Source organism: Salmo salar, chromosome 15 (genome assembly GCF_965601325.2).
Source record: "Salmo salar chromosome 15, fSalSal1, whole genome shotgun sequence".
Taxonomy (NCBI): Eukaryota; Metazoa; Chordata; class Actinopteri; order Salmoniformes; family Salmonidae; genus Salmo; species Salmo salar.
The window spans coordinates 43244939-43317027 of NC_138305.1; the positions used below are offsets into that span (position 1 = coordinate 43244939).

The 72089-nt window shown below is 43.1% G+C and overlaps 2 protein-coding genes across 3 annotated transcripts; both read left to right on the top strand.

Annotated features, from left to right (window-relative positions):
* The first annotated feature begins 8148 nt into the window (after window positions 1–8148).
* LOC106571392 (protein unc-93 homolog A) lies at window positions 8149–36287 on the top strand. Of its 2 annotated transcripts, XM_014144434.3 has the most exons (9): window positions 8149–8326; window positions 8450–8631; window positions 9010–9239; window positions 9478–9600; window positions 18960–19171; window positions 19293–19428; window positions 19525–19656; window positions 19754–20101; window positions 32466–36287. In XM_014144434.3, exons 1-8 carry the CDS (start codon window positions 8237–8239, stop codon window positions 20062–20064), a joined length of 1416 nt encoding a protein of 471 aa, XP_013999909.1. In that variant the 5' UTR covers window positions 8149–8236; the 3' UTR covers window positions 20065–20101; window positions 32466–36287. The 2 variants fall into 2 exon arrangements, with proteins under 2 accessions (XP_013999909.1, XP_082817913.1); XM_082961787.1 differs by lacking the exon at window positions 32466–36287 and having other exon boundaries at window positions 19754–20749.
* Window positions 36288–68367: 32080 nt separating this feature from the next.
* LOC106571393 (12-(S)-hydroxy-5,8,10,14-eicosatetraenoic acid receptor) lies at window positions 68368–70784 on the top strand. Its single transcript, XM_014144435.3, has one exon. The coding sequence runs from the start codon at window positions 68568–68570 to the stop codon at window positions 69579–69581; it is 1014 nt and encodes a 337-aa protein (XP_013999910.1). The 5' UTR covers window positions 68368–68567; the 3' UTR covers window positions 69582–70784.
* Window positions 70785–72089: the final 1305 nt, after the last annotated feature.

Consider the following 72089-nt stretch of genomic DNA (forward strand, 5'->3'; position numbering starts at 1 on the left):
CAAGCACACAGACAGAGACATCCTTCGGCCAAAGCTTAGTCGATGGTGTCTGGTCTGTTTATTTAGGGTGGTGGTGGTGGGGGGGGGGGTGAACCAGGGTCTCCAGATTGACAAGATGGCACTGTATCTGTCTTGGCACCAGTTGGCCGAGGGGGTAAAGGGAGGGTGTCCCAGCTGGCCTACTCACAGTCTTTGTGCCCCATGGTTTTATAGGCTTTTTTTCTGATGCAATAAGACAACCAATTTGCATATGTTTGAGTGTTGCAGATCTAGTGAAGTAGATTCAGAAGTATGTCTCCATGGAAACCTGTATCAAGGGTATCAGGGTTAAACTCAACCAATCATACTAGACTATTCTACAGACTATTTGTTTTTTGTGCACCCACCCTCCCTTTCTTTCATTCTCTCTTCCCCCCCATTTCTGTAGTTGTGGGGCACAAACACATGTCAGAGGCCCAATGTCGCTTTTGCTAAATAAATACATTTTGTGGTGGTGTCAGCATCTGTCTGCCATTGTGCATTGTGCTGGGGGCAGCAACAGAAAATGCCCCACAGATCCTGCATTTACATCAGCAAACAGTTAACAATGGGCAGTCTGAAAGTGACTCACGCCTGTCAGTCACCAGCGGCTATCAGCAGGAAAAACAGGTCTCGCCTGCTTCACTACACGGCACACACACACACACACCTGGCACACACACACACTCGCTCACACACACTCACTCGCTCGCACACACTCACTCGCTCACACACACTCACTCACTCGCTCGCTCGCTCGCTCGCTCGCTCACACACGCACACCACACACACACACACACACACACACACACACACACACACACACACACACACACACACACACACACAGTCAGGAAAAACAAATGAGCTCACGTAAGGTCATGTGGTGGCTGGGGGAGCATGCAGTAAACGTCTCTTAGCATGTCAAGCAGTTGCATGTCACACTGCACTGCAGGGATGACCACCCTCTCTGATACATTCTGGTAGCTTAAATAGGTGGTCTCAGTCTACTCCATTCATATGGCTGAGATGCAGGAAAGACCACTATAGTGCTACAGTCATATAGGATGTGACCTACATCCTAGTGATACAGGCCCAGCGTATGTAAACGCAGTGGTGTAAGCTACTTAAGTAAAAGTACTTTAAAGTACTACTAAGTAGTTTTTTGGGGTATATGTACTTTACTTGACTATTCATATTTTGGACAACTTTTACTTCACTACATTCCTAAAGAAAATGATGTACTTTTTACTCCATACATTTTCCCTGACACCCAAAAGTACTCATTGTATTTTGAATGAATAGCAGGACATGATAATGGTGCAATTCACGTACTTATCAAGAGAACGTCCCTGGTCATCTTTACTGCCTCTGATCTGGCGGACTCACTAAACACAAATGCTTCATTTGTAAATGATGTCTGTATTGGAGTGTGCACCTGGCTATCAGTAAATTAGAAAAATAAGAAAATCATGCCTTCTGGTTTGCTTAATATAAGGAATTTGAAATGATTTATACTTTTACTTTTGATACTTAAGTATATTTAAAACCAACTACTTTTAGACTTTTGCTGAAGTAGTATTTTACTGGGTGACTTTCACGTTTACTTGAGTCATTTTCTATTATATCTATTATATATCTATTATATTCTATTATATATCTTTACTTTTACTCAAGTATGACATTTGGGTACTTATTCCACCACTGTGTAAACGTGTCAAGACAATACTAGAATGACTCATAAGTAACCAGGTCATAACCAAGACAAGGACAGTGATGAGAAGGAATTTAAAAAAATTGAAATTGTAACTCATATGACACTACAAAACCTCTATAAGTGAAGTCAAATTCAGAGAGAAAACCCAATAGGCAACATTTCTATTTTAGCCAAAGCCTTTGTAACACTCAAAAAGAGAGTCAAAAAGTAGTGAGTGCATTGATAGACTGAGTCATACCAGGTCTGAAGTGTTTGACTGAAAATATAAATCCCTCAGACATGAGGTCACTGTTAAAGGGGGTGTTCAGTTCAGTCATAGATTAATAAATACTCAAATTGTATAACAATGGGCCAACACTTAGACGTGTACTAGTGTACTCTTTTAAAGTACACTAGTCACTAAGTTTGTTGAGTTCGGCGAAAGTGTTTCAGCTTCCCAAGGGAGATTAGACCTCCAGTTCAGTGCATGCATGTCTGAGATTCCACAGGAGATTTGGGGAGAGTGCAGGAGGTAGGAGAGGGGAATGAAAGGTGAAAACAGGGTTTGTTTCCCATGAAAGGTCAGCCTGACTGACTCTGCTGGTGAGAATAACACACAGACAGGTAGGTGGCTGAAGATAAGCTAGCTTCACTGAAACACCGTTCCTTTCCTATGTGTGTGTAAATCAGTAAATCAATACCCCGAGGAGTATCTTATATACATAAGGCCTGGACTGATTTAAAGCCATAGGTAATCACACATAACATAGATAGAGATTTCTGTACGGATACTGGCTGTGGGTTCCTGTTGGGAACAGGTGTCTGTCTTTAAGCAACACATACTGTACAGTACAGAACCGCTGGCTCAAGTTTTAACGTCCAACAGAGTCCCCTGATGGCGGTCATGAGTAGCACACGTCCTGCCAATGAGATGATGCATTAACATTGCAGAAAGTTATGTGTCTGGTCTGGAGTTCCACTGGAATGAGCTAGAAGCTCTTTAGCAGGTCCGGTTTAGGCTACTTTAATGAAGCACCCAGTGGGGAGACAGACAGGCCCCAGGGTCCTCTCAGCCAGCCGATAAACACGCGGCGGACCGAATAAACACAGCCTGCCAGACCGCCTGTCTCTCTGAGGGGGCCGAAACAACAGGAAGTGCAGGGAAAGGCTAGGATGCAATGACCTCTGAGTGACTCTATGTTAGGAGGCCATTTGCTTGGGCTGTGTGGAGGCTTTGCTAGGGCTGTTTGGGCTTGAAGGCCCGGCTGTACTGGGAGAGCCGTGGTCCCCTGGCGTGTGCCACAGAATACATTTTCCTCTGTCATACTGAGGACAGAGAAGAAAAAGATAGGAGAGGAAGAGGCCGGCTGCACTGCACAGCAGAGCACATCTGGCCAGAGAGCAACAGAGCAGACCCACAGGGCAGACACTGGTTGAATCAACGTTGTTTCCACATAATTTCAATGAAATGACATGGAACCAACATGGAATAGACGTTGAATCAACGTCTGTGCCCAGTGGCGAGTGAGACAGAGTCTAAGCTGAGCTCTATGATCCATACTGCTGCCTCCTGGGAGAGATCAGGGCCAGGGTAAGACACACCTCTACAGCAGACCTGGCACCTCTCTTCTCTACTGTCAAGTCTGATCAGCTAGGCTCAAACAGGTCAGACTAGTTAATGACAGGAATCTGTGGTAAATATATAGTTAAAGTTTAGCTTGTAGCTGTAGACTAAGTTCTAGGTCTGAATATACTTTTTATATTAATGTGATTTCAGACCTGTAGGGGAGAGTGGGGTAAGTTGAGCCAAAGGGGTAGGTTGAGACACCCTTGTGTCTAGGAAACCATACACAAAATAAATGATTTGACCAAATATTTAGGAAGAGGTCATCTTTTCTTGGAGTCCATGAAGGAAGAAACCACATGGAAAATGTTTGGACAAGCTATGTTTTCAAAACTGTAATGCTTACATTAATTATTATTATTTCCAGGGATGAACAACATCCTGAAATATACAGTGCCTTCGGAAAATAGTCAGACCCCTAGACTTTTTCCACATTTTGTTACGTTACAGCCTTATTCTAAACTTGATTAAATAGTTTTTCCCCTCATAAATCTACACCCAATACCACATTTTTGCTAATTTACTACAAATAAATAAAACAGAAATATCACATTTACATAAGTATTCAGACCTTTTACTCAGTGATTTGTTGAAGCACCTTTGGCAGCAATTACAGCATCGAGTCTTCTTGGGTATGACGCTACAAGCTTGGCACACCTGTATTTTAGGAGTTTCCCCCTTTCTGCTCTGAGGATCCTCTCAAGCTCTGTCAGGTTGGATGGGGAGCATTGCTGCACAGCTATTTTCAGGTCTCTCCAGAGATGTTCGATCAGGTTCACGTCCGGACTCTGGCTGGGCAACTCAAGGACATTCAGAGACTTGTCCTGAAGCCACTCCTGCATTGTCTTGGCTGTGTGCTTAGGGTCATTGTCCTGTTGGAAGGTGAACCTTCGCCCCAGTCTGAGGTCCTGAGTGCTTGGAGCAGGATCTCGCTGTACTTTGCTCCGTTCATCTTTCCCTCGATCCTGACTAGTCTCCCAGTCCCTGCCGCTGAAAAACAGACACGCATGAAGAAGAGAAGAGTACTCCTCCCATAACACAGACATAGCAAAATAACAAGTCACTGTAAAGTCCTGTAAAATGACTCATGCCCTCTGAGAGTTCGTTTTAGCCCAGTCCCACCCAGGTTGGGGAAAAGTGGGGAAAAACCTAGAGGTTATTTAAAAGTAAATTATTAAACAGTCCTCTCCATACACTATAACAGGCTGAGTTGAATCTGTGCTTTTTGAAATGTAAAATCCACTACTATAATAACAGTACCATTACTGTATACAACCTGGTAAAGAGGACCAACAGAGGGAGCTATACATCAGGCATCTCTTAAAGTCAGTTAGCATTATACACTGAGTATACCTAACATTAGGAACACCTTCCTAATATTGAGACCCCCCCCCCCCCCCCCCTTTGCCCTCAGAACAGCCTCAATTCGTTCGGGCATGGACTCTACAAGGTGTCGAAAGCGTTCCACAGGGCAGCTGGCCCATGTTGACCCCAATGCTTCCCACAGTTGTGTCTTGTTGGCGAGATGTCCTTTGGGTGGTGGACCATTCTTGATACACACGGGAAACTGTTGAGCATGAAAAGCCCAGCAGCGTTGCAATTCTTGACACAAACCGGTGCGCTTGGCACCTACTACCATATCCCATTCAAAGGCACTTAAATATTTTGTCTTGCCCATTTACCCTCTGAATGACACACATACAATCCATGTCTCAATTGTCTCAAGGCTTAAAAATCAATCTAAGTGACATCAATAAGGGATCATAGCTTTCACCTGGTCAGTCTGTCATGAAAAAGTAGGTGTTCTTAATGTTTTGTATACTCAGTGTATAACCAACAGCATTGGCCTTCACCTACTGTGAGTAGTAGTCTTAGTAGTAGTAGTCGATGTACCTGGTCCTATAAAATTGGCCACGTTTACAAGTTAATTTATCGTGAAACATATCAATACTGATAAAGGGTGGCACGCCCACACCACATAGGCTGATGAACTTGATGAACTATCAATCAAGCATTACATATCTTGTTGACCTTAAGTGGGACACAGTCAGTTGTACTGTATTGGGCAATATGTGACATTTAGTAGGATAAACAATTAATTGAATTATCTACCTAATGCCACAGTTCTTTTTGAGCACTGAAAAGTTAGTTTTACAAAACAATAAGGAAGAAAACAAATTATGTTTTACGTTTTTGGCTTTTCCATAACTATCAGTAACCTTTGCACCCTGGTATCTCGTTTGAGTGGAATGCATTCCTTATGCACAGCTGAACTAAACTGTGATTATTATGTGCCTGAAAGGGAAACAGAGCAAAGTAAATGTAAAAATACTGACAACTTCACAATTCATATTTAATGGCTTAAATCTTGGGGTTGGGGTCAAACCCAAAAATGTGCACTCAAGTAGAATGTTCAATTCAACTGATCCCAACCCTGTTACCAGTAACACTGGTAACAGTGGGGTGGCAGGTAGCCTAGTGGTTAGAGCGTTGGGCCAGTAACCGCAAGGTTGGTAGATTGAAACCCCTGAGCTGACAAGGTAAAAATCTGTCCTTCTGCCCCTGAACAAGGCAGTTAACCCACTGTTCCTAGGGCATCACTGTAAATAAGAATTTGTTCTTAACTGACTTGCCTAGTTAAATAAAGGTTAAATAAAAAAACACACAGTAGCTAAAGTCACTAAGCCACTACAATGACTCTGTTGTGTTAGCTTGACTGTGAGAGTATCTGATCCAACTACTGATAGGGTGGTCCAGGAAATTGTAGGAGTTAAGCAAACAGCCCAGGGATGCTTTCCCTATAATATTGATAACAATGTTTATTTATACGACAGGGTTAATACACATTTTGACAGATGGAATTTCATGACTTCTCCATGAGTTTTAACCAAATTTTCATGACCAACAATTGGCAGCGTCTATTTACATATCAAAAAGTAAGCGAATGTGGGATCGACACTGGGAGGCTGCTCTGTGATCCCAAGTACTATCTCCTGTCGTTGTGCAAGGCACTCAACCCCCCACAAAGTAGAAGAACTGTTAGGCAACTGGAGAGCTACTGGGTGTTCAGGCTCTTGATAAAGTCCTGCTCAAACACATCAGAGCCAGTTTATCAAGGTCCAGTTGAGCAGCTCATTTCTACAATGTGGTTTGTTAGAGGGGAATAAATGGCTGCACGTCCCTTAGGAATAAAAGTCTGCACACCCATTAGCTTTCCTGGAGGATGGGTGACCACCCTTGATGTAGAACATTGCAACATTACCATCAAATACTTTTAATGCCTTTTGAAATAATTTGCCCATTCAATATATCAAAGCTCTATTGGCTATGGCAGGCTGCAAATCTTTCTATTCAGCAGAAACAAGAACACACATTTTCTTCGGGAAATGTACCTTTTCTAGTTTAGTCATATTTATATTAGCTACCTTAGAAGTGTTTACTTTGCATCCTGACTAGCAGCAATTGAGTTGCATTGTCCCATACATTGGATGAACCAAATCAACTGGAAGTATCTACAAAACAAGTTTTGAAGCCACATAATCCAAAAGAAAGGCTACATCTAATATTTTTTCGTAAAATTACTTTTCGCAATTCAGAAATTATTATTTTGATTCACATAACTCTATTCACCGCGATTGGACCGAATCCCAACTAATACAATGGCCGAGTGAATTGTTAATTTCGTTTAAAAAAAAAGTGTTTAAATGAATAATCGGAATCGTTCAAAAAATGTAATCAACTTTGAATGGCCTTATTCTTGAGTGTCGGTGGAAGTTTTTTGGGGACATGACGAAAACATGAATCATGGTAATAATACCTAAACAGTTAACTACAGGGTACACTATATGTTTTGAATTGGCTACCTAGCTATAAATCTGTTCTCTATCATGTTATAGACTAGGCCTACCTACCTGCCTGCCACTGCAAATGTCCGACTTTCTCTCTCTTTGAGCAATGGCCCACTCCTCTTGCACTGATGCAAGTGATGCGCGCAAACACAACAGACGCGCTAAAGAGCAGTCAGAGCCTGGTTTATATGTTGATTTTGATTTGATTGATAAAATATTTAAACACGGTGGCTAAATAATTTCAATTATCAGAAATTATTAATTTCCATGACCTTTCCAAAAATGTTCGGATTGGATCATTTCCCAAAACTTTTCCACAGACGTGTAGGCTAGTTAAGTAAAAATACTTTAAAGTACTACATAAATTGTTTTTGGGGTGTCTGTACATTTTGAATATTTAGCAGGTCATGAAAATTGTCCAATTCACGCACTTATCAAGAGAAAATCTCTGGTCATTCCTACTGCATCTAATCTGGTGGACTCACGAAACACAAATGCTTTGCTTGTAAATTATGTCTGAGTGTTGGAGTGTGCCCCTGGCTATCTGTAAATGAGAAAAACGAGAAAATCGTGCCTTCTGGTTTTATTAATATAAGGAATTTGACATGATTTATAGGTCTAGTTTTGATACTTAAATATAATTAAAGCCAAGTATTTTTAGACTTGTATTCAAGTAGTATTTTACTGGGTGACTTTCACTTTTACCTGAGTTATTTTCTATTATGTTATCTTTACTTTTACTCAACTATGACAATTGGGTACTTTTTCCACCACTGCTTTTCCAGGCCTGGAAAACATCATTTTAAAATGAAATTTATTTTCCAGGATTTTTATGACAGTATGAACCCTGTAAGAGCTCTTCAGCAGAGGACACACATATCTAACAGTTTATAGAACGGGATGAACTTTGTCCCCCATTTAAACAGCTTCACTATATAAAGGCTCAGTTGTTTTACCTAAGACTTTGCTTTGTCAACCATCCAGTGGAGTTGTAATCTGGAATATACTTTTCTCATAGAGCCAAACCTTTAAGGTATTCACATTGCAGACATGATAGACCGAAATATGAAAAATGTTCTGGTGGTATCCATTGGATTTTTATCTCTGTTCACAGCGTATGGAGGACTTCAGAGTTTACAGGTAACTCAAGATACTGTCGTGTCGATCATTAAATAGATGATTGCTTGAATATTAAGGTACAATTCAACACTGCAAATTCTGGTTCTTGATAATTGATGGCACCACCCCTCTCCTGTGTTACAGAGCAGTCTGAATGCCGAGGATGGGATGGGGGTGACATCTCTCAGTGTTATCTATGCCTCCATCATCCTGTCATCCATGTTCCTAACACCCATTCTCATCAAAAACCTGGGCTGCAAATGGACTATTGTTGTCGGCATGGGCTGCTATGTGACCTATTCAATTGGGAACCTCTATCCAGGATGGTAAAGCAAACTGTCCAAAACCTGTTCAGACCTTCATTGTTTACAGCTTTCAACAAGCTGTGTTTCTTCTTCATGATTTAAGAGCAAAATTACAATACAACTAATCATGTACCTCCCTACCTCAATGAGTAAAACATTTGGCATAGTACACATATATTAACTTGTTGTTACCATGTAGATTTGGGATTATTTCAGTACTCTGTGAGTAAATTAAACTAATTATGTCAAAGTAGTGTCCATCGACAAAGTTGTTTACACACATGGTATGAATCCTATCCCTCTCTGCTATGCTTCCTGGACTGGCCTGTCAGTAGCTGTGTTAGTTTACAAACTGTAGGCAGTGTCTGATGCTAACCATATTAATCTGTCCTCTTCTAGGTACACTCTGATCCCCACCTCGGTGATCCTGGGAATGGGAGGTTCTCCACTATGGTCAGCCAAGTGTACCCTTCTCACCATCTGCGGCAACCTGCAGGCCCCTAAAGAAAACAAGGCAGCAGCGGATGTTATCAATAAGTACTTTGGCATATTTTTCTTGATATTTCAGTCTTCGGCTGTATGGGGAAACCTCATGTCGTCGTTGATATTTGGTTCAGATACAGATATACGTAAGTAGCAAGTGCACACATACACACACACAAACAAACATACACACACAAGTATGCACACGCACACACAGAACAAATGCAACTTGTTTGTGAAAGTAGTAACATTTGTAAGTTAAAGGGTGACTGTAGGATAAAGTGAATGAGATGCATCATGTGCAGTGTACATTATGAGAGGTGTTCTTGCCCAACCATCCTCTATGGTACCATCTGTCATAATGATATCTTTATTTTCTCCTAGCTGACATCTCTGAGGAAGATCTACAATATTGTGGTGCAGGTGTGTGCGTTGATATCAATGTAAACTCTACGACCACAAGACCAGCACAAGAATTGGTCTGGACACTAGTCGGCTGCTATATTGGTAAGAACCTAGTATTGTTTGTCAGTGCTACAGGTTGACACGGCCATAATACTGCATTTAACCCCCCTCCCCAGCTCATCTCATGCTTTTGTTCACATTTTGCCATGAGGCTGACAAATTTCTGCAGTTTTTAAGCACATTTCCTGATATTTAACAGTTTTATAATGCTATTCTACACATTTTGTCATGAGGCTGTTAGGTTCTGAACAAACAGAGTAAAAACTCAAACGGACAACTAGGAAAAGCTCAAACCAAGTTTATCCACCCACTGGGTCATACAGCTGCAAAGACAAGGTATGATTACACAAGCACACATATTTATAACCTCCTACTAGGTGGGGTCAACTCCTTACACATCTAGACAGCCGATACATCTCTGTTGCTAGGCAGGAACTTAATTGATTCCTCTCACTGGTGTAGTCATGGCCCTGCCTGATGCTAGAACCTTCGTGGGTGTGGAAATGTATGTGTTTGAGATAGAACTGTAGTAGGAGGGTCGTTGTGATGGGCTTCTCTGGCCCCCCTCCCAGAGGTTTCTTTTCACTTCATCTGTTGACTTGACCTGGAGTCGAATTCCTCTCTCCTCCCTAGTTCCGCAGCTGACCTGCCTCATCAGAGACTAACTGTTTCCTTTCGCCTCTCTCCTTAGTAATGCTGATATTCAACAATAACATGTTTGAACAGAATATGAACGTTCTGCTCTTCCCCTTGTCTCAACTTTCCATACACCACCTTCCTATTCACCCTTCATTGACCCCAACATATACATTCCTTTTACATGTAAAGTAATCAATAAGTTCTAGTGTGGTAACATTAATAAGTATATTTCAAGATAGAATCCAACAAGGCTAAGAGGATATGTTGCAGTTTTAAAGCTAATTCCCTGCAATTCTAAACATTTTGCCATGGGGCAGAGAATAAAATGTGCTGTTTTAAAGCAAATTTCCTGAAATTCTACACATTTTGCTATCATATACCATTTGGTGGCCCACCGATCTCCATATATATATATATATATATATATATATATATATATATATATATATACATATATATACAGTACCAGTCAAAAGTTTGGACACACCTACTCATTCAAGGGTTTCTCTTTATTTTTACTATTTTCTACATTGTAGAATAATAGTGAAGACATCAAAACTATGAAATAACACATATGGAATCATGTACTAACCAAAAAAGTGTTAAACAAATCAAAATATATTTTAGATTTTAGATTCTTCAAAGTAGCCCCCCTTTGCCTTGATGACAGCTTTGCACACGCTTGGCATTCTTTCAACCAACTTCACCTGGAATGCTTTTCCAACAGTCTTAAAGGAGTTCCCACATATGCTGAGCACTTGCTGGCTGCTTTTCCTTCACTCTGCGGTCCAACTCATCCCAAACCATCTCAATTGGGTTGAGGTCGGGTGATTGTGGAGGCCAGGTCATCTGATGCAGCACTCCATCACTCTCCTTCTTGGTCAAATAGCTCTTACACAGCCTAGAGGTGTGTTGGGTCATTGTCTTGTTGAAAAACAAATGATAAGCGCAAACCAGATGGGATGGCGAATCGCTGCAGATTTCTGTGGTAGCCATACTGTGCATTAAGTGTGCCTTGAATTCGAAAATAAATCGCTGACAGTGTCACCAGCAAAGCACCCCCATCCCCTCCTCCATGCTTCACGGTGGGAACCACACACGTGGAGATCATCCGTTCACCTACTCCGCGTCTCACAAAGACACAGCGGTTGGAACCAAAAATCTCACATTTGGACTCATCAGACCAAAGGACAGATTTCCACTGGTCTAATGTCCCTTGCTCATGTTTCTTGGCCCAAAGCAAGTCTCTTCTTCTTATTGGTGTCCTTTAGTAGTGGTTTCTTTGCAGAAATTCATCCATGAAGGCCTGATTCATGCAGTCTCCTCTGAACAGTTGATTTTGAAATGTGTCTGTTGTGTAAACTCTGTGAGGCATTTATTTGGGCTGCAATTTTTGAGACTAGGTAACTCCAATGAATGTATCCTCTGCAGCAGAGGTAACTCTGGGTCTTCCTTTCCTTTGGCAGTGTCACGTGTGCTCCCTCTTCGGTCTCTAGGTCACCAGGCTGCTCGTTATGGCGCACACCTGTCACCATCGTTACGCACATCAGCGCATTATGATGTTTCCTGTCTGTGCGTTGTTCGTGTTACTTGTTTTGTATTATGTTTCATTTATTTATTAAAACACTCACTCCCTGAACTTGCTTCCTGACTGTCACGTCCTGACCAGCAGAGGGAGTAATTGTATTCGTTTTGGTCAGGACGTGGCAGAGGATTTGTGTTTTGTATGTATTTCTACGTTCTGTCTAGTTTAGTTTTTCTATGTTTAGGATTGGGTGTTGGACTCTCAATTGGAGGCAGGTGTTTCTAGTTGCCTCTGATTGAGAGTCCTATATATAGGTGTGTGTTTGGTTTGGTATTTTGTGGGTAGTTGTCTTTAGCACTGCTGTTATGTGTATAGCCTGCTAAACTGTTTCCTGTCGTCGTTTCTTGGTTTATTGTTTTTCCGTGTTCACAGTCTTTATTTAAAATAAATATAATGATGAGCACGCAACCCGCTGCGCCTTGGTCCTCTCTACCCGAAGACAGCCGTTACAGAACTACCCACCACAAAAGGACCAAGCAGCGGAGTAAGGAGCAATGGGAATTCGATATGGACTGGCGGGAGAAATGGACCTGGGAGGAGATTCTGGATGGGGCAGGACCTTGGCATCAGGCTGGGGAATACCGTCGCCCAAGGGAAGAGATAGAGGAGGCCAAGGCAGAGAGGCATCGATATGAGGCCATGTATGCGCTGAGGGAGAAGCATGAGAGGCACCCCCAATAAATTATTTTGGGGGGGCACACGGGTAGTTTGGCTAGGCCAAGGAAGAGCCATAAGCCAGCTACCCATGCTTACAGGGAGCAACGTATGGAGTAGAGGGCGCCGAGTTATGAAGAAGTGCGCACGATTTCGCCCATACGTACGCACAGTCCAGTGCGATTTATTTATTTTATTATTATTTTTTTTTCTCCAGCCCCTCGCAGATGCCGTGCTAGAGTGGGCATCCAGCCTGGTAGGAGGATGCCTGCGCAGCACATCTGGTCACCGGTACGCCTCCTAGGACCAGGCTACCCTACGCCCGCTCTACGCACGGTAACCATCAAGCCCCTGCACAGCCCAGTTCGCCCTGTACTAGCACCCCGCTCATACAGGGCTACTAGTTCCATCCAGCCAGGACGGGTTGTGCAGGAGGTGCGAGCAAGACCACCTGTGCGCCTCCAGGGCCCAGTCTTTCCAGTTCCCGTCTCTCCTGCTGACCCGGAAGTGCGTACCTCCAGTCTGGCACGACCAGTACCAGCACCACGCATCAAGCTTCCAATAAGTTAGCCTAGTCCTACTCAGCCTGTTCCCGCTCCTCGCACTAGCCCTGAGGTGCGTGTCCCCAGGCTGGTACCTCCACTACCAGCCCCACGCATCAGGCTTCCAGTGCGTCAGACCAGGCCAGAGTGTCCGGCAACAGTGCCTCGTCCAGAGTGTCCGGCAACAGTGCCTCGTCCAGAGTGTCCGGCAACAGTGCCTCGTCCAGAGTGTCCGGCAACAGTGCCTCGTCCAGAGTGTCCGGCAACAGTGCCTCGTCCAGAACCAGGGGAGACGGCCTACTGTCCGGAACCAGGGGAGACGGCCCACTGTCCGGAACCAGGGGAGACGGCCCACTGTCCGGAACCGGGTGAGTCTGCCCGCGACCCGGAACCGGGTAAGTCTGCATGTGATCCGGAACCGAGCTAATTTAAATATAACTTTGAACTGTGTGAGTCTGCTTAAAGCTCGAAACCGAAGGAGTCTACCTACGACCCGGAACTGAGTGAGTTTGCCTACGGTCCAGAACCAAGAGACTCTGTCTACAGTCTGGAGGACAGTAGGCTGGAGCAAAAGCCACCTCCAGTATAGGTGGGTTGGGGAGGGGGGGTGTAGCACAGGTGCCGTCGTTGACGGCAGCCACCCTCCCTTCCCTCCCTTTAGTTTAGGGGGATATTTTTGTTGTTTGGGGTTTTTTGTGTTTTCTTTTAGGTGTATTCGGGGTCTGCACCTTTAGGGGGGGGGGGGGGTACTGTCACATCCTGACCAGCAGAGGGAGTAATTGTATTAGTTTTGGTCAGGACGTGGCAGAGGGTTTGTGTTTTGTATGTATTTCTACGTTCTGTCTAGTTTAGTTTTTGGAGGCAGGTGTTTCTAGTTGCCTCTGATTGAGAGTCCTATATATAGGTGTGTGTTTGGTTTGGTATTTTGTGGGTAGTTGTCTTTAGCACTGCTGTTATGTGTATAGCCTGCTAAACTGTTTCCTGTCGTCGTTTCTTGGTTTATTGTTTTTCCGTGTTCACAGTCTTTATTTAAAATAAATATAATGATGAGCACGCAACCCGCTGCGCCTTGGTCCTCTCTACCCAACGACAGCCGTTACACTGACTCTCTGCGCACATCGTTACAGGCGGTCCTCATGAGAGCCAGTTTCATCATAGCGCTTGATGGTTTTTGCGACTCCACTTGAAGAAATGTTCAAAGTTCTTGAAATGTTCCGCACTGACTGACCTTCATGTCTTAAAGTAATGATGGACTGTGTTTTCTCTTTGCTTATTTGAGCTGTCCTTGCCATAATATAGACTTGGTCTTTTACTAAATAGGGCTATCTTCTGTTAATTGAAATGCATTCCAGGTGACTACCCCATGAAGCTGTTTGAGATAATACCAAGAGGGTGGCTACATCAAGGCAAAGGGTGGCTACATTGAAGAATCTCAAATATAAAATATATTTTGATTTGTTTAACACTTGTATCATTTGATTTACACAACATGCCTACCACTTTGAAGATGCAAAATATTTTTTATTGTGAAACAAACAAGAAATAAGACCAAAAAACTGATCTTAAGCGTACATAACTATTCATCCCCCAAACTCAATACTTTGTAGAGCCACCTTTTGCAGCAATTACAGTTGAACGTCTCTTGGGGTATGTCTCTATAAGCTTGGCACATCTAGCCACTGGGATTTTTTTCCCATTCTTCAAGGCAAAACTGCTGCAGCTCCTTCAAGTTGGATGGGTTCTGCTGGTGCACAGCAATCTTTAAGTCATACCACAGATTCTCAATTGGATTGAGGTCTGGGCTTTGACTAGGCCATTCCAAGACATTTAAATGTTTCCCCTTAAACCACTCAAGTGTTCTTTAGCAGTATGCTTAGGATCATTGTCTTGCTGGAAGGTGAACCTCCATCCCAGTCTCAAATCTCTGGAAGACAAACAGGTTTCCCTCAAGAATTTCCCTTTAGCGCCATCCATCATTCCTTCAATTCTGACCAGTTTCCCAGTCCCTACCGATGAAAAACATCCCCACAGCATGATGCTGCCACCACCATGCTTCACTGTGGGGATGATGTTCTCAGGGTGATGAGAGGTGTTGGGTTTGCGCCAGACATAGCGTTTTCCTTGATTGCCAAAAAGCTCAATTTTAGTCTCATCTGATCAGAGTACCTTCTTCCAAATGTTTCCCACATGCCTTTTGGTGAACACCACACTTTTTTTTCTTATTTTTTTTTTCTTAACAGTGAGTCAACACTGAGACTAGGGTCTCTTCCACCTTTATAACACTGTTAACAGGGAGTCAACACTGACACCAGGGTCTCTTCCACCTTTATAACACTGTTAACAGGGAGTCAACAATGAGACCAAGGTCTCTTCCACCTTTATAACACTGTTAAAGCAATGGCTTTTTTTCTAGACACTCTTCCGTAAAGCCCAGCTCTGTGGAGTGTATGGCTTAAAGTGGTCCTATGGACAGATACTCCAATCTCCACTGTGGAGCTTTGCAGCTCCTTCAGGGTCAGCTCCTTCAGGGTCTCTGTTGCCACTCTGATTAATTCCCTCCTTGCCTGGTCCGTGGGTTTTGGTGGGCGGCCCTCTCTTGGCAGGTTTGTTGTGGTGCCATATTCTTTAAAAAATGTAATATTGGATTTAATGGTGCTCTGTGGGATGTTTAGAGTTTCTGATATTTTTTTATAACCCAACCCTGAACTGTACTTCTCCACAACTTTGTCCCTGACCTGTTTGGAGCGCTCCTTGGTCTTCATGGTGCCGCTTGCTTGGTGGTGCCCCTTGCTTAGTGCTTTTGCAGACTCTGGGGCCTTTCAAAACAGGTGTATATATACTCAGATCATGTGACAGATCATGTGACACTTAGATTGCACAATTATGTGACTTCCGAAGGTAATTGGTTGCACGATATCTTATTTATGGGCTTCATAGCAAAAGAGGTAAATACATATGCACGCACCACTTTTCAATTTTTTTGTTATTTTTTTTTTGAAACAAGTTATTTTTTTCATTTCACTTCACCAATTTGGAGTATTTTGTGTATGTCCATTACATGAAATCCAAATAAAAATCTAGTTAAATTACAGGTTGTAATGCAACAAAATAGGAAAAACACCAAGGGGGATGAATACTTTTGCAAGGCACTGTATATACAGTGGCAAGAAAAAGTATGTGAACCCTTTGGAATTACCTGGATTTCTGCATAAATTGGTCATCAAATTTGATCTGACCTTCATCTAAGTCACAACAATAGACAAATATAGTGGGCTTAAACTAATAACACACAAATTATTGTATTTTTCTTGTCTATATTGAATACATAATTTAAACATTCACAGTGTAGGATGGAAAAAGTATGTGAACCCCTAGGCTAATGACTTTTCCAAAAGCTAATTGGAGTCAGGAGTCAGCTAACCTGGAGTCCAATCAATGAGACGAGATTGGAGATGTTGGTTAGAGCTGCCTTGCTCTATAAAAAAAACTCAATAAATTTGAGTTTGCTATTCACAAGAAGCATTGCCTGATGTGAACCATGCCTCGAACAAAAGATATCTCAGAAGACTTAAGATTAAGAATTGTTTACTCTCATAAAGCTGGAAAGGGTTACAAAAGTATCTCTAAAAGCCTTCATCAGTCCACGGTAAGACAAATTGTCTATAAATGGAGAAAGTTCAGCACTGTTGCTACTCTCCCTAGGAGTGGCCGCCCGGCAAAGTTGACTGCAAAAGCACAGTGCAGAATGCTCAATGAGGTTTAGAAGAATCATAGAGTGTCAGCTAAAGACATACAGAAATCTCTGGAACATGCTAACATCTCAGTTGACGAGTCTACGATACATAAAATGCTAAACAAGAATGGTTTTCATGGGAGGACACCACGGAAGAAGCCACTGCTGTCCAAAAGAAACATTGCTGCAAGTCTGAAGTTCACCAAAAGAGCACCTGGATGATCCACAGCGCTCCTGGCCAAATATTCTGTGGAGAGATGAAACTAAAGTTGATATGTTTGGAAGGAACACACAACACTGTGTAAAAAAAAAGGCACAGCACACTAACATCAAAACCTCATCCCAAGTGTAAAGTATTGTGGAGGGAGCATCATGGTTTGGGGCTGCTTTGTTGCCTCAGGGCCTGGACAGCTTGCTATCATTGACTGAAATTAATTCTCAAGTTTATCAAGACATTTTGCAGGAGAATGTTAGGCTATCTGTCCGTTAATTGAAGCTCAACAGAAGTTGGGTGATGCAACAGGACAACGACCCAAAACACAGAAGTAAATCAACAACAGAATGGCTTCAACAGAAGAAAATACGCCTTCTGGAGTGGCCCAGTCAGTCCTGACCTCAACCCGACTGAGATGCTGTGGCATGACCTCAAGAGAGCGGTTCAGACCAGAAATCCCAAGAATAGTGCTGAACTGAAACAGTTTTGGAAAGAGGAATGGTCCAAAATTCCTCCTTACCGTTGTGCAGGTCTGATCAGCAACTGCAGAAAATGTTTGGTTGAGGTTATTGCTGCCAAAGGAGGGTCAACCAGTTACTAAATTCAATTGTTCACATACTTTTCCCACCCTGCACTGTGAATGTTTACATGGTGTGTTCAATAAAGACATGAAAACATATAACTGTTTGTGTGTTATTAGTTTAAGCAGACTGTGTTTGTCACATTTATGACCAATGTATGCAGAAATCCAGGTATTTCCAAAGGGTTCACATACTTTTTCTTTCCACTGTATACACTATATATACACAAAAGTATGTGGCCACCCTTCAAATTTGTGGATTCGGCTAGTTCAGCCAAACCCGTTGCTGACATGTGTATAAAATTGAGCACACAGCCATGCAATCTCCATAGCCAAACATTGGAAGTAGAATGGCCTTCCTGAAGAGCTCAGTGACTTTCAATATGGCACCCTGATAGGATGCCACCTTTCCAACAAGTCAGTTCATCAAATTTCTGCCCTGCCAACTGTAAGTGCTGTTATTGTGAAGTGGAAACATCTAAGAGCAACAACAGGACCGCCAAGTGCTGAAGCACGTAGCGTGTAAAAATCGTCTGTCCTCGGTTGCAACACTCACTACCAAGTTCCAAACTTCCTCTGAAAGGAACATCAGCACAATAACTGTTCATCAGGAGCATCATGAAATGGGTTTCCATGGCCGAGCAGCCGCACACAAGCCTAAGATCACCATGCGCAATGTCAAGCGTCGGGTGGAGTGGTGTAAGGCTTGCCGCCATTGGACTCTGGAGCAGTGGAGACGTATTCTCTGGAGTGATGAATCAGGCTTTGCTATCTGGCAGTCCGATGGACAAATCTGGGTTTGGCGGATGCCAGGAGAATGTTACCTGCCCAAATGCATAGAGCCAACTCTAAAATTTGGTGGAGAAGGAATAATGGTCTAGGGCTGTTTTTCATGGTTCGGGCTAGGCTCCTTAGTTACTTTGAAGGGAAATCTTAACGCTACAGCATAAAATGACATTCTACATGATTCTGTGCTTCCAACATTGTGGCAACAGTTTGGGGAAGGCCCCTTCCTGTTTCAGCATGACAATGCCCCCGTGCACAAAGCGAGGTCCATACAGAAAGAACATGACTGGCCTGCACAGAGCCCTGACCTCAACCCCATCGAACCCCTCTGGGATGGATTGAAATGCTGACTGCGAGACAGGCATAATCGCTCAACATCAGTGCCCGAATTCACTAATGCTCTTGTGGCTGAACAGAAGTAAGTTCACGCAGTAATGTTCCAACATCTAATGGAAAGCCTTCCCAGAAGAGTGGAGGCTATTATAGCAGCAAAGGGGGGACCAACTACATATTAATGCCCATGATTTTGGAATGACATGCTCGAAGAGCATACACACACATGTACATACATCGGGGGCCTGGGGCATGTGCCCTGCATGCCCGTTTGGTAATCCAGCCCTGCAGGTTGATGCTATTGAAATGTTCTGTTTGTTTCTGTTGTGTACTAGGGGTGGGTGTGCTGGCCATGATCATAGTGGCAGTATTTCTGGATAACATAGACAGAGATCAGGCTCAGGAGTTCCGAGGCAACAGGGAACCATTCTGGAGCACCTTCCTGGCCACGTTTACACTCCTGAAAGACAAGAGACTCATCATTCTCATCCCTTTGTCCATGTACAGTGGCTTTGAGCAGAGTTTCCTCTCCGGTGAATACACAAAGGTGAGGAGACGATACATGGTTCTTACCCTGCCTCGAGGAATCCAACGTTCAAGAATTCTTAACCAACGGAAGAGTGGCTAAAAGTTATGTTTGTGACTTTCTTTTGTTGTTTCTTTTGCAGAACTATGTGACCTGTTCTTTAGGAATCCATTATGTTGGATATGCGATGATATGTTTTGGAGCCACAAATTCGTTATGTTCCTTTATGTTTGGGAGGTTGGCAGAATACACTGGAAGAGCCCCACTGTTTTGCTTGGGTAAGAAGAGCTTTCCAATAAAGACATTAACATTTTCATTGGTATCCTATACGACACACTTAAAATCAAATCACTTACTACTCACCGCTCTTACAGCTGCGGCGATCAACTTTGCCTGTATCATGGCCCTGTTGTTCTGGAGGCCTCACCCAGATCAGCTGCCTGTGTTTTTTGTGTTTCCTGCTCTCTGGGGCATGGCAGATGCGGTATGGCAGGCACAAACCAACTGTGAGTTGAGTTATTGAAATGTATTACCGTGACATGCTCGATACATCAAACATTTTGTACAGAACAGAGGTAACGGTGGTTTTGTTCTTATTTGCAGCACTGTATGGGGTTCTCTTCCCCAGACAAAAAGAGGCAGCGTTTGCTAACTGCTGTATGTGGGAGTCCCTGGGGTTCGTGATAGCCTTTGCCTACAGTACCTTCATCTGTCTGGACACCAAGATCTACATCCTCCTTGGAGTTCTGATCCTCTCCATGGTTACCTGTTTGTGGGCAGAGTACCAAGAACACAAGAATCCTACACTTCCGGTGGAGGAGGGAGTATATGACAAAGACTATAAAAAAGACACAGACCAATACACAGACTACTCAAAAAACATACATCACATAATTGCTCAGACCAGCTTGTAGACAATACGTGGATTTGATATGTAGACTTATACAACAGGTGAGTCTAATCCTGAATGCTGATTGGTTAAAACTGCATTCCAGCTGGTGTCTATTCCACAAGTTACCACCAGCTAAATCTATGACGTTAAAATACCTGGTTACTCTGTTCCATCTGACTGTGCAATCCACTGTCTCATCAGCCCGGCAATTTATAAACTTGATCTCCACTATACAAAGCATCTAGACATTATCTAACATTTCTTTTAGACTAACATTTAGTTTTTGAACAGCAGAGATTTGTATAAACCTTGCTGACTGTATCTCTGACATTTGCAACATTGTTCCAATATCCAAATTCGATCTCCAGTTGTCCCATGAACACAGCTTCTGTTGTTATTCTGGCTGCACTGTTGACATGACTGTAAGTTAGCTAACAAGCTTGGGATAAGAACTTTGCCAGTCAGTATGGCAATGGAACATTTAGAACGAATGCTTGCGTTGCGTCCATAGATACAGAACAAAAAGACTGAATGACTGGGTCACGTCTCTGGCTACCGAACTGATAGAATGAACAACCAGCCGGCTTAGGTAGCAACCCTAGACTTGTGTCGGAACTATATCTTGTGGAAGGATGAAATACTATGAATTAATCAAAATAACATTTAATGAAAATACAGTACCAGTCGAAAGTTTGGACACACCTACTCATTCAAGGGTTTCTCTTTAATTTGACTATTTTCTACATTGTCGAATAATAGTGAAGACATCAAAACTATGAAATAACACATATGGAATCATGTTGTAACCAAAAAAGTGTTAACAAATCAAAATATATTTTAGATTTTAGATTGTTCAAAGTTGCCACCCTTTGCCTTGATGACAGCTTTGCACACTCTTGGCATTCTTTTAACCAGCTTTTCCAACAGTCTTGAAGGAGTTCCCACATATGCTGAGCACTTGCTGGCTGCTTTTCCTTCACTCTGCGGTCCAACTCATCCCAAACAATCTCAATCGGGTTGAGATTGTCACATCCTGACCAGCAGATGGAGCTGTTGTAGTAGTTTTGGGGTCAGGACGTGGCAGTCTTGTGTGTGTGAATGTTCTGTGTTGGTCTTGTGACTCCTGATCAGGAACAGCTGGGGATCGTTGTTCCTGATTGGGAGTCATATATGTAGGAGTATGTTTGTCCCTTGGTTTTGTGGGTAGTTGTTTTTGCACTGCGTTTGTGAGCCTGCAAAACTGTTCGTGTCGTGAGTACTGTCTATTATTTGTTTTTCCTGTGGATGCCCTTTCATTTTACCATTAACCTGTTAGGGCTAGGGGGCAGCATTGACACGGCTGGATAAAAAACATACCCGATTTAATCTGGTTACCACTCCTACCCAGTAACTAGAATATGCATATACTTATTACATATGGATAGAAAACACCCTAAATTTTCTAAAACTGTTTGAATGGTGTCTGTGAGTATAACAGAACTCAAATGGCAGGTCAAAACCTGAGAGATTCCTTTACAGGAAGTGGCCTGTCTGACCATTTGTTGAACTTCTTTTCCATCTCTATCATTTACTAAGGATCTCTGCTCTAACGTGACACTTCCCACGTCTTCCATAGGCTCTCAGAGCCCGGGAAAAAACAGAATGTCGTCATTCCAGCCCCAGGCTGAAACACATTATCGCCTTTCTCAAGTGGCCGATCAAGAGACACTGGCTTATGCGCATGACCCCGACCGCCCCCGCCTTTGTGATTTTTTCCTCTGTTTGCCGAAAAGGAGATTCCCTGTCGGAATATTATCGCTTTTCTATGAGAAAAATGTCGTAAAAATTGATTTTAAACAGCGGTTGACATGCTTCGAAGTACGGTAATGGAATACTTAGAATTTTATTGTCACGAATTGCGCCATGCGCGTGACACTTCTTTACTATTTCGGATAGTGTCTGGAACGCATGAACAAAATGCCGCTATTCGGATATAACGATGGATTATTTTGGACCAAACCAACATTTGTTATTGAAGTAGCAGTCCTGGGTGTGTATTCTGACGAAGACAACAAAAGGTAATGAAACTTTTATAATAGTAAATATGATTATGGTGAGTGCTAAACTGGCCGGGTGTCTAAATAGCGAGCCCGTGATGCCTGGGCTATGTACTTAGAATATTGCAAAATGTGCTTTCACCAAAAAGCTATTTTAAAATCGGACATATCGAGTGCATAGAGGAGGTCTGTATCTATAATTCTTAAAATAATTGTTATGCTTTTTGTGAACGTTTATCGTGAGTAATTTAGTAAAATGTTAGCGAATTCCCCGGAAGTTTGCGGGGGGTATGCTAGTTCTGAACGTCACATGCTAATGTAAAAAGCTGGTTTTTTATATAAATATGAACTTGATTGAACAAAACATGCATGTATTGTATAACATAATGTCCTAGGGTTGTCATCTGATGAAGATCATCAAAGGTGAGTGCTGCATTTAGCTGTCTTCTGGGTTTTGGTGACATTATATGCTGGCTTGAAAAATGGGTGTCTGATTATTTCTGGCTTGGTACTCTGCTGACATAATCTAATGTTTTGCTTTCGTTGTAAAGCCTTTTTGAAATCGGACAGTGTGGTTAGATTAACGAGAGTCTTGTCTTTAAATGGCTGTAAAATAGTCATATGTTTGAGAAATTGAAGTAATAGGATTTTTAAGGTTTTGAAAATCGCGCCACAGGATAGCAGTGGCTGTTACGTAGGTGGGACGAATTCGTCCCGCCTAGCCTAGAGAGGTTAAAAGCATGAGTATCCACAAACCTGCTGCGCCTTGGTCCTATTCTCTCCCATACGACATTTTCTGTGAGGAGTACGACATTTTTTTGTGACAGAACTACCCACCACCAAAGGACCAAGCAGCGGACGAACGAGGAGGAAGGATGGACCTGGGAGGACAAGTTAAGGGAGCTAAGGAAACCCGAGAGGCAGCCCCAAGAATTTTTTAGGGGGGGGCACAAGGGCTGTTTGACGGGGCAAGGATGGAGCCCCAGGCCAGCTCCCCGCACTAGCCCTGATGTGCGTGTCTCCAGGCTGGCACATCTAGTACCAGCCCCACACATCAGGCGTCTAGTGCGTCAGCCCAGCCTCGCCAGTCAAGAGTCGCCAGAGCTGCCCGCCAGTCGTAAGTCGCCAGAGCTGCCCGCCAGTCGTAAGTCGCCAGAGCTGCCCGCCAGTCGTAAGTCGCCAGAGCTGCCCGCCAGTCGTAAGTCGCCAGAGCTGCCCGCCAGTCGTAAGTCGCCAGAGCTGCCCGCCAGTCGTAAGTCGCCAGAGCTGCCCGCCAGTCGTAAGTCGCCAGAGCCGCCCGCCAGTCGTAAGTCGCCAGAGCCACCCGCCAGTCAGGAGTCCCCAGAGCCACCCGCCAGTCAGGAGCCGCCAGAGCCGCCCGCTAGTCAGGAGCCGCCAGAGCCGCCCGCTAGTCAGGAGCCGCCAGAGTGGCCCGTCTGCCCGGAGATGCCAGAGTGGCCCGTCTGCCCGGAGATGCCAGAGTGGCCCGTCTGCCCGGAACTGCCAGAGTGGCCCGACTGCCCGGATCTGCCAGAGTGGCCCGACTGCCCGGATCTGCCAGAGTGGCCCGACTGCCCGGATCTGCCAGAGTGGCCCGACAGTCCGGATCTGCCAGAGTGGCCCGACAGTCCGGGGCTGCCAGAGTGCCCTGCCTGTACGGAGCTGCCAGAGTGGCCCGTCAGTCAGGATCAGCCAGAGTGGTCATCCTGTCCTCCGGCCCAGCCCGAGTGGCCCTCCTGTCCTCCGGCCCAGCCCGAGTGGCCCTCCTGCCCTCCGGCCCAGCCCGAGTGGCCCTCCATCCCTCCGGCCCAGCCCGAGTGGCCCTCCTGCCCTCCGGCCCAGCCCGAGTGGCCCTCCTGTCCTCCGGCCCAGCCCGAGTGGCCCTCCTGCCCTCCGGCCCAGCCCGAGTGGCCCTCCTGTCCTCCGGCCCAGCCCGAGGGGCCCTCCTGCCCTCCGGCCCAGCCCGAGTGGCCCTCCTGTCCTCCGGCCCAGCCCGAGGGGCCCTCCTGTCCTCCGGCCCAGCCCGAGTGGCCCTCCTGTCCTCCGGCCCAGCCCGAGTGGCCCTCCTGTCCTCCGGCCCAGCCCGAGGGGCCCTCCTGTCCTCCGGCCCAGCCCGAGGGGCCCTCCTGTCCTCCGGCCCAGCCAGAGTGGCCCTCCTGTCCTCCGGCCCAGCCCGAGTGGCCCTCCTGTCCTCCGGCCCAGCCCGAGTGGCCCTCCTGTCCTCCGGCCCAGCCCGAGTGGCCCTCCTGTCCTCCGGTCCAGCCCGAGTGGCCCGTCTGCCCGGCGCAGCTATCGGCGCCACCGAAGTGGGCGACGCCGAGGGTGGAGCAAGGTCCACGTCCTGCACCTGAGCCACCTCCAGGATAGGTGGGTTGGGGAGGGAGGGTGTAGCACAGTGCCATCGTTGACGGCAGCCACCCTCCCTTCCCTCCCTTATTGTTTAGGGGTTATTGTTTATGGGTTTTGTTGGGGATTTTGTTTGTTGGTGTTTTTTGTTGTTAGGTGCATTCCGGGGTCTGCACCTTGAGGGGGGGGGGGGGGGGTACTGTCACGTCCTGACCAGCAGATGGAGCTGTTGTAGTAGTTTTGGGGTCAGGACGTGGCAGTCTTGTGTGTGTGAATGTTCTGTGTTGGTCTTGTGACTCCTGATCAGGAACAGCTGGGGATCGTTGTTCCTGATTGGGAGTCATATATGTAGGAGTATGTTTGTCCCTTGGTTTTGTGGGTAGTTGTTTTTGCACTGCGTTTGTGAGCCTGCAAAACTGTTCGTGTCGTGAGTACTGTCTATTATTTTGTTTTTCCTGTGGATGCCCTTTCGTTTTACCATTAAAAGCATGAGTATCCACAAACCTGCTGCGCCTTGGTCCTATTCTCTCCCATACAACATTTTCTGTGAGGAGTACGACATTTTTTGTGACAGAGATTGAGTGATTGTGGAGGCCAGGTCATCTGATGCAGCACTCCATCACTCTCCTTCTTAGTCAAATAGCCCTTACACAGCCTAGAGGTGTGTTGGGTCATTGTCCTGTTGAAAAGCAAATGATTGTCCCACTAAGCGCAAACCAGATGGGATGGCGTATTGCTGCAGAACGCTGTGGCAGACATGCTGGTTAAGTGTGCCTTGAATACTAAATAAATCACAGACAGTGTCACCAGCAAAGCACCCCCACACCATCACACCTCCTCCTCCATGCTTCACGGTGGGAACCACACATGCAGAGATCATCCGTTCACCTACTCTGCGTCTCACAAAGACACGGCGGTTACAACCAAAAATCTCAAATTTGGACTCATCAGACCAAAGGACAGATTTCCATCAGTCTAATGTCCCTTGCTCGTGTTTCTTGGCCGAAGCAAGTCTCTTCTTCTTATTGATATCCTTTAGTAATGGTTTCTTTGCAGCAATTCGACCATGAAGGCCTGATTCACACAGTCTCCTCTGAGCAGTTGTTGAGATGTGTCTGTTACTTGAACTCTGAAGCATTTATTTGGCTGCAATTTCTGAGGCTGGTAACTTATCCTCTGCAGCAGAGGTAACTCTGGGTCTTCAATTCCTGTGGCGGTCCTCATGAGAGCCAGTTTCATCATAGCGCTTGATGGTTTTTGCGACTACACTTGAAAAAAAACATTCAAAGTTCTTTACATTTTCCGCATTGACTGACCTTCATGTCTTAAAGTAATGATGGACTGTTGTTTCTCTTTGCTTATTTGAGCTGTTCTTGCCATAGTATGGACGTGGTCTTTTACCAAATAGGGCTATCTTCTGTATACCACCCCTACCTTGTCACAACACAACTGATTGGCTCAAACGCATTAAGAAGGAAAGAAATTCCACAAATCAACTTTTAACTTGACACCTGTTAATTAAAATACATTCCAGGTGACAACTTCATGAAGCTGGTTGAGAGAATGCCAAGAGTGTGCAAAGCTGTCATCAAGGCAAAGTGTGGCTATTTGATTACTACATGATTCCTATGTGTAGTAAGTTTCGTCATCTTCACTATTATTCTACAATGTAGAAAATAGTAAAAAAAAAAGAAAAAAAAAGACCTTCAATTAGTAGGTGTGTCCAAACTTTGGACTGGTACTGTATGTCAATCATTATATGAATATGTTGGCAACCCGTTGTATAAAAGTGGGTGATACCTGGTTGTCCAGTGGCGAGGGATGTATGTGGCCAGGTCAACAGCCGATCTCTTACCCACGTGGTCACGTAGATTCGCTCTGGAGGGCAGGTATCAGGAACGAGTTCCCTCTCCAGAACCGGGTGGAGGTCCACATCTAAGTCCCAACTGGCGTGGAACCACAGGGTACGGGAAAGCAGGTCCTCCGGTATCCTGGTCCCCAGGCGGTGATTTTCATCCTCGACCAGGAGATGGTGGGGTTGTGATGTTGGAGGCCGACGTTTACTTTGGTGTACGGGTGCGGTGGTGATGAGGAAGGGAAGGCTTTGCTGGTGCATGGGTCCCACGATAAGGTTGAGGGTGCTGTGATGTGCGTGATTGTGTCGGATCCCAATGGTCGTTTATCCAGGGCTTGGACTGGAAAAGGAGAGGAGAGCAGGTATGGGAGGAGGCGAGGGCCTTGTCCAATAGAGCTGTAGATACAACACAAGGGACAGCCAGCCAGTGAAATTTAAACCAGAAAGTGTTTGGCGGAAAGAGATGATGGAATACTCACCCAACCCCGGGAGACAAATGATCACGGGGCTATCCCTCTGCCCTCGTGGAGCCCTGGTTATGACGCATTGGACACCGCTGAAGCTGGGGCCCCTTCTGACCACAATAGGGACAGAGCCCCAACTGTTTCTGACACGGCGTCGCTCTGCCGCGAGTAGGTGTGGACCCTACCTCCATCGGTTCAGGCTCTGCCTCAGGATGGCCATAGGAGGAGGGCGAGAGGCGCTAACGCTCCCGAAGAAGGTTATCCAAATGGATGGTCATCGCTATGAGTGCGTCCAAGGAGGGGTTGTTATCGCGACACGCCAGCTCCGTCTGGAGGCTGCTCAATCCATCCGCTGGAGGCTGCCATGGTCCGGAAGGTGTGGTCTGGGCAACCTGCCGGAGTTGGAGTAGGCGCTCACCTACCTCTCTGCTCTCTGGTGGATGATAGAGGACCGACCCTGAACCTCTCATTGGAACCCAGCTCCTCTCCTCTCTCCTATATGGCTGAGGCCCACTCCAACGGAAATGACCGTGGCAACCTTTGGCCTCTCAGTGGTAAGGGTCCCGTCATATTTGTCTGAGAGGGTCAATCGGGCATCGCTGACCTGGGCGGACTGCTGGATGGGCTGGGGGACTGGCTCGCTGAGACGATTCGTGGTAGAGGGTCCTCTGCGTTGGAGAACGTGGAAGACCTCATCCATAGCTGTACCTAGTTGCACCAGTTGGTCGTGGTGTTGGCGGATTAGGTGTCCCTGTTCGCCAACCCTCTGGGTGATGTCTGGATTTTCTGCTGCTTCCATTTGTTGAGGTAATATTCTGTAATGTATACACCAAGAGTCAGGAAGCAGGTGCAGAAGATGAGTTTAATAATGAAACAATACAAATGAACAAACGAGTTGTGTACTGAACGTGAAAGGAAATAATACTACCTACTGACTAATACTACTTAGTGGCTAAATAAAGGGAGAGTAATCAGGGTGATGATGAAGTCCCAGGTGTGAGTAACGATGGGGAGCAGGTGTGCACAATTATGGTTGTCCGGTGTGCGTAATGTGGTTTGCCAGGACCGGCAACGTCTAGTGCCGGAGGGAGGGAGCAGGAGTAGGCGTGACACTATAAATGTATGGATAACTATCTTGACCATCAATTATGTATAATAATTTTCTATGGTTGAACTTTTAATGCAGAATTTCTATGCAATTCTGATTTAAGTGTGATAAATGTATTTTTATGCCATGGCTGCGATGTTGAATTCACATTACATTATGCTGAACTGTAACAGAGTGAAATACAGCACTGTCTACCATAGTTAAAACTATTTAATGACCAGTTATTCTGCAGTCCCAAGTCTTTGTGCCAACAACAGGAGTGGAAGGGTACAGCAGGGTCATCACACATCATGAAACTGCTCCTCAAGCCTCCATCACACCACATCTGGATATGTGTGCAACAAAAGTTCAACATTCACCTTCTGCTACTATTTCTGTCAAGCTGTCTACTCATACAATTTGATGCATACAATGTGATGCATACGTTTGATAAATCCAACGTATGCACCACACAGAACGCAATGCAACTACAACGCAATGCTGCAGGGCAAACACAGCGTTCCAATGGAAATTAATGTACTTCTGGTGTAACAAAACACAAACGCTGTTGGCATCACATAATTGTTTTGGGCTTATCATGAGTTTACTCAGGGTGGCACTGTGTTTCTTCAACCACTAATGTTCAATAAAAACAAATGATTTACCTTTCAGTGAAAGACTTCTGGGGTTCTATCTTCAGCGGCCCTAGTGTCAAATGCACTTCAGTTTGCAATTTCATCATGTGAAATTGCAATTTTCCAGCCCTTACGCTTCGAACACACCGACAGAGATTGCGCAAAATAGTACGCAGCATCATCTGGATATGTATGCAACAAAAGTTTCTGTCAAGTCGTCTACGCATTCTGTTTGACGCATACCAATGCACCACACCAAACGGGCTGCAACTGCCTCTGCAACGCAATGCTGCAAGACAAATGCAGAGTTTCCTTGAAAATGAATGTATGCTTCGAACACACTGACAGCATCATAGTATTTTGGTAAGCCAGAATTACATTAATTTCTAATTGAAACGCTGCATTTGAATTGCAACATTGTGCATACCTTGGATTTATCGATGTATGCGTAGACGGCTTGACAGAAATGGTAGCAGAAGGTGAATGTTGAACTTTTGTTGCATATGTAGCCAGATGATGCTGCGTCCTATTTTGCAAAAAGACACTGTCGGTGGGTGTGTTCGAAGCTTAACGTGTGAATCAGCTCGCTTGCGCTCAGATGGGCTGGGTGTAAACATTTGAGGTGTGTCCTTAAAAGGTCGATGTCTGTACCCCCGTATTCATCTAATACTTGATACTTCAAGAGGTCTTTAGATTCAAAATCCAATAGGAAACGGATCCTTGGTATGACCTTCTTAAAAGCAATTCCATATAGCTTAGTAGAACCTCTTATGAGTTAAAAACATGATTAAAAGTGCTAATTTCAAGCAGCGCTGATAGGGATATTTAAGATCAACCAAAACCTGGTTTTAGCAGTAACGCAGTTGGTCATGGCATGAATTTCGCAGCCTACCCAGCCGCGACGCACACTGCCCATATGGAACATGGAACAAGAGGAGCCCAACGTGCTTTTGGTGCCTGTATACTTTGCATTTAGAAACATAATAAAACAACAACAAAAAATCCCACATTATATTTTATTTTATTAAATACCAAGCATAGTCTTCCCTCCTCTCAATTAAGTATATATTTTGTCTGCCCAATGCAATTGCGAAGTAGTTAAGACCGTCAATAAAGGGTTTGGCTCCTGAGACCGCTTGGAAAAAAATCATAAGCTTTATGAAAATGTCAAGTTTGAGAGGAGTAAAACAGTGAGCTGACATTCCTTTTTTATCTATGCGTTGTAGGCAGGCCCATATTATTTAGCCGTTTTGGACGTGCGTAAAACCCCCTCCGTGATGTAATCTAGGTGTCCATGCCCATCATGAAACGGGAGATGAGTACCTCAGTGAATACCGGTGAAACTCTTATTTAGAAGTTATCTGTAACATGTAAAAAGTGCTTATTTTACGTTTCATATGTTCAAAACCCAAGCTTTCGCTTAGGCCTACTATAACGAAGGCTGGTTCAACAGTAATGCATGTGTTTTTTATCCTGGCGATTTTATTATATCATTACATTTTACATTTATTTATTGTAGTTTTAAAAACCAACTGATTGCTTGTTTTTCGTAAAATTTTATTTTAACCAAACATAAGAATTATTCATATTCCTGGTATTATGGTGACAACGTTCGTGGCGCGCTTGCAATGCAACTTCTGGAGATGTGTGAATGCGATCTGATCTGTAAAAAGATCTCCGATTATGTTAATAAAATATAGGCCTATTTGGGAGCAGTATAACTATGAGTGGACATTCTCCCTTTCTATTTGTATTGGATCTTTGTCCAGCTACTGTGAAAAGTTTGGATGTGCGTAAAATCCTTCATAGTCTGCGTTGTTTTAATATTGTATGCCCACAGGGAGAAATGATGGTGCCCATAAGTGTGACATAGCCTATTTAAAACAAGTTGTTGTTTTGTTTTCATTCGAATTATTCGTTTTCTTTTTAGGCCTTATCAATAATTCATAATATTGCTTATTGACAACGTTTGGCATGTCCATGCTCAGCCATTATGCAATTTACAGTAGGCCTAACCCCTATATCAGTGTGAATGCTACTGAAACAATGCAATTACTTAGAACAATGTGGATTGCAAATGGGTTCAAGTTAACGTATTTGGCAAAGATAGGTCTACATTTTGTACTAATGAACTATTGTTGCTGCTATGGGATGCAATGTGGTGTACACAGTTGGAAACGTATATCCAGATGGTAAAGCTATTACTGAAATATATGTTATAATATGTTATGTGTGATGTGGCTTTGCTTTGTGAAAAAAGGTCCATACTGCACCTACTGTATACAGTCCTAGCTTGTTCAAACATAGGCTCTTGGTTTATGATAAAACCTTATAACAAGATTTATGACAACACAACTAAGCTCAGCAGTAATTTAGACAGAGAGTGCTTAGATATATTGATAAGAGGAGAAATGCTATGGTAATAAATGGTTATTGCCAAACCATAATAGATATCACTAATGTCCACATAGTAATGGAAATGTTCATGGTGCATATGTTAAGGTTATTCTGAAATGCCTCAGTGTCCATTGCATAGCCACAATATCCTTTAATCTTAAATGTACCCCAAAAGGACACACAACCTCTCTATTAGGTCCATTGATTTCTCACTGTACTATACTTTAGTGATAATGCCCGGTAAGCCGGTGTCGAGGGCCGGCAAACCGTGACAATATATCCTCCAAACAACGGCTTTGAGGGCATTATCACTTTTATATAATGGGTTACCAACATATTCAAATAATGATTGACCTATTTTCATTAAAAACTTTATTTTTATTAATTTATTCATACTATTTCATCCTTCAACAAGCCTGCTGGTCGTTCGTTCTATTGTTTCGGTTGCCAAAGGAGCAACCCAGTCGTTCAGACTTTTTGTTCTGTATCTATGGACGCGACCCAGTCGTTCAGACTTTTTGTTCTGTATCTATGGACGCGACCCAGTCGTTCAGACTTTTTGTTCTGTATCTATGGACGCGACCCAGTCGTTCAGACTTTTTGTTCTGTATCTATGGACGCGACCCAGTCGTTCGTTCTAAATGTTCCATTGCCATAGTGGCTGGCAACGTTCTTATCCCTTGCTTGCTAGCTAGCCAACTTGGGGTAATTTATAGTCACGTCAAACGTAAAAAAAAGAATAATAACAGTAGCTGCATTTGTATTTGTTTAAGCTATTTTCTAGTGACATTTATTTGGATACATCCATAACAATGAGCTAATGAGGCGCGATTTCACCTGGCGTAGAAAATGTACTCTCTCGTCAGGGCACTGTTGAGGAACTAGACAACAACACAGCTAACACAATCACTTCAAACAACTGAAGCTGGAAAGAGTGCAAACTAGCTGCACTTCGTTTCATTTAACCTTTTTTCAATTGACATTTCTTTGTATCAATAAAAATGATGCCAGCTGATTTATGATTTTAGACTGACTGGGAAACGCTGCATGTCTGTCTCGTCCCGACTCCCTACCCATACACATGTATTACTATGGGATAGCTGGAGATCGAGTTTGACTATTGAAACAATGTTCCAAATGTCGGAGAGACAGACAGCAAGGTTTATACAAATCTCTGCTGTTGAAAACTAAATGTTAGTCTAAAATAAATGTGAACTAATGTCTAGATGCTTATTATAGTGGAGATCATGTTTATACCTGTCCTGGTTGGGCTGATGAGACAGTGGATTGCCCAGTCAGATGGAACAGAGTTGTTATAGTGTGGACACTATACAAATAATTACATTGAATATGTCATTGTACTTACCTGCAGTATAGTATGATTACTATTCATGTGTTCATGGTTATTATTGGCATTGGCCTTGACCGTGACTTTTCCCCTTTGATGACGTCATCACCCAGAGTTGAACCTGTTCATTGCGACTCTACCAGAGGGTTTTGTGTTTGAACGTACGTCCCGATAAACCAGGCAGATTATGATCAATACTCGAGGATTTCATATTTTTGGGAGAGTAAACTGACCCTTGCCTATGTGAATTAACAGAAGGTGATTGGAAAACACGTTGATCACACGACTACATGGGCAGAGGAAACCGAAAAGGGCAAGGCATGGCTGAACAGATGCTAGCAGCGAGATAGAAGCACGCAGCCCACGTGAAGACTTTCCAGAACTCGAGGCAAGACTCCTTATTCTCACCACTGCCATCTACGCCGAGTAAGAACCCTCCTACCAAATACAGAGCAGTCCAAAAGTGTTCTACCAACCCTGACATTCTCAAAGCCATTTTTGAGAAACTGGCCATCATTGAAAAAACAACAGAGACCTCCAAATCATTAATCTCTCTCAGCCACTGTGCAGCAACTTCTCAACCAGGTGTCAACCCACAGCGAACATTTTGTTTTACCATGGAAGCTGAAATACAGAAACTGCAACAGGTGAATCGCCAAATGCGACAGAATATAATCGAAGTCCAGCGCCACAGCCGGAGATGGAACCTGAAACTGCATGGGGTGCCAGAAGAGGACGGGGTTAACTAAATGACTGAGTTAATAAGTCGATTGACATTTTTACATTCACCCCGTTTTATATCACCAGGTTCGTAAATGTGAATACTAGTTCATCATATTGATCATAACTAAGCTCAGGATCCCTTATTAGCTACCTAGCTTACTAGTTCAACATATCACTACGCTGTATTTGTCTTATTTTAATTGTATTTTTGTCAAGTTATGCAACGTTTTGAATTCAATGCACTAAACACTGTATCTCTAAATGCCAGTGGTTTACCCCCCCCCCCCCCCCCTTTGTTCAGGGACACATTATTCAATTTCTGTTAGTCACATGTCTGTGGAACTTGTTCAGTTTATGTCTCAGTTGTTGAATCTTGTTATGTTCATACAAATATTTACACCTGTTAAGTTTGCTGAAAATAAAAGCAGTTGAAGAAGTAAATCATGAACATGCTCCTTTGACTGATCATGAAATGATATTATTGAAGTCAGAATGTTCTGAAAAATCCAATGGCATTCAAGGATACTGGAAACTTAATAATTCACTCCTAAATGATCCAGTCTTTAACAAGAGCATAAAGAACTTGATCATAGAATCATTTAACTCAAATGATTTAGAACCAAAGCATGGAAGTAACTGGAAAATATTTAAATTCAAGGTAAGATCTATCACCATTACACGCAGTAAGGAACTAAAGAAGCAAAAATGTTTGAAAGAAGATGAGCCTATGAATAAATTGAATGTTCTCTTATAAAATGATACCCTTTCAGCAGAGGAAGAAACAGATTTGAATACATCTGGAATAGAACTAGATCACATGTTCATTGATTTAGCTAAAGAGGACTTTATTCGATCTAGACCAAAATGGGTTGAGAAGGGTGAGAAAAACAGAAACCATTTTTTTGCTCTTGAAAAAAGGAACTATAAGTGAAAATTTCGTTCTGCCTTAAATATCAACAATACCTTGTGTAAAGACCCAGAGATCACCTCTAACTTTGTGTATTCTTTCTATGAAAATCTGTATAAATCTAATTTTAATGGGATTGAATGTGAAAGTTTTATAAAACATGTCCATGGTCATGTTCCAATGATTTCTGATGAGTTCAAGTCCATATGTGAAAGGGAGTTTTCTATAGTAGAGATTAGAGATGCTCTTAAATCTATGAAGAAGGGCAAAGCACCTGGAACAGATGGTCTTTCTGTGGAATTTTATTTACACGTTTGGGAACATTTAGAGGGACCAATATTCAACATGTTCCAAGAATGCCTAGCTAAGGGTGAGATGATTGCTAACATGAAACAAGGGGTTATTTCCTTAATACCAAAACCTGATAAAGAACCCCTTTGCATTGATAATTGGAGACCTATTACATTATTAAATACAGATTATAAATTGAGAACTTTAGCATATGCTAATTGACTTAAACTAACTTTGTCTCTGTTATCAATATGTTTTATAAAGATATTAATAGTTCTATTATGATTAATTGTAACACATCTAAAATATTTAATATTCACCGTGGTGTACGCCAGGGTTGCCCTATTTCAGCTTTCTTTTCCTTTTAGTTGTAGAATTACTATCTATTAACATTTTAAACAACCCTGGGTTAAAATGTATTTTAATATTTGGAAAATAAATAAACATATCTCAATTAGCAGACGATACAGCTCTGTTTCTAAAAGACAAGGATCAAGTTGCTATTGCACTTATATTATCAAATCATTCTCTTCTGCTTCTGGTCTGGAACTTAATTAAATAAATGCGAAATATTGTCCCTGCATTACTCAAATTACCAATCTGTTGAGAATATCCCAGTGAAAGATAATGTGAAATATTTAAGGGTGTACATGGTGAAAAACCATGTTGTCCGTCAACATCTCAATTTCTCTCAGAGATTAAAGAAAACAAAATCCATCTTTAATAACTGGCTCCTACGTGACCTCTCCATTATTGGAAGGGTTCTATTGTCCAAAGCAGAGGGTCTGTCACGTTTTGTCTACCCTGCTCTATCACTATTTTTAGCTGATCAAAACAGCAAGGATATCAACAAAACGTTCCTAGACTTTATATGGAAAAATAAACAATACAAACTTAAGAAGTCTGTAATATCAAACCAAAGAGCCGATGGTGGGCTTAAAGTACTAGATTTCATTGATATCAACAATACCTTTAAAGTAAACTGGATAAAATATGTATGCTTAGCTTGGAATCTATATGGTACTTCCCTGTCATATTTTTATGAAATTTGGTGGTCTTCAATTTTTGTGGAAGTGCAATTATTCTCTAGCAAAATTACCCATCAAACTGTCCAAATTTCATGAACAAGCCCTTTTAGCTTGGAAACTATGTTATGTCCACAACTTTTCCCCACACAAGACACTTCTGTGGAACAACAAAGATATTGTTAAAAACAAGTCTTTGTTCTTTCCTAAGTGGTTCGAAAGAAATATTATATTTGTGCTTGATTTATTTGATAAAGAAGGAAATATACTATTTTATAGAACTTCCCAATACATTATAAAGAATGTAATTCTATATGCAAAGCAATACCTTCAGGACATACTTAATTCATTAAATCTCATTTGTGTTTTGGCAAACATTTCATGATAGATGCACAATTTATGTTAGAAGGTTTCCCCCTGCTGGATAAGAAATGTAATAATACATTCATAAGATAACTTTTTCACTCCAAGAAGATCTCTCTGAGGGAAATTCTTCTGGAATGCACATATTACTGAAATTGAATGGAAGAACGCTTGGTTGCTCCCTCACAAATTTTGTATATCAAATAAAGTAAAAGAAATTCACTTTAAAATCTTGCACAAAATATATCCTTGCAATAACTTGTTGTCTAAATTCATGTATTTAGAGAACATGCCTTTTCTGTGATAAAGAAGGAGAAACTATTATACATTTTTTTTATGAGTGTGACTCTGTGAAGTTATTTTGGAGTGAGTTAAGTATTTACATTTTTTATTTCATCAATAAGACCCATGTATTTACAATGCAAGATTAATATGATATTATTCAAATGAAAACAAAACCACTGAATTAGTCGTTAATTTCTTAATTCTCTCAGGTAAATTTTATATACACAAAAACAAATATTTGAAATATGTCCCTAAATGCAATATATTTTTACTTGAAATCCAATATCTAATAAAATCTCTAGAATTAGTCAATAACAAAAAAACACTGTATTCTTATAACTCTATCATAAGTTTATGCAACTGTAACCCCTGTTTTTTTTGTTATTTTCTTTTAGGAACTTTAACTTTTGAAAGTCAATCCTTGGGATTTTAATTTGTTTTTACTTTTAATGCTATTTTATGTTTATTCAGAAAATATATGCATGTAATGATGTCTTATGTTTGTATTGTATTGTAATTTGACATGTTATATTAAAAAGCTAGAGTAAAAAATAAAAATAAATTTGACTCTACCACATGTTGAGTAGGCTGTATCGCTTTGCTGTTTTTGTACTGTTTGTACATGTCTGTACAACTTTTATTTATTAGGTTGAAAGTAAAGGAAAGTAATATTGGATTGCGTGTGGACATTCCTTGTCAAGTTACTACATCTTTTGGTGACGAGTACAAAACTTGGGTTGCGGTCCAAACACTTAAAAGACACACCTTATCCCCTCAGCCCTCAAATTAAGTGGACGTATCTGATGACGTATCATGACGTCTGACGAGTATACACTTGCAGGGCAAGGGGCGAGGGAGGAGGGAATGATTTTTAAATGGACCACCCTTGGCCGGAAATTCGTCACTCGTTCATCCCGCTATGATTATGTTTTCAGCCACTGGTAGCTTGTGGTTGCTTTATATGCGCTACAGTCAATTATGAGTATGTCTACTTACATTAAATATATTGTTATTAATATACGCTTACTGTATGATAGCTAATTAATGAATTAGCTAACTAACGTTAGCCTGCCTCGCTGGAACCTCTAAAGAAGGAAAATGTTTTATTTCTACAATTTCCAAAAGATAACCAAACAAAAACATTTACTTTTTACAAGACGTGTTTGTGCCGTCATGTGCACAATTTCTAACTTATTTGCATTCGTTTTTACTTACACTTGCATGTTGACTTCCCCATTGATGTATTTTATATATGTTTTCGCTGACTTTTCTTAGAGGCTGTACAATCGTCACGAATTGAATTATCGGGAGTTTCAGGCCCTGGAGTGAACATAATTGTATACTTGCAAAGCAGACTAAAAATGAGGGCTGAGGGGCTTACGTTGCAAACTTCCCTTGCTTGGCTAATCATTTGGACCACCCTCCAAGATGGTGACGGCGATTCCCCCAAGGACATAAGGCGAGGGTAAGTGGACAAGGGTGTGTCTTTTAAGTGTTTGGACTGCAGCCTTGATCAGCAGGTACAGGGCGATGTGCTAGCTAGCTAAGAAACAGTTGAGGTAGTCAGTTAGCTAGCTAGCTTAGTGAGCGACAGAGAGCAGCCGCCACTGGAGGGCAATGCCGACGGTGACAATCAGCAGCAAGTGGAAATTGCTAACGAGGATCAAGGGCAAGTTGGCGTTATAATGGCAATGTTTGGGACTATCACTGAGTTTGTGGAAGAAAACGAGGACTGGACGGAATATGTGAAAAGGTTGGGACACTTTTTCTTGGAAATAGAATCACAGATTAGGCTGAACAGCGCTCTATTCTCTTGAGTGTGTGTGAGGCTAAAACCTGCAAGCTAATGAGGAATTTGGATATACCATGGAGACCGGGAGAAATTCATTTTGTGGATCTAGTTGCTCTCTTTCAGACTCACCACAATCCAAAGCCTTCAGTGATTGTCCAGAGGTTGAAGTTTAACTGCCATGCTCGGAAACCAGGTCAGTCTGTTGCTAACTTTGTTGCTGAATTACGTGAACTCTCTGAACATTGTGAGTTTGGGGCTATGTTAGAGGACATGCTCCATGACAGATTAGTCTGTGGCATTAATGAGGACAGCATACAGTTCCGTTTGCTGGGGGAAGCCACACTGACTTTCAAGAGATTAGTGGATCTATCTCAAGGGATGGAGATGGCCGCTAGTAATGTAAAAAATATTCAAAAGGCCAACAGTGTAAGTTGTGCAGTACATCAGGTGACAAAAGAGGCAGCAGAAAAAAGGGGAAAAGCAGTGGAACGTTTCAGATGTGGGGGAACACATTATGCAAACAACTTTAAGGTCAAGGTTACTGTCTGTCACAAATGCAACAAAAAGGGACATTTAGCTAAACAATGCAGGGGTCCTAGGAGCAAGCCAGAGGGTGGGCAGACTGGGCAGGGCAAGTTCACAGCAACGATGCCACAGTCAGCAGCGCACCACCTAGAGAGCATAGAGGAGGAGGAAGAGCATTGTTCCTACAACATGTTTAAAGTGAGTGAGCTGCGCGCAGAGCCTATCTATGCAACAGTGGAGGTAGATGGAAAGTAGATGAGGATGAAGGTTGACACGGGGCCTCTGCCTCTGTTATCAGTGAGGAGACCTACAAAACAAATGTGGGGCTCAAAACAGGCTCCCCCCTCACACCGGCAGGAATCAGACTGTGTACGTACACCGGGGAGACCATACCATTGCTGGGGGCTCTGGAGGTGGTAAGCGAGAGCATGGCTCCTGGTGGTTAAAGGGAATGGGCCTAGTTTACTAGGGCATGACTGGCTCAACAAAATACAACTGAACTAGGGTGAGATAAAACACACACGAGTGACTGAGGATGCATTCAAAAGTACACTGAGATTTTGAAAGATGAACTGGGCACACTGCAGGGCACGCAGTTAAGCTGTTTGTGGATCATCAGGCCGAGCCTTGCTTTTTCAAGAACAGGACAGTGCCTTACTCCATGAAAAATAAAGTTGAGGATGAGTTTGAGCGGCTGCTGGAAACAAACATCATTACTCCCATTCAGTTCTCCCACTGGGCAGCTCCAATCTGCTGCAGGGGATCCCTCATGTAGCAGTGTACCTGGACGACATCCTGGTTACAGGGGAGACGGAGGAGGAGCACCTCCACCATCTGGACCAGGTGTTAGAGAGATTCTCCAAGGTAGGGCTGCTCCTGAAGCGTAGCAAGTGAACATTCCAAGCACAGAGTGTGACATACCTAGGTCACAAGATCACAGTGCAGGGTCTGTGTGCTGTGGAGGACAAAGTCAGGGCAATCAAGGATGCTCCAAATCCCAAGAACGTGTCTGAGCTCAGGTCATTCCTGGGCATGGTCAACTACTATGGTAAGTTCCTCCATGAGCTGTCAACAGTGTTGGCTCCACTTTATCAGCTGCTCCACAAAGACTGTAAATGGAAGTGGGGGCCAGCTCAAGAGAAAGCATTCAAGGAAGTGAAAGCACTACTACAATCAGCACAATGACTGGTTCATTTTGACCAAGACAAAGAGATCATTCTGTCATGTGACGCCTCGCCCTATGGCGTCGGGGCAGCACTCTCTCATCAGATGGAGGACGGGTCAGAGAAACCCATTGGATTCGCATCATGCACACTGACGAGTGCTGAGAAGGGTTATTCACAGTTAGACAAGGAAGGTCTGGCCATAGTTTTTTCTGCGAAACGCTTTCATCAGTACCTCTACGGTCGTATATTTCACCATATGCACTGACCACAAACCACTGATGAGCCTTTTCAGTGAATCAAGATGCATTCCCCCCATGGCTTCAACAAGGATACAGTGGTGGGTTCTCACACTGTCAGCTTACCAGTACACTATAGTGTACAGAGCGGGGAAGGACAATGCAAACGCAGACGCGCTCAGCCGTCTCCCGCTACCAGAGATGCCCGCCACAACTGTGCCTCCCGAGACAATTTTCCTAATGGAGAGATTGTCAAACTCACCTATCAATGCCAAACAGATCAAACAGTGGACAGACCGGGATCCTATCCTGGCCCAAGTGAAAAGATTCCTTATGCAGGGCTGGCCTCCCATCATAGAGGATGAGGGACTGAGACCTTATACAAAGCGCAAAACTGAGCTGAGTGTGCAGGATGGCTGCATACTCTGGGGGTCCAGAGTGGTTGTTCCACCCCCTGCCTGTGCACAAGTCATGGATGAGGTCCATGAGGCTCACCTGGGTGCCTCCCGGATGAAAAGTTTAGCCAGATCTTACTTCTGGTTGTCTAACATGGATCAGGTCGTAGAAAACAAAGTGAAATTATGTTCTGAGTGCCAGATCAACCAGAAGATGGCAGCAGGTTCACATTGACTAGTACCTTAAATCTACTGACATGGAACTGCCATGGTCTAGGTCATGCAATAAAACAAAAAAAAGATACTATGTGCTCTTAAGGAAAAAGCAGACATTGCGCTGTTACAAGAGACACACCTCTGTGATGCCGAACATGCTAAACTCCGCAGAGCTTGGGTGGGACAGGTGTATTTCTCATCTTTCAAATCAAACAGTAGAGGCACAGCCATACTTATCCATAAGCATGTTCCATTCATAATTGACAAAAACATATCTGATCCGGAGGGGAGATTTATTCTGATAACTGTGCCACTGTATGGGCAACCAATTACTATCTTAAATACATACACCCTAACACAGATACTCCTGCTTTCATGTCGAAAATGATAACCCTGTTCAATGAGCATTGTGTTTCCTTTGGGGTGGTGGCTGGATATTTTAATTGTACCCTCAAACCAACCCTGGACAAATCATCTCAAGTCCCCACCACAAACCCTAGATCTGCAAAGATGTTGAACTATCTTACTAAAGAGATGGGACTGATAGATATCTGGAGAGAGACTAATAGCTCATCTATGGACTATGCATACTACTCTAATGTCCATAACACCTACTCTAGTATAGATAAACATTTTATCCCAAAGATTTTCATAAATTCTGCCACGTGTACAATCGGACCCATAGCACTTTCAGATCACGCCTTTGTCTACCTCCGCTTTGACCTCTGCAAAAACATTGCGAGGTCAAAGTGCTGGAAATTCAACACCTCCATGTTATCAAACAAAGCATTTGCATATTTTTTTTTTTACTTTTCATGGTTTTTACTGTAAACTACATACTTCGGAGAGAAAACATACGGATGCAGAACTCCATTCCTTCCTAGAGGGAATCTCAATACCAAAACTATCAGAGACCGACCAAGAAGATCTCAACTCCCCCTTCACTCCTGAGGAGGTCCTGGAGGCAATTATCTCCATGCCACCTGACAAGTCCCCAGGCCAAGACGGATTTCCCAGAGAGTTCCACAAAGCTTTTTGGCCCCAGCTTAGCCCTATTTCATGCCAATGCTGGATGATTTTAGCAAAAATTGAGCTCTCCCAGACTGTATGTACACAGCCCGCATTACAGTGCTGCTCAAAAAGACAAGGACCCTCTATCCTGCTTGTCCTTCCGGCCCATAAGCTTGTTGGATTTCGACTTCAAAATAATCAGCAAATTGCTTGCCAAAAGACTAATACTCTTCTTCCCAAAATAATAAAAGCGGACCAAACTGGATTTATTAGAGACAGGTACTCTTCTGATAACATTTGCCGTCTTTTTGATATTATTGATCAATTAAACGCACCGAAGACCCCTGTCCTGCTGGCTTCACTGGATGCTGAGAAGGTGTTCCACACCCCTGTCCTGCTGGCTTCACTGGGTTCTGAGAAGGTGTTCCACACCCCTGTCCTGTTGGCTTCACTGGATGCCGAGAAGGTGTTCCACACCCCTGTTCTGTTGGCTTCACTGGATGCTGAGAATGTGTTCGACAGGAAGGAGTGGAGCTTTCTGTTCTCAGTCTTAGAAAAGTTCAATATGGGCCCAAACTTTATTAAATGGATGAAGTCCCTATACTGTCATCCAAATGCCATGGTGACTACTAATGGTCAGAATTCTGACAGATTCCCTTTGGGACGTGGCACAAGACAAGGATGCTCGCTGTCTACTTGTTGGGGGCGGAGCCTTTGGCAGAGTTGATAAGGAGCAATCCAAGTATTATGGGTGTTTCTGCAGGCGGCCTTCAGCATAAGATTTCGCTCTATGCAGATGATGTCTTGCTCTACATATCCAACCCTGAGAAACCCCTCCCATTTTAGACACAATTGCTCAGTATGGCAAGTTTTCAGGATATAAGACACATTTGAACAAATCCACTGTTTGCCCTCTCAATCTTACGCTCAACATGAGTGACATGTCTAGCCATGGAAGAACTGGGACATTTTCGGTTTCCAGGAACAGATCCTTGCCACGTGGGGCCGTGCATTATCATGCTAAAACATGAGGTGACGGTGGTAGCGGAATGGCACGACAATGGGCCTCAGGATCTCGTCACGGTATCTCTGTGCATTCAAAGTAACAAAATTCTATTGTGTTCATTGTCCGTAGCTTATGCCTGCCGGTAACATAACCCCACGGCCACCATGGGGCACTCTATTCACAATGTTGACATCAGAAAACTGCTCGCCCACTTGGCACCATGCACTCGGTCTGCGGTTGTGAGACCGGTTGGACATACTGAGATTGTCAGTTGGATATGCTCTCTGCAAGGTTTTGTATGTCTTCTCTATCATATGAACATCCTTTTCTAACTCAAATAAGATTCCCTCAGGTTTGGTATGATGTCAAAAACACTTCAAATCGAAATATGTTATTTTTTTAATGTATTTGAAACTATATACGTACATTGGTCAGTCCAAAATTACTTTTTAATTCTGTCATTGAAATAAATGTATTTCCTGATACCAAGTAATTTACGGTTTCTATGCCTTTAGTTTTCCATGTGGACCAATTTATCTGTGAATTCTGAAAAGCTATCTAAGGATTGTTCCATAAGGTTGTGCTTTTAGGGAGTGATATTGGTTCTTGTAGAATACGTTTAATTTAATTCCATGTTGTTATAGTGTTCTTAACTATGAAGTTCTTAATGTTCTTAGCTTTATCCTTTGAAAACAGACAGGTAAAAAGATTCTGGGGATGAGCAAGTGCATCTTCAATATGTACCCATTGTTCCTCTTTAGTGCATTTAACTATATGTCTGGAAAGTTAAAACCACCCTCAAACTTAGGAAGATGTAAAACTTTCCTTTTTATTCTATTGTCACGGTAGTCGTAGGATTGAGACCAAAACGCAGCGGGTATATGTACACTCATCTTCTTTTATTAGGATAAAGAAGGGAAACCAAAAACAAACACGTATACAAAAACACAACGACGATAGACAGTCCTGTAAGGCATAACGCTAAACACGGAAATAACCTCCCACAAAGTGACAGGTGAAAACAGGCTCCTTAAGTATGACTCTCAATCAGCAACAACAATGTACAGCTGTTCCTGATTGAGAGTCATGCCAGGCCAACACAGAAATACAAAACTAGAACAGCCCCTTAGAAATACAAACACAAGAACATACCCAACACCCCGGAACACATAAATCAAATACCCCTCTACAATACACACACACCCCGAACCACCTAAATCAACTACCCCCTCTACATCGACACTTACACCAATAAACCCCAGAAACACTCTACACAAAATATCCCTCTATCTAAACACATACACAAAACCATGAAAACAAATACCCTCTGCCACGTCCTGACCAAACTACAATAACAAATAGACCCCTTTACTGGTGTGGTGGCTAATTTCCGCATTACCAAAGGAGGAGTTACAAACACACACAGTCCGAGTTAAACTACATCTTTAATACTTAAGATACTTTTGCAAAAGTACTTGACCTCCAATAATGCACTCTCTCGAATGAATCATTGAACAAGGTGATTACCCAATGGCTACAGGGATCTTTTATGGCAACGATACACCCCCTTCAACGTACATTGACAAACCACAGATACTTAGTAACAGTTCACAAAGGTTAAGTTTTGTATGACAGATATCCATAAAACACATCAGACAGTAACTGCTATGTCAACAGGATTAATGGTATAGCCCAGTATCTGGTCTCCTTAGAACCGTCCCTCCCTGGTACGGTATTGAACAGAACTATTTCATCCAATGGCATATATCAATTGTCAACTCTAGATACTCCCATCTCAAGCAAACCCCCTCTTGACCCCACTCCTGGACAGGCTCACTGGAGGGAGTGAGCCTCTAGGCCATATATTATCACAGGATAAGTGTGAGATCTAAGAGAGGACATACAAGGGTCCATTTACTGCCATAATCCTCCCCACAATAAACAAAAGGTGGGAGTGACTTGCTCACAGACATTGTGGAGACAAGTCATTGGTTCCCCATTAATCACGCCATCCCTTCACATGGTTTAAGAATAAGTAAAGACACATTCCCATGATGACAAGTCTGAGCTCTCCCCTCTCTGGGCCCCAAGTGTCTGAGCCCCAGCTAAGGTAGACGTGCAACTGAAAAGACACCAGAGTCCAATGGACACTTTCTAATGACAAGTACCTCAAATAAGCATAATATACTAATAAAACATCTTAATTATCTATGTTACCCAACTAATTCTGATTCGTCCACGACACTGGTCAGGAAGTGACATCTATTCATTTCATTTGCCCACATAAAGTCTGTTATGACCGAGTATACTTAAAAAAAAAAATGTCTTTGGTATTATTGACAATAAATACAAAAATGTGCCATTCTGAAGATGAGAGAACATTCTACCTTTAAGATTTATGGGAAGATTACTCAATTTAATTAGATCTGCTTTCATATTGTTGAGTGTCCATCCATTATTGAACTTTGGTTCAAAAGTGTTCATACATTATGAAGTAATTATTGAAAAGTAAAATCAGGGTTGTAACACTTAAGTTTCTAAGAATTGGCAATGACTATATTCATTACACATATAAATATTGAATAATGGGCAGAGTCACTAATCTGACACAGCCCATTGTAAGTCGATATACATTATTAGTGGGGTGCTTAAAGACCACTTCAGAACACATTTATTTACTTGAATAACTTGATACTAATTACATTTAGCGTAACAAGTTGACTGCATGCAGACAAATGTCTATCTCAGACAAAACTTGAGATAAAATACGACATAGACCTCTAAAATGGTGAATGGTGCAGTGAGCTGACAATACAATGTCAGGTTGATCTGAATCACATGGAATATACAGTACTGTACACAAATTAATGGTCTTCAGGTGTCTATGGGTGTTTTATACAGAATGTATTACTTGATTGTTTACCGGACTGATATAAGATGCATACTGACTGTGTCCACCTTACTGGACAGACAGGTGGTTTGTTGAATGCAGGATTGGCACTTCTGTTGGGGACAACTGAAAGAGCTGGGTCAGAAACCATTTGTGACTATTTCCTTTGTTCAGGAATCTGAGGAACAAATATACATATTGTAGACATGTTATAACATCCACTATTCTGGTTGATGCCCTTCTACCTACTGTATAAGTGTTGTTACTTCAGGGTACGTTGTGTACTGTTGTTTCATAATGACAAAGGTTAGGACTGAGGTAGAAAAGGCTGACGTAAGTAGAGTTGAGAAGGAAGTAAACCAGCTGAAAATGATCAATGGCCACAGATGGAAGCTTTTGTTTGGTCCCTGTAAATAAAAAATACAAAAATAAAACCCAAGTATACAGTTAAATCTCTTAGAAATACAGCCAAAAAGCTATTTCCTGTTAGGACAAAACTGTGAGCCTCAAGGCTTTCATATGGTCTGTAGCTATATTATTACAGTTCCTGGCCCCTCTGACTTTGCAACTGGAAAACTGTCAACTGTTGACCTCCTTCTGGCTGGATTTCCACTGATACTGGAACAACTTAAAGATATCCTCTCCCTCATCCTCTGACTTGCAGCCCTGTGAATTTCCTCAGACACCTGGGCATATGGATTATATGCTGATAAAGAGCGCTACTGACACCTTGATACAACTGATGATTGATACAATCATTGACACTAATACTTTCAAGTTTCTATGTCACATGCACAAGTACAGTGAAATTCCTTTCTTGCAATCTCAAAACCCAACAATGCAATAATCAATAACGATATAAAAAAACACACGAGAAAGAAGAATAAATATGAAGAACACCATAAGTAAGTAAGCATACTATATACAGGGTTAGTTCCAATACCATATTTACAATGTACAGAGATACTGGAGTAATGGAGGTAAATACTGTATGTATAGGAGTAAGGTGACTAGGCAACAGGATATAAGACAAGTTGCTGCTACTCTGTTTATATGTCAGTGGTTGTGCGTGTGTGTAGAGTCAGTATAAATGTATGCAGTGGCAATTTTAGCATGTAAATCTTTGTGGGGCAAATTCCCCAATTTTATTTAGATGCATGCCAGCAAAGCCACAACACAACATTAAACAATACATTAATTGCACTATAACTGTGACAAATGGTGCCCACAAACTACATAAAGCCCTCCCAACAGCAGAGTCCCAACAGCAGTCCCAACACCTTACCACTGCTACACCTGGCTATCAGCAGAGCCTTGTCTGGCAGACAAACAGTTCATTCAGCCTCATTTACTGCATTTAAAAAAAACATACACTACCGTTCAAAAGTTTGGGGTCACTTAGAAATGTCCTTGTTTTTGAAAGAAAAGCACATTTGTTGTCCATTAAAATAACATCAAATTGATCAGAAATACAGTGTAGACATTGTTAATGTTGCAAATGACTATCGTAGCTGGAAACGGCAGATTTTTTATAGAATATCTACATAGGCATAGAGGCCCATTATCAGCAACCATCACTTCTGTGTTCCAATGGCACGTTGTGTTAGCTAATCCAAGTTTATCATTTTAAAAGGCTAATTGATCATTAGGAAACCCTTTTGCAATTATGTTAGCACAGCTGAAAACTGTTGTCCTGATTAAAGAAGCAACAAAGCTGGCCTTCTTTAGACTAGTTGAGTATCTGGAGCATCAGTATTTGTGGGTTCAATTACAGGCTCAAAATGGCCAGAAACAAATAAGTTTCTTCTGAAACTCGTCAATCTATTCTTGTTCTGACAAAGGAAGGCTATTCCATGCAAGAAATTGCCAAGAAACTGAAGATCTGGTACAACACTGTGTACTATTCCCTTCACAGAACTGGCTATAACCAGAATAGAAAGAGGAGTGGGAGGCCCCTGTGCACAACTGAGCAAGAGGACAAGTACATTAGAGTGTCTAGTTTGAGAAACAGATGCCTCACAAGTCCTCAACTGGCAGCTTCATTAAATAGTACCTGCAAAACACCAGTCTCAACATCAACAGTGAAGATGTCACCCCCTGACCATAGAGAGCCCTTGGTTCTCTATGGTGTTGAGGTCAGAGCGTGACTAGGGGGGTGTTCTAGTCATTCTATTTCTATGTTGGTGAGTTGTATGGTTCCCAATTAGAGGCAGATGGTAATTGTTGCCTCTAATTGGGGATCATATATATATATATATATATTTTATTTCACCTTTATTTAACCAGGTTGGCAAGTTGAGAACGTTCTCATTTACAATTGCGACCTGGCCAAGATAAAGCAAAGCAGTTCGACACATACAACAACACAGAGTTACACATGGAGTAAAACAAACATACAGTCAATAATACAGTAGAAAAATAAGTCTATATACAATGTGAGCAAATGAAGTGAGATAAGGGAGGTAAAGGCAAAAAAGTCCATGGTTGCAAAGTAAATACAATATAGCAAGTAAAACACTGGAATGGTAGATTTGTAGTGGAAGAAAGTGCAAAGTAGAAATATAAATAATGGGGTGCAAAGGAGCAAAATAAATATATAAATAAATACAGTAGGGGAAGAGGTAGTTGTTTGGGCTAAATTATAGATGGGCTATGTACAGGTGCAGTGATCTGTGAGCTGCTCTGACAGCTGGTGCTTAAAGCTAGTGAGGGAGATAAGTGTTTCCAGTTTCAGAGATTTTTGTAGTTCGTTCCAGTCATTGGCAGCAGAGAACTGGACGGAGAGACGGCCAAAGGAGGAATTGGCTTTGGGGGTGACCAGAGAGATATACCTGCTGGAGCGCGTGCTACAGGTGGGTGCTGCTATGGTGACCAGTGAGCTGAGATAAGGGGGGACTTTACCTAGCAGGGTTTTGTAGATGACCTGGAGGCAGTGGGTTTGGCGACGAGTATGAAGCGAGGGCCAGCCAACGAGAGCGTACAGGTCACAGTGGTGGGTAGTATATGGGGCTTTGGTGACAAAGCGGATGGCACTGTGATAGACTGCATCCAGTTTATTGAGTAGGGTATTGGAGGCTATTTTGTAAATGACATCGCCGAAGTCGAAGATCGGTAGGATGGTCAGTTTACGAGGGTATGTTTGGCAGCATGAGTGAAGGATGCTTTGTTGCGAAATAGGAAGCCAATTCTAGATTTAACTTTGGATTGGAGATGTTTGATGTGAGTCTGGAAGGAGAGTTTCCAGTCTAACCAGACACCTAGGTATTTGTAGTTGTCCACATATTCTAAGTCAGAACCATCCAGAGTAGTGATGCTGGACGGGCGGGCAGGTGCAGGCAGCGATCGGTTGAAGAGCATGCATTTAGTTTTACTTGTATTTAAGAGCAGTTGGAGGCCACGGAAGGAGAGTTGTATGGCATTGAAGCTCATCTAGAGGGTTGTTAACACAGTGTCCAAAGATGGGCCAGAAGTATACAGAATGGTGTCGTCTGCGAAGAGGTGGATCAGAGACTCACCAGCAGCAAGAGCGACATCATTGATGTATACAGAGAAAAGAGCTGGCCCAAGAATTGAACCCTGTGGCACCTGCATAGAGATTGCCAGAGGCCCGGACAACAGGCCATCCGATTTGACACATTGAACTCTATCATAGAAGTAGTTGGTGAACCAGGCGAGGCACTCATTTGAGAAACCAAGGCTATTGAGTTTGCCGATGAGGATGTGGTGATTGACAGAGTCGAAAGCCTTGGCCAGGTCAATGAATACGGCAGTACAGTATTGTTTCTTATCGATGACGGTTACGATATCGTGTAGGACCTTGAGCGTGGCTGAGGTGCACCCATGACCAGCTCTAAAACCAGATTGCATAGCGGAGAAGGTGCGGTGGGATTCGAAATGGTCGGTAATCTGTTTGTTGACTTGGCTTTCGAAGACCTTAGAAAGGCAGGGTAGGATAGATATAGGTCGGTAGCAGTTTGGGTCAAGAGTGTCCCCCCCTTTGAAGAGGGGGATGACCGCAGCTGCTTTCCAATCTTTGGGAATCTCAAACGACATGAAAGAGAGGTTGAACAGGCTAGTAATAGGGGTTGCAACAATTTCGGTAGATAATTTTAGAAAGAAAGGGTCCAGATTGTCTATTTGTAGGGGTCCAGATTTTGCTGCTCTTTCAGAACATCAGCTGACTGGATTTGGGAGAAGGAGAAATGGGGAAGGCTTGGGCGAGTAGCTGTGGGGGGTGCAGTGCTGTTGACTGTGGTAGGGGTAGCCAGGTGGGAAGCAAGGCCAGCCGTAGAAAAATGCTTATTGAAATTCTCAATTATAGTGGATTTATCGGTGGTGACAGAGTTTCCTATCCTCAGTGCAGTGGGCAGCTGGGAGGAGGTGTTCTTATTCTCCATGGACTTTACAGTGTCCCAGAACCTTTTTGAGTTTGTGTTGCAGGAAGCAAATTTCTGCTTGTGTATATTGGTTTCTAACTTCCCTGAAAAGTTGCATATCACGGGGGCTGTTCGATGCTAATGCAGAACCCCACAGGATGTTTTTGTGTTGGTTAAGGGCAGTCAGGTCTGGAGAGAACCAAGGGCTATATCTGTTCCTGGTTCTACATTTCTTGAATGGGGCATGCTTATTTAAGATGGTGAGGAAGGCATTTAAAAAAATGACCAGGCATCCTCTACTGACGGGATGAGGTCAATATCCTTCCAGGATACCCGGGCCAGGTCGATTTGAAAGGCTTGCTCGCTGAAGTGTTTCAGGAAGCATTTGACAGTGATGAGTGGAGGTCGTTTGACCGCTGACCCATTACGGATGCAGGCAATGAGGCAGTGATCGCTGAGATCTTGGTTGAAAACAGCAGAGGTGTATTTAGAGGGCAAGTTGGTTAGGATTATATCTATGAGGGTGCCCGTGTTTACGGCTTTGGGGTGGTACCTGGTAGGTTCATTGATAATTTGTGTGAGATTGAGGGCATCAAGCTTAGATTGTAGGATGGCTGGGGTGTTAAGCATGTCCCAGTTTAGGTCACCTAGCAGCACGAGCTCTGAAGATAGATGGGGGGCAATCAGTTCACATATGGTGTCCAGAGCACAGCTGGGGGCAGAGGGTGGTCTATAGCAGGCGGCAACGGTGAGAGACTTGTTTTTAGAGAGGTAGATTTTTAAAAGTAGAAGTTCAAATTGTTTAGGTACAGACCTGGATAGTAGGACAGAACTCTGCAGGCTATCTCTACAGTAGATTGCAACACTGCCCCCTTTGGCCATTCTATCTTGTCTGAAAATGTTGTAGATAGGGATGAAGATTTCAGAATTTTTGGTAGTCTTCCTAAGCTAGGATTCAGACACGGATAGGACATCCGGGTTGGGAGAGTGTGCTAAAGCAGTGAATAAAACAAACTTAGGGAGGAGGCTTCTAATGTTAACATGCATGAAACCAAGGCTATTACAGTTACAGAAGTCGTCAAAAGAGAGCGCCTGGGGAATAGGAGTGGAGCTAGGCACTGCAGGGCCTGGATTCACCTCTACATCACCAGAGGAACAGAGGAGGAGTAGGATAAGGGTACGGCTAAAAGCTATGAGAATTGGTCGTCTATGATGTCCGGAATAGAGAGTAAAAGGAGCAGGTTTCTGGGGGCGATAAAATAGCTTCAAGGTATAATGTACAGACAAAGGTATGGTAGGATGTGAATAAGGTGGAGGTAAACCTAGGCATTGAGTGATGATGAGAGAGATATTGTCTCTAGAAACATAATTGAAACCAGGTGATCTCATAGCATGTGTGGGTGGTGGAACTGAAAGGTTGGATAAGGTAGGGTGACCATATTTTAGTTTTCAAAAAAGATGTCCTGGAAAAAGAGGACGTGGATGGTCACCCTATCCATGGGTGCCATCCATTTCTCCAGATACTCCAGGCATGAACTGTACAGACCCTGTACTTGAGCACTGAAATGGTCACAATTCTTACCAAGTCCATCCTTGTGCTTTTGTGCCAATAGTCCCTTAACTTTAAGGGACATGAAGTTATTGGTCTTGCGTTCAAGAAGCATGGTGTGGACTTTGTTCAAAAGGTTCTTCACTTCCACAATTGAATTACTCTCCCTTTCCATCTCCTGAATGTGTGAATGAAACACACACATGTGCCAGAGGTAAATTTCACTGAACTCATCTTCAAAAAACTTCTTGATCAAGGAGGGTGTTTTTTCCTGTGACAAAAATAATGCTTTCAAGGCTGGAAACATCTGTAGCAGCCTCTCAATACCTGGGAATAATGACAGCCATCGCGTCTTGCTGTGAGAAAGGAGACTTCTGTATTCAACATCAACAAATTCACAGTACTCCTTCAGATTCTCTGTGCGCACAGTGTAGATGTGAAAGTATTGACATATTTTGAAGATGATGTTCTCAATATCGACATCTAGTGTGTCTGCCCCGTAATGAACACAATTGTTCAAGACGTGTGCTGGGCAGCCCACACCGATTAAAGACTTGTTCTGCAATGACTTCTTTAAGTTTGCGAAAACATTCTTTCCTTCTTCATCACGCCGGATTCCCCCGAACATTGTATTGCAGTTGTCACCTGTAAATGCAATACATTTGGAAAAAATCCCATTATTTTCCGGTGTTTCTTTGATGTATTGCGCGATCGTATCAGCTGTCTCATTTGGAGTGTTTTTAACTTCGACTAATTTACTTTGCACGCCACAATTCTTCCAATCAAAATACTGAATAAGCAGAGGGAATATTTTCACAGCACCGTGATTGCTCCCATCAGTGGAAACACCACAGTAAGATATGTCTTCTAGTGCTTTCTGAGCTATGTCGACAGAATGTGGTGCTATTACAGTGTTAACAATTGCTTCGGTCTTAGTACGAGCGCCTGAAAATTTTCGCGCAGTCTCGGAATCAGGGAAAGCCTTTTTTAACAAGGCAGACGTGCAGTCCATTGATCTGTAGCTATTGTGATGCTTCGTGTTGTGGAATGCAAAAACTCCCTCCGCAGCAGTAACAGCATCTTCTGTTTTACCTGCTCTCAAAAAATAGTCAGTTAATTTACCTGATGAACTCTCTCCTTTAGCTGCAATTTTGTGTTTTGCGGAGCTTATGTGGGCTTCTAGGTCGCTAGCACCTTTATTTGACACTGACACGTACGTGCCAGCTTTGCAGGTCATGCATTCTGCTTCACACGGATCCCGACCAAGACGAAAACACGGGAATTTTCTCTGTAAATCGTCTGTGAATTTACATTTGCGTTTGGGCATTTTTACGCTGTTCTGGAGCCATGTGCCACTGTTGACAAGCAAGTTGCTGCTCTGTCTCTTGGCTGTTGCCATGGTGAGGGTAATGATTGAGATGCAGTTTGACCAATGTTTGCGTAGGCTTACATGACCCACCAATGGTGGCGTGTGAGAAGGCGGGACCTAAAGAGAAAGGTCAAAGCAATGCAAAACCCCAAAAACGCACACAATGAATGGCGACTGTAGAAAGCAAAAGCCAAATCCCGGATATTTTGGGCGATTTAGAAATCCCGGCCGGACGCATTTTTTTAGGTCCAAAAAGAGGACATGTCTGGGAAAAAGAGGACGTATGGTCACGCGACTCCGGGATGCTGGCCTTCTAGGCAGAGTTCCTCTGTCCAGTGTCTGTGTTCTTTTGCCCATCTTAATCTTTTCTTTTTATTGGCCAGTCTGAGATATGGCTTTTTCTTTGCAACTCTACCTCGAAGGCCAGCATCCCAGAGTCGAGTCATGTTTCAGTAATGATTAACATGGTTACATTTTCGTACATTTCTGCTTTATTTAGCTTTTGGTATATTTGGAATTTTTAGACATATTCTGTATTTCCACTGAAGAAAGCAATAATGAATCAACACACTACTGTAAATAAACAGACACTACCTGTTATAAAACTGAAATTGCTGTCCGTAAATAAATGTTGAGAAATGCTCAGTCTGATGCCATTCGGCTCAGGGTTTCACAGCCCTATAATAATGGTAGAAGTTATATCAGCTTAAAAATTGTTTATTTACAATCTATGGGTTATAAGATGTTGGGAATAGTGGTACAAATCTAATCAAATTGTATTTGTCACAAGCGTCGAATACAACAGGTGTAGACCTTACCGTGAAATGCTTATTTACAAGCCCTTAACCAACAATGCAGTTTTCAGAAAATAGAGTTAAGAAAATATTTACTAAGTAAATTAGAGTCAAACAACACAATAAAATAACAATAATGAGGCTATATACAGGGGGTACCGATACTGAGTCAATGTGCAGGGGTACAGGCTAATCGAGGTAATTTGTACATGTAGGTAGGGGTAAAGTGACTAGGAGTGGCGGAGCGAGTTCTGTGTTTTCGGCCCAGGGCACGAACGCCGCCCACTCCCCACGGTCGGTCCTGGCAATAGGACCGCAGAAACCTACCCACATCCTGGTTCACTCTCTCCACCTGCCCATTACTCTCGGGGTGAAACCCTGAAGTAAGGCTGATCGAGACCCCCAGACGTTCCATGAACGCCTTCCAGACCCTAGACGTGAACTGGGGACCCCGATCAGACACTATATCCTCAGGCACCCCGTAGTGCCGGAAGACGTGTGTGTAAACAAGGCCTCCGCAGTCTGTAGGGCCGTAGGGAGTCCGGGCAGAGGGAGGAGACGACAGGACTTAGAGAAACAATCCACAACAACCAGGATCACGGTGTTACCCTGTGAGAGTGGAAGATCAGTCAGAAAATCCACCGACAGGTGCGACTATGGCCGCTGTGGAACGGGTAAGGGGTGTAGCTTACCTCTGGGCAGGTGCCTAGGAGCCTTACACTGGGCACACACCGAGCAGGAGGAAACATAAACCCTCACGTCCTTAGGCCACCAGTCCCTCCCGCTCAAACAGAGCACTGGATGACCAGAGGGGGGTGACGTGTGGGCCCAATAGGTCAACCGGTCACGAACAGCAGACGGGACGTACAGACGCCCAGCGGGACACTGGACGGGAGCGGGCTCTGCACGTAACGCCTGCTTTAAAACTCAGAAAAAGTGACATAGACAAACATATGAGCAACAGAGGGCTCTGGGTGAGAATGATGCCGGCTCACCTGGGGTGACGCCAGAGCACCCTGCCTGCTGCCTCGATCCCCAGAGGAACCAACCCGGCACCGACCGGCAGTGTGACCTCTGCGGCCACAGATGGTGCACCAGCTGGAACCCCCTCCGGTCTCCCTGCGCACCGCCCCTCCCAGCTCCATAGGTATGGGAGAGGGGTGCGGGGAGATGGAACCACCAGACCCCGATCTGAACGTCCGCGGGTAGCCAGCAGGTTGTCCAGCCGGATGGACAGGTCCACCAGCTGGTCGAACGTGAGGGTGGTGTCTCTGCAGGCCAACTCCCGACAGACGTCCTCGCGCAGACTGCAGCGGTAATGGTCGATCAAAGCCCTGTCGTTCCATCCCGCGCTGGCAGCTAGGGTCCTAAACTCCAGGGCAAACTCCTAGGCGCTCCTCGTCTCCTGCCTCAGATGGAAGAGGCGCTCACCCGCCGCTCTGCCCTCGGGTGGGTGGTCGAAGACTGCCTGGAAACGGCGGGTAAACTCCTCAAACTGGTCCAACGCTGCATCTCCCTCTCTCCACACGGCGTTGGCACACTCCAGGGCTTTCCCGGTGAGGCACGAGACGAGGGCGGACACCCTCTCACGGCCCGACGGAGCCGGGTGGACGGTGGCCAGGTCCAGTTGTAAAAGGAACCCCTGGCAGTTCGCAGCCTTCCCATCGTATTACTGGGGCAGGGAGAGACAAATCCCACTGGGACCAGGAGGAAGAGGGGCGCTCAGGTTGTGCTGGTGGAGGCGCTGGAAGAACTCCTTGTCTCTCCCAGCGGTCCATTGTCTGGACAACGCGGTCCATGGCGGTGCCAAGATGTTGGAGCATTGCTGCGTGCTCCCGGACGCGCTCCTCCACCCCTATACCCGGGGTATCTGCTCCTGCTGACTCCATAGTTTTGGTCCGTAATTCTGTAATGCGATGCGTAATGGCGGCAGAGAAGTCAGGTGCAGGAGAGCGAAAACTGATTTACAACGGTTGTGTTTAATAAACATAAACCACCGTCAACAGAACAATACAATAAATGGGTCAAACAAAACCCGGTAAATACCAGCATAACATGCACAAGCACTACAACAAACAATTACGGACAAGGACATGGGGGGGAACAAAGGGTTAAATACACAACATGTAATTGATGGAATTGGAACCAGGTGTGATGGAAGACAAGACAAAACCAATGGAAAATGAAAAGTGGATCGGCGATGGCTAGAAGGTCGGTACAGATTAAACACCAGGTAAAAAATCTAGGTGTTAACTTATTAGGAATACGACCAAAATAGCTTTTTACCACCTGAGAAACATTGCCAAGGTGCGGCTATTTCTCTCTCTGGCTGATACAGAGAAACTCATCCATGCCTTTATTACAAGCAGGCTTGACTACTGTAATGCTCTCCTGTCTGGTCTACCCAAGAAAGCCATTGATCAACTGTAAAACATACAGAATGCTGCAGCACCGGTATTGACCAAGACCAGACAGAGCACACGTTACACCGGTTTTAAGGTCTCTGCACTAGTAACCCGTGATTTTTAGAATTCATTTTAAGATTCTTCTATTGGTTTTTAAGTCAAGCATGATTTTAATAGCCAGTTGATCCCTCAGGTCCTCTGGCACTGGCCTTTTAACTATCCCAAAGCCTAGGACCAAGAGGCATGGAGAGGCAGCCTTTAGTTATTATGCTCCCAGCCTCTGGAATAACTTGAGAGGGGGACAGAACTGTGGACATATTTAAAAGAGATCTTAAAACACACCTTTGTTGCTTTGCTTTTCCTTAGGGTGCTTTTCAGTTGTTCAGTTTGTCATTCTTATTTTTTTACGTTATGTTTGTAGTATAGTAAGTATTTCAGCTTTTATTTTCATAGTTTTTTATTCGTTTTTTCCTGTAAAGCACATTACGTTGCATTCCATATCTGAAATGTGCTGTATAAATAAAGCTTGATTTGATTGGGTTATTACTCAGGTAGAGTATGTGTCTTCTTACAGTGCTCCCTGCCTCTGTAAGATGCAGTGATTGTGTCTTCTGATACATGCATGCACACGCACACACACACACACACACACACACACACACACACACACACACACACACACACACACACACACACACACACACACACACACACACACACACACACACACACACACACACACACACACACACACACACACACACACACACACACACCACACACAGACTAACATACACTCACACACAGGATGAGACCCAGTGAGACAGTGCATATTTGACTCATGTTCACAGTTTGAGTGGGATGAGTGGGGGTTTGTTTATACAGCTGTAGGGAAGTTTCTGTAACGCTATAAACTGTTATCATCAGTTCACAATAAGCAAAGGGGATGCGTTTCATTTCAGCCATAAATGGGTATACGTCTGACTGATTCACACTTACCAAGTATGACATATTACAGTTTTTCTCAATTGTTTACACACAAATACTGGTACTTGAGACACAATGACCACAACATGTAACTCATGCACCAACCCCCTGAACCAATTCTGCTAAACTACAAGCACAATTCCTGCTTTACACTCAAATTGCAGTTCTAAAACACACTTTTTCAAAACACTACACACAATTCTTTGCATTTGGCACAATTTTCATGCAGAAAATCTCTTGTTTTCACAATGAACACACTGCCATTCAAATATGCACACTGACTGATCACATGGGCAAACACCCGTCGCACAGTTTTACAATTAGCAATCAGAGCTTTAGCATAAAAGGGCAACAGGTGAGCTCTTTTGTTTTGGAGCAATGGATGCCAACATTGGAAAAAGAGGCAGAGCCAGAGGAGTGAGAGTAAGAGGAGGAGGAGGAGGACGAGGACGAGGACGAGGAAGGCCAAGGACCGTAATCTCTGATGAGATCCGAGCCACTTTGGTTGATCATGTGGTCAACCATGGTCTAACAATGAGGGAGGCTGGGCAAAGAGTACAGCCAAATTTGAGCAGGTACACTGTAGCATCCATCATCCGGACATTCCGAAATGAGAATAGGTAAGAAATCTACTCTCACTAGAAAATTGCAGTACTGCATATCAATTCAGTACTCAATAAGTACAGTAGTACAGTATTGCCTGTGGACTGTTCTGTAGGACTGTAAAAATAAAGTATGTTTCAAATATTTGGGAAATGTATTCCTAATTTGTATTTACAGTATTTGACTATTTGTTTGGCAGAACTGAAAGATTACCAACACAAGGTGGTCGGGAACGTGTTCTGTCTCCTGAACAGGAAACTGAAATCATGAACATGGTCCTAGAAAATAATGCCATAACATTACGGCAAATACAAAGAAAAATAATAGAAAACAATGAGATATTTCAAAATATTGATAGGGTAAGCTTATCAACACTGGACCGTGTCTTGCGCAGAAATAATCTCAGGATGAAGCAGGTCTACAGGGTGCCATTTGAACGCAATTCAGAAAGAGTCAAAGAATTGCGATATAACTATGTGTAAGTGAGTCCTATACAATCCCACAATTGATGCATACTCTCAACACTGTATAAATTATACATATTTCAGTATTGTAATCATAATGATTGTGCTTCACAATAGTGACCACTCCATGTCTATTTCTGATATTGTCATGTGTGTTTCAGAGAGTCCTTGAGCTAGAGGTGACTGCAGTGGAGCACCAGTTCATCTTCATTGATGAGGTTGGATTCAACCTCACAAAAAGACGAAAGAGGGGAAGGAATATCATCGGCCAGCGTGCCATTGTTCAAGTCCCTGGCCAGCGCGGAGGGAACATCACAATGTGTGCAGCGATTACCCACCACAGCGTCATCCATCACCATGCTACCCTTGGCACCTACAACACCGCCCATTTGATCACATTCCTGGACACCCTACACAACACACTCATTCCACCAGATCAGGTAGACGGCCCAGAGCAGCTCACGTACGTTGTCATTTGGGACAAGGTAAGTTTCCACAGGGCTGCTCTGGTTCGTAACTGGTTCACTGCCCACGCTTTTTAGTTGTTTATCTCCCTCCATATTCTCCATTCCTCAATCCTATTGAGGAATTGTTTTCTGCCTGGAGATGGAGTGTATGACCGAAATCCACAAACGCGTATACCTCTTCTCCAAGCTATGGAAGACGCATGTGGAGATATAGCAGCTGATGCTTTTCATGGCTGGAATTGCCATGCTAGGCGATATTTCCCCCGCTGCTTGGCCAGGGAAAACATCGCTTGTGATGTGGATGAGGTGCTGTGGCCAGACCGCAACAGAAGAGAGGATGCAGCATAGTTTAAATTTTTTTTTTTTTTTACTGTAACTGTATACATTAAATTCTTCTGTTTTGTATGTAGACCACTGTATGTGCAACTTTGTGTTGGTTGGGAATGGGATGTACACTGTGTACATTGTTTTTGTGGGAAAAATAAAATATATTTGTTACCGTGTATTTGTGTGTTCTGAGTATAAAAACAATATTCTCAAATATTTTACAACACACTTATGTATGTACTGTCTGTAGTAATGTAATGATTATCTTTAGGAGAAGTAGAGGAGTCAGGCGCAGGACACAGGGATCAATGTAAACAAACGTGTTTACTTGAAAAATCAATAAATCTTCTCCTAGGAAAATACATATTGCGGAGAAACACCTCCGACCACACAAAACAGGAAACAATCACCGACAAGACAAACAGGAAATGCAGAGGTTTAAATAATGAACATAATTAGGGAAAATCAAAACCAAGTGTACACAATAAAGACAAAACCAAACGAACAGTGAAACATCGATCGGTGGCAACTAGTAAGCCGGTGACGTCGAACGCCGCCCGAACAAGGAGAGGGGTCGACTTCGGCGGGAGTCGTGACAAGTAATGGCAACACTGAACCAAAAAAAGGCCTAAGTCATTATGATGAATGGAGAAGAAGTGTTTTCCATTCATCATAGTGTTTTACATTGAGCACATCAGTGTTCAACTGGTTCTTGTAAATGTCTATTCATATGATGGTTTGTGTGTGTCATTTGAAAACCAAATACCATTTTGATAAGAAATAACATTGTTTTGAATGTAAAGTTTCATTTTGCTGGAGAATTGAGGGGTTTTGCCCATTGTGTGTGTGTTTTTTGATTTGTGTGTAGAGTTCTGAGAATATGAGGCATGCTTTCAGAAAATGTGTGTAAACAATCGAGAAAAACTGTAATACCAGCTGGGCGACATACAGTAGAGGTCCTGTGAGGCTCAGTTGGTAGAGCATGGCACATGCAAAGCCAGGGTTGTGGATTCCATTCCCATGGGGGACCAGTATGAAAATGTATGCACTCACTACTGTAAGTCACTCGGGATAGTATCTGCTAAATATGTAAAATGTAATTAATTTTAGGCCTCAAGGCTTTATGAGATTCTGAAGGACATATTTACGAAGGGCTATAAAGATCAGACTGACATAATGACTTTACCTGAGCCTCACCAACGTCTAGGTTAGGAAGAAATGGTTGATTCTTCAATACCTGGTCTTCCGTATGGGCGAATGGGGATCCGTAACTGCTGTGGTGGCCAATCTCTGTCACCACACTCCATTTGGTCCGTTCTCTTTCTGTGTGAAACTCGCATTTCAGTGGAAATGAAAGAAGAAAAAAAAGAACGTGATACATTTCTGATATTGCAATTCAGGAAGTGCTCAAACTCTTAAAGAGAAAAGTCTAAATGTTTCAACTTCATATTCATATTCTTGAGTACCACCACAACATCAACATATGTGAAAATTGCGTGTTTCTATGTTTTGTAGTAAAAAATATAGAGGAAGATAAATGTTTCCAATTACATCATCGGTGTGCATTGTGTGATTTTAACCAATTATGAGTAGGCATTGCGTACTAATTGTCTACAAATTGGTTGATGTCATTGGAAACACTTATCTTCCTCTATCTTTTTTACTACAAAACATAGAAACGCGCAGTTTTCACATACAGTATGTTGATGTTCGAGATGATAAATAAGAAGTTGAAATTGTTTGAAATTTCCTTTGAATAATCTTGTGAAACCTACAGTTCAAGTTGGAAGTTTACATACACTTTAGCCAAATACATTTAAACTCAGTTTTTCACAATTCCTGACATTTAATCCTAGTAAAATTCACCGTCTTAGGTCCGTTAGGATCACCACTTTATTTTAAGAACGTGAAATGTCAGAATAATAGTAGAGAGAATGATTTATTTCAGCTTTTATTTCTTTCATCACATTCCCAGTGGGTCAGAAGTTAGTATTTGGTAGCATTGCCTTTAAATTGTTTAACTTGGGACAAACGTTTTGGGTAGCCTTCCACAAGCTTCCCACAATAAGTTGGGTGAATTTTGGCCCATTCCTCCTGACAGAGCTGGTGTAACTGAATCAGGTTCGTAGGCCTCCTTGCTCGCACATACTTTTTCAGTTCTGCCCACAAATTCTCTATGGGATTGAGGTCAGGGCTTTGTGATGGTCACTCCAATACCTTGACTTTGTTGTCCTTAAGCCTTTTTGCCACAACTTTGGAAGTATGCTTGGGGTCATTGTCCATTTGGAAGACCCATTTGCGACCAAGCTTTAACTTCCTGACTGATGTCTTGAGATGTTGCTTCAATATATCCACATAATTTTCCTCCCTCATGATGCCATCTATTTTGTGAAGTGCACCAGTCCCTCCTGCAGCAAAGCACCCCCACAACATGATGCTGCCACCCCGTGCTTCACAGTTGGGATGGTGTTCTTCGGCTTGCAAGCCTCCCCCTTTTTTCTTCCAAACATAACGATGGTCATTATGGCCAAACAGTTCTATTTTTGTTTCATCAGACCAGAGGACATTTCTCCAAAAAGTACAATCTTTGTCCCCATGTGCAGTTGCAAACCGTAGTCTGGCTTTTTTATGGTGGTTTGGGAGCAGTGGCTTCTTCCTTGCTGAGCAGCATTTCAGGTTATATTGATATAGGACTCGTTTTACTGTGGATATTGATACTTTTGTACCTGTTTCCTCCAGCATCTTCACAAGGTCTTTTGCTGTTGTTCTGGGAAAGATTTGCACTTTTCGCACCAAAGTACGTTCATCTCTAGGAGACAGAACGCGTCTCCTTTCTGAGCGGTATGATGGCTGCGTGGTCCCATGGTGTTTATACTTGCATACTTTTGTTTGTACAGATCAGCGTGGTACCTTCCGGTGTTTGGAAATTGCTCCCAAGGATAAACCAGACTTGTTGAGGTCCACAGTTATTTTTTCTGAGGTCTTTGCTGATTTCTTTAGATTTTCCCATGATGTCAAGCAAAGAGGCACTGAGTTTGAAGGTAGGCCTTGAAATACATCCACAGGTACACCTCCAATTCACTCAGATTATGTCAATTAGCATATCAGAAGCTTCTAAAGCCATGACATAATTTTCTGGAATTTTCCAAGCTGTTTAAAGGCACAGTCAACTTAGTGTATGTAAACTTCTGACCCACTGGAATTGTGATACAGTGAATTATAAGTTAAATAATCTGTCTGTAAAAAATTGTTGGAAAAATTACTTGTGTCATGCACAAAGTAGATGTGCCAACTTGTCAAAACTATACCAACTTGTCAAAACTATAGTTTGTTAACAAGAAATTTGTGGAGTGGTTGAAAAACAAGTTTTAATGACTCCAACCTAAGTGTATGTAAACTTCCAACTTGAACTGTATATCTTCGGGGGGTTTTCCCTGGTTTCTGTGTCTCATTTCTCCACCACCTGTCACCACAATCAGATATGGCACAGAAAGATTTTTTGAGGCATCACATTATCCAATCTAACTAAACTGTCCCTGTATATTTTACCTGAGTAGTTCCAATGATCTCTCCTGTTCCGTTTTCATCTTGTACAGCAAGCCATCATTTTTTCTGCTTTTATTCCAAATAAATGACTGCTGTGTGGCTTTGACACAGTTTGATTTGCTCAAAGTGACCATTAGTAGAATAGTTTATTTAACTAGGCAAGTCAGAACAAATTCGTATTTACAATGACGGCCTACACTGGGCCAATTGTTCGTCGCACTATGGGACTCCCAATCACAGCCGAATGTGATACAGCTTGGTTTTGAACCAGGTACTATAGTGATGCCTCTTGCACCGAGATGCAGTGTCTTAGTCCGCTACGCCACTCTGGAGCCCGAAATCGATAGATAGAAGTCCTCTTCAAAGAATAACATGTCATGTAGCATGTACACTGATATAGCTACATCAGTACATGATTCATGTCCGTACACTTCATCATAGTAGTTAAATTACATAGTGAGTTTAGCCAAAATAAACAGTACACTCACCCACTTGGATCCCTGGTGATGTCTGCCCTTCACGGTCTCTTTAGTTCTGGATGTTACATTAGGGACCATGCTGGATTTGAGCTCGGCAGAGGAGGGACGTTTTGACTTCATGTCTGTTCCCCTTCTGGTGCTCCCCAGTGGCAGGGCTTTCTCTATGCTTGTTTTCCTTGCAGACTGTGTGTACAATGGACGTGGTCCTGTCTTGTGCCAGTCTATGTCCCTGAGCTCTGTGTCAAAGTGGCTGCTGGAGCTAGAGGGGTGGTGTTGGTGGGGGTAGAGGGTGGATCCTTGGGTGGGACAAGGTCCAGAGGCCAAGCAATCCCCAGACTCGCTGGGTACATCGATGGTGTAGTCACCATCAGACAGGTCTAGGTTCTAGTCCTTGTGTCCAAGCCGTGGGGGAGATGGATGGGTGGGCTGCTGGTGGCACTGAGATTTAGGGTTGTCCTCGTCCTCGTCACTGTTAAAGCTACTCAGAGATAGGAGAGACATCACTGCTGTGTAGGGGCACTATCAAACAGCTGGCTCCTTCACCTCAGTTTGTTTATGAAATAGACACCTCATAGTAGCATACACGTGATTCTGTGACACAGCCTCATCACTTAGCTCCACGGGGTCACACATGACGATCAGAGCCCCATATAGGGAACCAGAATCTGCTGCAACTTGGCTATGCGCACTGACACGATGCCACTGCAATCCACAGACCCCACAGTTCCAATAACAACACTTACCTTACGAGCCTGAAATGTCACAACTCGTACAAGTTCTGCAAGTTCAAAACAACAGAGCACATGTCGTGACATGGTAAAGCTCATAAGCGCGCTGCATCGCATTTACCAGAGTTGATGAACCATGGCAGCCAGAGGCTCAAACTCACCTTCAGCAACCTGTAAACGATGTACTCGCTCACTGCCACGGCAGCCCAAGGCTCAAACCCACAGGAAACTGTGATAACCCAGACAAAACGCTGCCTAACATCGACTTGATAATCCCTTGATAATGCGCTTTCGCATGCCACCTCATCGACGAACCATGGCAGCCCAAAGCTCTAACCCACAGGGAAACTGTGGTAACTCGGATAAATGCACAATCTGGGAGCAGTTACATCCAAGCGATAAAACCTCACAAAGGTATGTGGGGAACCCCAACTCACTGCAGCACAGATATCACCAATCGTCATGCCCCTGAATAATGCTCAAGTAGCAACCACACCTTTCTCACGAACACAGGCCATGCAACCGCCATTGTTCACTGGAAGCAAACAGAGGAGGTGAGAAAAGGAAAGCTGGAAAGCCAGATACCTGTAAGACATAGGCATAACCTTGGGAGCAACTGCATTAAGATGTAACCTCACTTTGGAGTCGCAAGGCTTCGAACTCCAAACAGAAAGGGTTTACTGATAGCTCGTGGAGGTCCAATGCGCTTGGCCGACACAAAGGCCATGAGCAAGGCAGTCTCGTAGGAAAGGACCTTCAGTTCCACAGACTCCAATGGTTCAAATGGAGGCTCACACAGAGCGTCCAGGTCCCAGGTCAGTGCCATAGGCTTAGACCCTGGTCCGAGCCGACACATGCCTTTCAGGAACCGCACCACCAGAGGAAGAGACCCCAAGGTAGAGCTGTCCATCCCTACATGACACGCCAAATGGCTGCCATATAAACCTTCAATGTGGAAAAAGTAAGGCCCTGCGAAAAAAGCTCTTGCAAAAACATCAAAATGTCCAACAAAGAGCTCTGAAAAGGATAAACTCATTCAACCTGACACCAACCCTCAAATACTTGGTGCTTATATGATTACAACCTTCTCTTAGAGGGTGCACACACCGACTGTATAGTCGTAATCTCGTTTTTGTGTAAACTCCTAGCGGTCAAATTCAACCTTTTAGGAGCCAAACCCACAGATCCCATATCTGCGGTCATGGGTGCCATATCCTTCCATGCACCTGGGACAATAGAGCCCGATGACACAGAACCCCCCACGGGTCCCCATTCAACAGGCTAATGATCTCCGGGAACTAGGGTTGTCTGGGCCAACGGGGAGCCACCAGAATCAACAACGGAACCTCCTGATGGACTCTCTCCACGGTGGCCTGAATCAGATCCCCCGGAGGAACCCATAGAGCAGGGTTTGAGGCAACTACGCCAAAGCATCTACTCCCAACGAAGGGCCTAGATCTCTTATTGAGAAGAACAGACAACAATGCGTATTTTCTAGCGATGTGTGAGAAGATCTACTTTGCCCCTGCCGAACCGGTCCCATATCTGGGCCACCAGTAAGGGGGGAAGTCTCCACTCCATAGGCCAGATCAGCCCAGTAAAATAAAAAGCACATTTTTAAATGTATGCTCACTCAGCTGTGCCTCACAAGTAATACAACAACGGATCTATTACCGGTGTGATCATATAGCCTACCTAAAATGTTTAAACATAATGTACAGCCTGAACAACAATACATTGGCAGGGCAATTCAAGCAAAGCCAATATGCGGTGATAATGTGTTGAGCCTATAGCTTACTGCACATACCTCATTGCTACAGTACTGTTTTTAATTGGTTAATGTTGCAAGTTTTTGAAGTCATGTTAAAAAAATCTGTGATAGATCTCGGCTTGCATTTTGACTCAAAAAGTGATCTTGAAAAGGTTGGTGACCACTGTTCTAGAGTTTTCCCTGTTAACACTTTCAACGTTTCCCTTTACTGTGGCAATTGTGAGATCAAAGCGAGAGCTACACGTAGCCACGTGTGCACATTTTGTTCATATCCTTTGCTAGTTAGTGAGTTATTAGCCCGGTTATAGATAATTTGTAATCAGCAATAGTGGAGTGATTGCTTCCTACAAGAGCACAAAACGTGTACATTTCTAGACATCTTTGAAAAACAAGTCGGGTAAAGAGATTTTTTTTTGTCTTAAAGGGGCAGTGTTGCATTTTGAGATAGGCTTGAATAAGCTAAGTAGCCAATATGCAGAGGGTAGTATAATCTTTTGGATTCTCTGTAATAATGGTATGAGAATAATGATGCATTTTATTTTGTAAAGTGGCTTCTTGCATCAAATAACACAACAACATTTTCAGTCATAAACAGGTTAATGCCAAGCCCTGCATATTTTTTTCAAAAGTCTGATGTAATGTAGGTCTACATTGAACACCACACATTGGCTGATACTGTAGGCTGAATGATAGAACAGATATTTATATGTTAAAATGTTATGGGATTCATTTTCTCCATTGTTTTTGATGGTAGGCAACTTTGGTAGGCCTACATTACGATCAAATAGCCACTGTAACCTACTTGGCCACTGTTAAAACTATAACTTACAGTGGGTACAACCTCACTGTTCATTGTAAACTTGCGCTGGAAGTTGCCCAGAATTTTCACAACGTTAAAGTTTGCGCTCAGCAGACATGAAATTCTCTCAGTGGCAAAAATATTTGGAGGGAACATTGCTCTGAACACTGCCAGAGAAACCGGAATGAGCCTCACTCGGCTGGGATGACACCGCTATCAACTCCCCACAAAGTCAGCACGACTCTCAATGGATGTTGAACCCAGCCGGAAACAATGGAGACAATGGTCACATGAACTGGTCCGAGCCAAGGCCTCCTGAACGTGTTTCCACCCTAGGCAACAGGACAGCACTCATGAGTATATTTTTCATTGTGAAACCACATGCCCTAGGGGACGGTCGGAGGTTCAAACTTGGCTGGTCAGTCTTTTAGAACTTACTCTTACCTCTGGCCATCTTACTCAAACAAGGAGCACTGGCTACACAAGCAGAGCAGAAGTAGTGGGTTTTTAGCAAACACATAAAAATTATACCAAGACCCAAAATTTGCAACATCTAGGAGGACGAGTACTCTCTCCCCACTAACAGAGACCTAAGTCGGAGCCAAATCTCGTAGCCTTCGTGTGCTTGAAAAGTTTGTAAATTGTGTGAAACACGTTCTTACTTCAGGTGAGCTGAAGACTGAATAATTTAGGAAATGGGGCTTCTGAGGGGGGCTCGGCATCCATTGGCTCGTTTGGCGGGATTTCAGTTTGTTTCAGGTGAATAGGATTGGTCGTTGACTCCCCAAAGTATGTTACACCAAGTGACCGACTGAAAGGGAACTACCGAATTAGTTTAAGCATGTTGGGTGTACACAAAAAAACATACCTCAGGATGCCAAATTCCAGCTCACTTGTTTACTTTTCCTTTATATGAATTCTGCAGGGAGCTACAAGGAAATATGTAGCATAGAAAAAAGGTCACGTCTCATACACAAATGACAAATAGGGGGCAGTTTTTTCAATGTGTGAGTTGATGCATGTGTTGATGCAGATCTTCAAACATTCACTTCTCAAATGTATTACTTTATGTTTGTATGCATTGTTTGTTTCAAGGGCCCTAGTTGGTCCATTAAGAACCAATGATGTGCTACCTTTTTTTGTAACATTTCTGACAAGGCTAACATCTTTTCAACTGAATCTCAGAGTTCTATTTAACTGGGTCGAGCAACTCTGGGGAAGTAGATCAAGGGCATTGCCAAAATCCCAAAGGATCCCTGTGAGGCCCAGATCTTTTGGCAGAGGCCAAATTAAAGGTTACAATAGCACTGCCAATAGCAAACTTGGTTGCTAAAAGAAAATCTGGCTTTGCATGTGAAAATGTTGTATAATGCACCTTTAACAGAAAATCACCTTCCAGTGGTCTACTTGCATTAATATTTGTAATGACGGGTATACGCCCACACCATTCTGTTATTGGGGTATGCCCACACTGTCACGTAGAGTCCCTCTCCGGCACTGGAGGTCACCAGGCTGCTCATTATTACGCACACCTGTCACCATCGTTACGCGCAACAGCGCCTCATCAAACTCACCTGGACTCCATCACCTGCCTGATTACCTTCCCTATATATATATATATATATCGCTCCCTTTGGTTCTCTCTCTAGGTGTTATTGTTTCTGTTCCGTTGTTTCATGTCTGTACGCTACTCGTGTTTATTGTTTTGTTCTATGTTCCTTTAGTAATGTCATAATCCGTGTATGTAGGTGGCAGGGAAGTCAGGCGCAGGAGAAACCAAAGTGGTTAAAAATTTAGTATTTATTTTAAAAAACTAACTCCAAAACCAACATACTCAATAATCCGGGTAAACAATAACCCGTCGCACACCGATACATAATCAACACGTACATAACATAACAAACAATCACCGACAAGGATATGAGGGGAAACAGAGGGTTAAATACACAACATGTAATTACTGGGATAAGAAACAGGTGTGTAAGGAGACCAGACAAAACCAATGGAAAATGAAAAACTGATCAATGGTGGCTAGAAGACCGGTGACCTCGATTGCTGAGCACCACCCGAACAAGGAGGGGCATCAACTTCGGCAGAAGTCGTGACAATTAAGTACACTCCCTGAACTTGCTTCCCTACTCCCAGCGTACACGTTACACACACCATTCAAACCACAGAAAAGCTGCTTTTTAACATAGTAAATAAAAAAAAATTGGAAGGAAAACTATTCCACTCAGATAGTACTTAATTATAGGTCACATTTCATAGACTCCTGGAAACACTGGACAGTTACTTTAAAGTCTAGTGTTGGTTGATCAGAGGAAGAGAGGTAACTAGGAGCAGTTTGCACATTGGCTTGCTCCTGGTTTTAAACTTGATCCTCTTTTACTCCGTTCGTTATGTGCCTGTTTAACTTGCTCTATTTATTATAATAAAAACAACATTTTCATGAAGAAATCTCCTGCCTTTTCAAGAAGAAGATTTAATGTGAGAGGCCCTCGGTCCGCTTCTTCACAATGCAATGTTTTCGACTATGTCCTGAATCTCTCGTGGGATTTAGCTGCTTATTTATTTGACCTGTGGTGACTCGCCTACTCAGGCATGGGAGGTGCTTAACCAACAAGTCTGAACTGAGTGCTATGCTGTCTGCGTGCTGGGGGGGAATTACTTCCAGACTGAAATGCAGTCCTTCAGTTTCACCAAGTCTGCATACGGATTCGGACCTTGCTTGACTACCATCAAACAGACCTGCTTTTCATGTAAAGTAAGGAAATCTTAGGAGCTGAGTACTTTGGAGGACTGTTTTTCCTTCTCATTAAGGATTCGGACAGAGTCTGACTGTACAGAGGAAAGCTTTCGATAATGAAAATTATGGAGAACGGCCATCCAAGCGATAACTGCACAGCAGAGAATCTACCACTGTACAAATTTTATGCCTCTGTGATGATCATGGAATTCACCCTGGCTCTGCCGCTCAACCTCTCAGTGCTTTATCTATTCATCTTCAAGCTGAAGTTCTGGAAATCTAACACCAACAACATTTTCCTGTTCAATCTCGTCTTGGCTGACGTTCTTCTGCTTATATGTTTGCCAGTAAAGGCGTATCATTTTCTTAATGGGAATCGGCGGAGTACAGAGGGAGGGACCTGCAAAGCCATGCTCTTCATGCTGTTTCTGAACCGAGGTGCCAGTATCGCCTTCCTGACTGTGATTTCAGTTGATCGCTACTTCAATGTGGTTCATCCTGGGAAAAAGAACTTTGCCAAGGCTTTAAAAAAGTCTCCTTATATCTCTTTCCTCATCTGGCTACTGCTGCTCCCCCTGACTATCCCCACCATGCTGAAGTCCTTTGAGTGCTGTAATAGTTATGGGCGTAAAGATGACACTCTAGTCGAGGACGTCACTGACACTCTGAGAGAGGTTGTGTTTTTCACCCAGATTCTCATCCCTTTCTTTGTGTTGGTCTACTGCACGGTCCGCATTGTTAACAGACTAAAAAAGAAGACCGTAGGGGATAGTACCAAGCTGCGCCGAGCAGTGTTTCTGGTCACCTCAGTAATGCTGGTCTTTTCTTTCTGTTTCCTGCCTTGTACCATAGCTAGAATGGTTCTGTTGATTTTCAGAATCAAGGATCTACAGAATGCTGAGAATATAGCTGTTCAGCTCTATGACGGACTCATGGTTTTATCCTACATGGATTGTTTAGTGGACCCAATTGTGTACTGTTTAAGCAGCACTAAGTTCAAAAGCCTCTACCTGACAACTTATTGCCACTGTCTACTGAGCGAAAATGCAGAAATAGCTGAGAGCACAATCTCAATACGAAACAACTCAAGCCCAAAACGCAACAACAATATACTGTTGCATAGTAGGTAAAAAGAGGACATGAAAAGTTTTATTACTGAGTTTTATTACTGACTTTACGACTGTTCTCATGGTAAGACATTCATGTTAGCTGGCCAAACCAGACTGTGATTCATTACGTGTTTCTGTTACCATCAGCATGTTAAACAGCTCATAATGACTGTTGTTACTAATTGTCTGGATCAAATAAATCATCTTCTCGAGTTATGCTCCCAAAAATGTGTCATTGCTGTTGTTTTTATCGCTTTCTCTCTGGCCATTCGTCCATTCATCTTATTATGTCAGGGGTTGAATACTTATTGACTCAAGACATTTCCGGTTAACACTTTATTGACACCCAGCGTCATAACACGTAATGACACAGTCTTAACCATGTCATAATATGTCATAACCGCTGACATAACTTGTCATAAACTGTCCTAATAGGGTCATAACACTGTCATGACCAATATATTTACACCTGTTGTCACATATATAGCGTTATTTTATGGCTGGTTATGAAACCTATATGAGGGTGTCAAAACGCACAAAACCTACCACGGTAATAAAACGGCACCCTCAAGACTCATTGAGCAATTATTACAAGAGCAGAGGAAAGCAGACCAATCTGATGAGTATTTGGCAAAACTATTTTGAACTGGAATAAGTGCTGCACTTATTAACAATGACCAACACAATTCCAGTCAAAATAGAAGATTGTAAGAAAGTCTGTAGCCTACCATTACTATACCCAACCCAAATCCATTTGTTGCCATTATCATGTATCCAAGTGGTTTTCAAACTTTTTGACCTGCGATCTCCAAAACAGAGTGGTAGAAAACGGGAAACCCTGTTCACGCAAATGCACATGTGCACACAGTGATGCATTTTCAAAACTCAAGATATGCTACAGAAATAAACTATGTTTTACACCTGCATTTAGAGCTGAAAGACATTCATGTTAGCAGCCAATATCAACTATGGATATATCTGTATATAGCTATGTACATTTATTGTTATGTACATTCCTTGCTATGTATGTTGTTGTTATGTACATTTCTTGTTTTAATTTTTGATTGATTTGATTTTTTAAAAACTTTTGTTTATTCAGTAAATATTTTATTAACTCTATTTCTTGAACTGCGTTGTTGGTTAAGAGCTTGTAAGTAAGCATTTCACGGTAATGTCTACACCTGTTGTATTCGGTGCATGTAAATAAAATTTGATTTGATCATGTCACTTCTCTGTTGCCCAGAGCAAGCAAAATCATACAGCCTACTTGTAGCAGAAGTTGAAGGAGCGGATGGAAAGTATGTTATGTCTGCATCGCGTCATCACATCTAGAGTGCTCATTGCCAGCCAAGTAGCCCTGTTCTTCCTCACAAACATCATAAGAAATTCCCCAGAATATGTTACATCTTCATCCCATAATATTACATCTGCCTATTTTAGACATATAGCCAATAGCCACCCAAACTAGGCCTATCTGAAATATGAAAATCATCAAATCGCCAGGTAGCCTAATGTTCTGGCAAAGATGATTCAGTAGATTGCTAAATTGTATTTTATATGGATGATAAACTTTTTTCCAGGCCAAACTGAAGGAACTGAAACAAGTCACTAATCTGGATATGTGCGCCCGCCTATGCTCACCAATGCTGATGGTCAACAATCAAGACACACAACTTTTTGAAAAGGGCACTTTGGAGTCTGGAAGGGCAAAGGGGCACAGGTAGAGCCTTATCTGTGCACTTGCCTGAATGTAATGAATTATATATACAGTCACGTTTATTTTTTCATAATATTTTTAATAATTTGTAGAAAATAGACTTTATGACACTGTCATGAAGCATTATGACCATCTTGTGTCACTTTACTTGGACTAAGAACATGCACTTTATGACACAGTCAAGAAGCATTATGACCATCATTATCATATATCTGGCCTGTTACGTATATGCCCTTATGTCAGTCATCAGTCAAACAGAGGGTGTCTTGTCCTGCTCCTGAAACCTGCTCCTGTATGCATTCCAGTCATCAGCAACAGAGCATTGGGGTACGTGCATGTGTGACATCAATGTGTGCACAATTACAATGATAATATAACATGGTCAATTTCTGAAAATGTTATATAACATAACCATACTGTTGACAAGTAGGCTATGGTGTAATGAAATGTTTTGCCTTGTGTGGTAGGTTTTGTGGGTTTCGACACTATTATGTACAGTCATGGCCAAAAGTCGTTGCCAAAAGGAGGGTGATGCTTGGAATCATTGTTCTTCCTCTGTCAACCATGGTTAACTGCAAGGAAACATGTGCTGTCATCATTGCTTTGCACAAAAAGGGCTTCACAGGCAAGGATATTGCTGCCAGTAAGATTGCACCTAAATCAACCATTTATCGGATCATCAAGAACTTCAAGGAGAGTGGTTCAATTGTTGTGAAGAAGGCTTCAGGGCGCCCAAGAAAGTCCAGAAAGTGCCAGGACCGTCTCCTAAAGTTGATTCAGCTGCGGGATTGGGGCACCACCAGTACAGAGCT

Coding starts and splice junctions, on each gene's coding strand:
- LOC106571392 (XM_014144434.3), top strand. CDS start 8,237: ATGATAGACCGAAATATGAAAAATGTTCTGGTGGTATCCATTGGATTT. Junction 19,429..19,524: donor AGCCCCACTGTTTTGCTTGG/GTAAGAAGAGCT, acceptor CCGCTCTTACAG/CTGCGGCGATCAACTTTGCC. Junction 19,657..19,753: donor ATGGCAGGCACAAACCAACT/GTGAGTTGAGTT, acceptor TCTTATTTGCAG/CACTGTATGGGGTTCTCTTC.
- LOC106571393 (XM_014144435.3), top strand. CDS start 68,568: ATGAAAATTATGGAGAACGGCCATCCAAGCGATAACTGCACAGCAGAG.